The 67,119-nt window shown below is 43.9% G+C and overlaps 1 protein-coding gene, 1 long non-coding RNA gene and 1 pseudogene across 4 annotated transcripts; 1 reads left to right on the top strand and 2 right to left on the bottom strand.

Moving 5' to 3' along the window:
- Positions 1–6,447: 6,447 nt before the first annotated feature.
- Positions 6,448–18,815, bottom strand: LOC136468904 (subtilisin-like protease SBT3.9). Its single transcript, XM_066467306.1, has 10 exons — positions 18,732–18,815; positions 18,492–18,583; positions 18,303–18,400; positions 18,032–18,193; positions 10,521–11,140; positions 7,987–8,054; positions 7,599–7,865; positions 7,376–7,493; positions 7,104–7,275; positions 6,448–6,998 (listed from the first exon to the last, which is right to left on the bottom strand). The coding sequence occupies exons 1-10, from the start codon at positions 18,813–18,815 to the stop codon at positions 6,448–6,450; spliced, it is 2,232 nt and encodes a 743-aa protein (XP_066323403.1).
- Positions 18,816–26,604: 7,789 nt separating this feature from the next.
- Positions 26,605–28,461, bottom strand: LOC136471700 (uncharacterized). Of its 3 annotated transcripts, none has more exons than XR_010762091.1 (4): positions 28,057–28,461; positions 27,847–27,915; positions 27,242–27,318; positions 26,605–26,820 (listed from the first exon to the last, which is right to left on the bottom strand). It is a non-coding gene; the product is annotated as an uncharacterized lncRNA (long non-coding RNA). The 3 variants fall into 3 exon arrangements; XR_010762090.1 differs by having other exon boundaries at positions 28,064–28,461; XR_010762089.1 differs by having other exon boundaries at positions 27,847–28,461.
- A 2,505-nt stretch (positions 28,462–30,966) lies between these two features.
- LOC136476206 (transcription factor MYB3R-3-like) lies at positions 30,967–38,431 on the top strand (annotated as a pseudogene).
- The last annotated feature ends 28,688 nt before the right edge of the window (positions 38,432–67,119 follow it).

Below are 67,119 nucleotides of genomic sequence, written 5' to 3'. Positions count from 1 at the left end.
GGGGCATCTGGGTCGTACTCGATGTCGGTCGTCGCCTTGCCCATGTGAGCCAGAGCATATGCCTTGAGTTGACCAACTGGCTGGCCACCGTGTGCATCCAACTACGAGAAAGACAACAACATGTGGTTAGAAATGATGCAGAATTGAGCGCGGCTAGATTAGAGCAATGGCGGAGACTTACATATGCCTTTGCATATTTGCTGAGGCTACAGCTGCCCTGATGGTGAGGTACACCTGGCATCTGCAAACGCCTGTCGCGGGCCTCCTCATGCTTCTTCTGCCAGTCCCCGTCCAACCAGGTGTCCACAATATATTCCCAGCAATCGGGGTGGGTGGCGCACCAGCTTGGAATCGCCTACAGGACATCAAGTAGACGACATATCAGAAGATCAAATTAGGCATACTTAATCTCAAAAGAAATGAATATTCATGTTTTGTATTTACCTGTATGTACTGCTCCCTTGTCAGCGTCATCCGTCTTGCCTCCTCTTTGTTGACACGCCTGAGTAGGAACTTGGCGTTGTAGTCTATGTGGGCCTGGATGCGGGACTCGTAGTGCAAGTCCATGACACGCCTTTTACAGGAAGCGTAAGCCACCTGATACGCACTTTCCTCCTATCGAACGATGAAAACTTGCCACCCTTCTTCAACCAAATGAACTCCAGAGTTGTCTTGCATACCAGGCTTGGGAACTTCCCGTGGACACACCAGGCGCTGAATATTCCATACGCCAGGAAGTCATGCATGGAGTACTGGTACCAAACATATATTTTGAAGTTTTTCTTTGTAGCTCGGTCGTAAGTCCATACCCCTTCATTCCAAGCACTGATCAATTCATCATAAACAGGCTCCATGTACACACCCATTTTGTTTCCCTGGTGTCCAGGAATTATCAATGTCAAGAATATGTTTTGCCGTTGAAGGAGGACCCTGGGGGGAGATTGAGGGGGGTAGCGAACACGGGCCAACAAGTGTATGCGGCCGACATCATTCCATAAGGATTGAACCCATCCGTTGCCAGCGCAACACGTACATTACGGGCCTCAAGATCTTTGTCACGATGCTTGCGATTAAAGTTTTTCCATGCTTCACCATCAGCTGGATGTACCATCTTGTCAGGATTGTATCGAATGCCATTCTTGTGCCATGTCATCTGTTTTGCGGACTCCTCAGTCATGAATAGCCATTGAAGCCTCGGTATGATCGGAAGGTGCCGTAGGACTTTCATGGGGATCTCAAGCTGCTCCTTCTGGCCATCACATTTGTCTACCTCCACATACCTAGAGGATTTACACTTTGGACAGTACTTTGCATCCTTGTGATCTTTCCTAAATAGGACGCACCCCTTCGGACAACAATGTATCTACTCATACGGCATCTTAAGTGCACGAAGGAGTCTCTGTGACTCGTAGAAGCTGCTCGATAGAATATGACCCTCCGGAAGCAGCCCACCAATAACTGCCAACATACCATCGAAGCAGGCTCGACTCATGTTGTACTGGGACTTCAACCCCATTAGGCGTCCAATGGCATCCAGTTGACAAACCGTTGCCTTCTCGTGTAGGAGCTTCTGTGCCGAAGACAACATTTGGTAGAACGCCTTTCTGGTTGGCTCTGGCTCCTCCTCCTCATCCTCCTTCTCCTCCTCCTCCTCTGTAGGTCTTTCAGCGAACGTTGCTTCGTGAAAGTCACCTAACCATCCTGCTACCCCGCCATCAGCATCAAACACCTCCAAGCATGGTCTCACCACCTCCTCTCTAGTATGATGGGCTTCACCATGGAACACCCACCCGTTATAGTTTGGCATAAATCCATACTTGCAAAGATGTTCCCCCATGATCTTCCTTATTTTTCTTTTCCTGTTTCCGCATTCGCTACAGGGACAGAATGTGTCTCTCGCTCCATTAGCTGCCTTGCCAAATGCTTGGTTCAAGAAACCCTCGGTCTTGTCCATCCATTCAGGGGTGATTTCAGCCTGACTTGGGCGGCCTGTGTACATCCACTCATGGTTATCCATCCTCTAGCATATACATGAGCGAGTAATATAACCACCAATTGCATCTGAACGGCGTGCCTACTGTCTAATGGGTGAGGATAGGTCCTAATCTCACCCACGGATGCGTAGATGAGGTTAGTTTACATGCTCTACTCCGATCCGAGACATAATTTCGACAGCACATCCCCGTTGTTCTCCCGATACACGTCCTGAAAGGGAGAGTGTGTATCCGGAGAACAACAGGGAGGTGGTGCCGAAACTCTGTCTCGGATCGAAGCAGAACATGAAAACTACCCCATCTACACATCCATGGGCTGTCCAAAAAAGTGGACACTCTGAAACAGATACGGTCTTAGATATGCGAAGATCCACATACCTCCAACCGTATCTGTTTCGAACGGGAGACACCTAACTAGGTTACACCGATCTACGACAACGATAAGGAAGAGAGGTTATTCATACTTAGGGTGGCGGTGGAGTCAGGCTAGCGGGGCAGTGGCGAGGTGACGTTGTGCAGGCAGGACCGTAGCGCCGACAAAGATGATCGGGTCGCCTACGTACTCCGGGTCCCCTCCGACAGGTCCTGCTCTGCAAAAGAAGAATTATAATACTATAAGTTAAAAATTTCGGCAGAACCTCCCCTATACGGGGAGGTTTCCAAAACCTGCAAGGAAAAAGCCGGCACGATGGCCGACAAGCATATATACGGCACGAAGGCCCACACATCCACGTACGACACGAATGCCCACACATCCACATACGGCACGAAGGCCGTCAATGACATACAAGGCACGAAGGCCGACAACCGGGGGGGCTTTATACCTTGGGTGGCGGTAGAGTCAGGGCAACGCGGTGCCAGGGGTCACCTTCGTCTCCAGTGAGGGGCGGGGACTGACGGCGGGGACGAAACGACGAGGAGCGTGGCCGGTGGCCGAGGCTCCTCCTCCTCCCTTCTCCTTCCTCCTCCCTTCTCCTTCTCCTCCTTCTCCTTCTTCCTTCTCCCTTCTCCTCTCCTCCACCTCCCTTCTCTCCTTTACTCCCATGCTCCTCCTCTCCTCCACTCCGGTGGGTCAGGGGCGGGGGGCAGTCGGGCAGGGCACCACCGGCGGTGGAGCGGGGCCAGGGCGGGGCCGGTTGTGGTGGCGGAGCGGTGGCAGAGCAGCGCCGGGTCGGGGCCGGGGCGGGGCCACGTCCAGCGGCGGAGCGGCGGGGCCGGGCGCGTGCGGCAGTGAGAGGGAGAGAGAGAGTGAGAGCGGGCCGCGGCCGGCCCGCTAGGGTTAAGTGGGCCGGCTCTTTGCCGAGTGCCGAGATGCGGGCACTCGGCAAAGAAATTCAGCGTTCTTTTAATCGGAAAGAATAAAAAAAATTCTGAAAAAATCTTTGTCGAGTGCTGCAAGCCTGGCACTCGGCAAAGAGGTTCCTTTGCCGAGTGCCAATTGCGACACTCGGCAAAGTATTTTTATTTTTTTTATTTTTGTTTTCAAAATTTTTCTGTGGCATTTATACAATACCTTGAAGCACATGTTCCAATTTGAAACTTTTCTATGACTTTTTGGTATATTTTTTTAATTTTTTATGTTTACTTGAATTTTTCTCGAAAAAGTAAATTTGAACTGCATGTGCATGAAATATTTGAATTTAAGCGATTCAAAAAATGGTATTCATGTTTTTGAGTGTATTTTGAGGCCGTGTGCAGGGACATTCATGAAATTTCGAACATCTGTTTCACTGAAACATGACCACCAACTTGTTAAAAAAATGTTTTTTAATTATATAAAATAGCAAACGAAGTCCGAAAATCACGAAACTTGTCGAGGTGTCGTGTCATCGCATGTAGAGCCCTGTGGTAAAAATTTTTGAAGTTTCCGAGCAAGTTGTGACGTACGATGCCAGCACTCGACAAAGAGCGCGTCTCCCGTAGTGAAGGGTCTGCCTTTTGCTTAGTTGAAGGTGTAAAATATATCACAAGTATTCAATTCAGATTTGAAATGTGAAACTAGGTATTCATCGCCACATTAATTAAAAAGCGTTGAAATACGATGGGATATCAAATACTGCAAGCTTTAATAGAGAGAGTTAACCACATGTGCAAATTTCCCTCAATCTGCCTTTTAGACTTAAATTCTACACGAGTGTGCCTACTGGACATGCATACCTAACCGGCTGTGCTATTTGGGCTGCAACTGCAGTGGGGCACACATTAAAGCTGAAGCATACAACAAATGTACATGAAATATGTATATGTTCCCTGATCGACAGTCACCCCAACCATCACAACGAGGTGCTTTTCCGTACTCAATATATGGAGGAATATGATTAGCACGTGTCAATTTTAAAGTGCAATAAAGATATACTAAAAACAAATTATATATCAATATAACACAATGGCCTAGAGTATGCTATAGAGTATATTTAAAGACTTATTAAAAGCAAGAAATAGGCATCTTGTTTTACCTGTTTTCCCTATCTGATTGCCCCCGCCAATTTCCTCCCCCATTTATCTTTAGTGGCCTCATTTCAATCACGGAATACGCGAGCAGCCCTTTGCTGCTCACGCATTTAAATACATGGTTGTGTGATGGAGTCAACTTCAAGTTTCCGTGCCCCAGGGCCTGGCACAGGCCCACTGTATGAGCCCCACCTACGTAGCAACCCGCTTGCGTTTTCGTTCTCGTTTTGCGTAAACAGTTAACCAAAGGTTACTATGCGTCTTTGATCTAACTATTTAAGCCGGTTCGGTGAACTAAGAACTAGCGATACGGCAATAAACTGCTGGTAGCTACAGTACTCTGTGCTACAGTACCATAAATCGGTCCGGCCCAGTTTGGCCCAATGGGCTGGGTCTCACACAAGTGCTCATATATATGTCTGCAAGCAAGCAAAGCAACATGCTTTTCTTCGATAGAGAGCGAGTGTTCACATAAGCAAAGCATAAAAGGTATGAAAGGAAGACGTAAGACGCAAGAGGGGGGTTGTTACTGATGGCACGCTTGCTGTTGCCGGTCCGGCAACATAACCATCATTTTTTTTTGAGCAAAAGAACCATCAGCTGCATGTGCATCAGAACCAAGGCCCAGAAGGACCCCAAGGCAGAGAAGGCCCAACACGTTGCTATCTGGAGCTGAGTGGATCCGTGCATGAGCGCCTGCGGCCGCGTGAGCGAGGCGCTGCCTGTAACGTATCAAAGAGAGAATCCCGAGAGGGAGAGGACAACTATGTGTAAACTGAATGCCTTCTAGTGAAATCTGACCTCTGCCGTATTCGACTCTGCTTCCTTTCTTCCTCTCAATTCTTTCTCCAACTTATCCCCAATCCTATCCCGATTGCTATCAGAGGTGAATTGAGTTTCATTATGGGCGATCATACGTTCGTTTATGTTATCAAGCATTTGTCATTGTGGTTGAATTTGTTTTATGGAACCATGTATCAGCGGTGATGTAGATACATTGTGTATATATGTCCCGGTCTGATATAATCCAAACATTGTGTATATATGTCTCCTCACAATTTCCTTATCTAGTGAGGAGGATTCTTTTATTTGACAATTTGCTTCTAATGGCACCTATTCTACTGAATTGTTATACAATGTAATTAATTTTAGAGGAGTCCAGCCAGTCCTGGTTCCAGCTCTTTGGTCTATAAAAGTCCCTCCTAGGGTATATTTCTTTCTATGGCTGGTTTCTAAAAATAAGGTGTTAACTAGGGATAATCTGGGAAAGAGAAGAAAACTAGAAGATGTGACTTGCTTGTTTTGCTGTGAAACTGAAACTATTCAGCATCTTTTCTTTGATTGTGTGGTAGCAACTCAGCTTTGGAAGGTTCTGTCCTTTATTCTGAAAGTTAATGTAGGAGGCTCCTTAGATGAGATTGGAAAATTTTGGCTATCTGCTAGGAAACATGGTGTTACAAATATTATTACTGCAGCGGCTTTGTGGAGTATTTCGAAGGTAAGAAACAACCTTTGTTTTCAGAGTTATGACTGGAAGAGTATGGAGATATTCTACCAGATGATCAGTGGTATGGCACAAAATTGGATAATTTTGTGTCCAGTGGAAAAGCAGGATCGACTGAGGGAAGTAATTGTTGAGCTCAAGACGCAAGCGAGGATGATGTCGTGGCTTCCCGCTGGGTGACGGCGAAGAATCACTTGAAACATATGCAATATCTCGATCTATTTTTGGAACATCCACATAAAACACTTGCAACATACCTATAAAACATCTGAAACACTTGAAACATAAGATTACAACATGCGTTTTTCACCTTCTTTCATACGACGCAACAAACATGGCATCCAGTTTTATTTTTTAAGGAAGAAGCCGTGTGGACGGAGTGAAGCATTATTATCATCTTGACACTAGATGTCAACGGTCAACCTACTACTACTATATATATGCCGTGGGCATCCATAAAACCTTTAGCAAACAAAATACAGTAGTTGATACGAATGTTTAGGAGACATCTGCGACAAAATCTTGGATGACGGAGCGAACAGCGATTGGAATCCGAACCGAATGAGCCCCGCCATCATCCGACCATGCCAGGCTCCCAAATGTGTAAACGCCTTGCACCATCTGCCTCGCCGTGAGCGTCGCCTTGAAGGTGGCGTTCCTGCTGGCGTCCACGGCGAAGGTCATGACCGTCGGCTCCACGGACACGTCGACCCCGGCCGGAGCTTCGACGGCCACCCGGTAGGTCACCTCCGCCGGCCCGACGTTGGTGACCGTGCGCGACACCGTGACGGAGCCCACGAGGTCCGGCACGGCGATGGAGGGCAGGTTGAGCTGGTACAGCCGCCCCATGTAGGACGAACAGTCGTCCTTAGGATCCAGCGTGCAGCGGAAGAATCTGGTGTACTCGGCTGGGTCTACGTCGTACACCAGGCCGGGGTCGGCAGCTCTGTCGGGCTCGATGTGGCCGCCACCCATGTCGAACGGGTCTGCTGGTTTCCTGGGGAGTCCCTCGGCTAGGATCGGCATGCCGAAGCGATCAGTCGTCGACGCTGATGAACAGCATGCAAAGCAAAGAGTTAAATTGACAGTTACTTTCGTTATTTTGGAAGAAAGAACTTGGTACACGTATAATGTTGGAACTGGCGAGAACATGCCTGTGGTAACAATGGCAGACTTGATCATGGCCGGCGACCACTCGGGGTGAACCGACTTGAGCAGCGCGACCACGCCCGAGACGTGTGGGCAGGCCATGGATGTCCCGGACATGAACTCGTACGAGTCGCGCACTGCCGCCAAGATGCTCACACCGGGTGCGGCGATGTCAGGCTGTTGTTGGTTCCAAACCAAAGCATTATTCGGTCGTCAAAACAGCAGCTTATTACATAAATATTTTTCCAATTCTGATGACACATGGACATCCTTTCACCTTGAGTATGGCAGGAAACTCAACGCTCGGTCCTCTCGACGAGAACGAGGCGATCCTCGGTGACAGCACCCAGTCGCCGACCACGGTCGTTGCCGGCGAAATCCTCACCACCGGCGTCCTGCCATGGCACGTTCGACGTCGAGAGTCATACATTCGAGCTTTGCTTGCCATTGATAACTGATGACCGCCTGTGGCAGTGGGCAACTAGCTCGCTCGCTCTCACCTTGTGTTGATCATATAAAAGGCGATCCGGTTTGCGATCTCGAAGTCGACGAGCACGCAGGGCATGACTCCATTGCAGCTGTCTGCTTTGTCAAGCACGTTGGAAGAGTAGCCCGCAAAGATGAGCCCCCTGGCGCCGACCTTCTTCACGTTGCTGATAGCGTTGAAGAAGCCTTGCCTTGGAGGATTGATGTTCACGTCCTCCGGTGCGTAGCACAGCACCACCTTGCCGGTGGCGTTCACGGACGCAAGCGACGCATTGTCGCATCTGTGCATGCATGCGCCGCCCATTTATATAGTTTTTTCAGTTTCAGAATGCGAGCAGGATTATATATTCAGAAAAAAAGCAGTTGCAATAATTCCATCATACTCCATCATCAATCAATTACCTAAACCCATGAACAAGATTGAGGAACTCGCTTGTGTTCACTGTTGCATCCACGTAACGAGACTGCCCCTGCGCTTAATTAATTACAGAATTAATCAACGCGTTAATGCATGCGTTATTGCAGCTGTAAATCAAATGGAAGTTGCATATACTACTCCGATTATTAATTAAGGGAAAAGCTAGCTAAAGGGTCAACCGGTTGTTTTGTTTGCTCTCAAGTCTCAACACACGATTCGCTTGGCAGTTTTGTTTTACCATGGTTTGCTGGCATCGCATGGAGATGGCTGACATATGCTGTCGGTGTGGTTGTATGGAGACGTGATAACTTTGTACTATAGCGGGAGGGTATATGCTACAAGTTGACATAGACACAACAACAAGTTTTTTTTATAACTTTTAATACATAAATTATTCAAATAAGTTTCTTCATACAAGTTTTTATGAAAATGTTTTTATCTAAAAGTATGTGCTTGGACATAGCAACAAGTTTTTTTTCTTATAACTTTTAATACATAACTTATTCGAATAAGTTTCTCCATACAAGTTCTCGTGAAAATGTTTTTATCTAAAAGTATGTGCTCGGACATAGCAAAAAGTGTTTTTTTAATATATAACTTATACCACCTAACTTATTCGAATAAGTTCTTGATACAAGTTCCTATGAAAATGTTTTCCTTATAAAAGTATGTCTATAAATTGACATTGACATAACATTAGTTTTTTTTATATAACTTATAATACATAACTTAATTATTTGAATAAGTTTCTCTATACAAGTTCTCATAAAAATATTTTTATCCTAAAAGTATGTGCTAGAAGTTGACATAGACATAGAAACAAAATGTTTTTATATATAACTTATACCACCTAACTTATTCAAATAAGTTTTCTACATACAAGTTCTCATGAAAATATTTTCCTCCTAAAAGTATGTCTAGAAGTTGACACGTGGATATATCATTAGTTTTTTATATAACTTATAATACATAACTTATTTGAATGAGTTTCGCCATACAGTTCTCATGAAAAAAAAATATCCTAAAAGTATATGCTAGAAGTTGACATAGACATAGTAAAATGTGTTTTTATATATAACTTATACCATCTAACTTATTCGAATAAGTTTTCTCCGTACAAGTTCTCATAAAAATGTTTTCTTCCTAAACGTATGTCTAGAAGTTGACATGTGGACATAGCATTAGTTTTTTATATAACTTATAATACATAACTTATTCGAATAAGTTTCTCCATACAGTTCTCGTGAAAATATTTTTCTCCTAAAAATATGTGCTAGAAGTTGACATTAGACGCAACAACAAAATTCCATAGGCCGCCAGATTAAAATCTCATGGCATAAAAATTATGTTGATACACCTATATAGACTCGGTTTTGTTTTTCTATTGATTTTGGTTGTTTTCAAGTATGTGAACACGCGGTTGTTAACAAGGCATTGAAATACTCGAACAACAGCAAGACAGTCTATATAAAATTTAATCCTAGTCAAACGCTAGATGTAGGCGGAGGCGGATCTTCGATGCCAGGGCCGAGCGCGCGCAAGCATCGGAGAAGAAGAGGGCCAAGGGCAAGGGCGTGCAGACGACGGCGCTGGATGACGAAGGAGCCAGTGAGAGCGAGGACATCGACTACGAGGAGGAAGACGAAGACATCGAGGCGAACACTGCGGAGGCGACAGCGGGCGACAAGGCGGCGGACGCGAGCAGGTCCGGCGTCGCCGTGACGAAGAAGCGCATACGGAAGTAGCAGCACCAGGCGCGGGCTGCTAGGGCCACGGAGCAGTGCGAGGTTGAGGCCGCCGAGGTCGACAGAGACGTGGTTGCTCAGCTTGGTGATGCGCCTAGCATCAAGCCTCCCTGTATCTTGTTCGACGGGATCAGCAGTGCGCCAGTGCGGCAGCGGCTTCACGTCGAAGATGTTGTCGGGGAGCTCGCCGGTGAGGTTGTTCCACCACGAGAAGTTGTCGAACCCGATAGGGATGCCTTTGCCATGCTGGTTCATCGAGAGGTCAAGGACGGCAAGCGCCGGGGTGGTCGCGTAGAACGATGGGATCACGCCATGGAAGCTGTTGTTGTTCGCGTTGAGCGACATGTGGCTCGGCGTGTGGGCCCTGATCACCGACGGAACTGCCCCACCAGGTTGTTGCTCGACACGTCGAGCGCGTGCAGCGGCAGCGCACCCATGGGCGGCGGCAGGTCCGGCAACGAAGACATGGTGGTGCGCAGCGGCCGTAGGGTGTTTTTTCATAAAATTTTATCCTAGTCATCAGTTATATGAGTTTGGACCTACGGTGCACGACTTAACAAGTTTAGGAGAGCAGATTTTAGATTTGAGAGTTTGTAGACCTAATTAGCACAGAGTCACAAGTTTAAAGACCGCAAATATATTTAACTCATTATAGGATTAGTCAAAGCATGCATGCATTATATATTGCAGCTATAAACCAAATGGAAGTTGCATCCTAGCTATACTACTCTATTATGAATTGTTGATAACGAAAGTGGACGCGTATTACTTACCACCAGCTCTTCGTTGTTCCCGAGGACCACCTTTGTCGGGAACGACCGGTCCATCATGCTAGCGGCCACCGTGATGAGCCACGGCGCCGTGTTCCGCACCGTCTGCGGCGCGGGGCCGCGGTTCATGCCCGCGAACACCACCGGGACGCCCCTCGCCACGGCGTGCAGCGTGCCGGCGAACTCCTGGAAACCCCCCAGCGAGAGCGACAGCACGTCGACGCCGTCGTTGGTGGCGTCGTCTATGGCCGCCAGGAGCGCGGCACCGCTGCACCAGACCGTCGCGCCCCAGCACGCCTTGTAGACGGCCAGCCGGGCGCGGGGCGCGCCACCGCGCGCCACCCCGGCGGCGAGCCCGCTGCCGTAGTAGCTCACGTCCCGCACGGGGCTGCCGGCGATCGTCGAGGCCACGTGCGTCCCGTGACCGTTGTGGTCCCTGGGCGACATGAACTCCCCCTTGAGCAGCTCGGGGTCCACGCCGCCGGTGTACCACCGCGCGCCGACGATCTTCCTGTTGCAGCTCGTCGCGTTGAACGCCTCGCCGGTCTGGCACTCGCCTTTCCACCGTGCGGGCACGGGGCCGTATCCACTGTCGTCGAAGCTTCGTGATTCAGGCCAGATGCCTGCAAAGTTAGTCTTCACTTATGCTGCTCTTTCACAGAGGCGGTTTGGAATCAAGTTCACATTTGGGAGCACTTTGACGGTATATTGGACCAGCAACAGGATGCCTTCGTGGGAGAAGGCCGCTAGCAAAGACTAGCGCCTCCGGCTGATCGAAAGAGGTTCAATGGCCAGTAATATACACATTCTGGAACTTATGGAAAGAGAGGAATAGACGCATTTTCGACAACACTTTAGAAACAGTGCGACAAGTAGCTGCGAGGATCAAAGACGACATTGAACAGAGGAAGAGACACACTATGAGAAACAGGGCCTTTACCGAGTGCAACTTTCTTTGCCGAGTGCTAAAAATCGGGCACTCGGCATAGAGCTATTTTGCCGAGTGCCGCACTCGGCAACGATATACACTCGGCAAAGAAGGCTTCGGCAAAGTCAGACACTCGGCAAAGGCCTTTTTTACCGAGTGTCAGGCACTCGGCAAACTCTGGCGCTCTGCAAAAAACGGCGTCAGGTAACGGCCGCCGCCTGCCGTGCAGGTTTGCCGAGTGCCAGCGGGTAGGCACTCGGCAAAAAACTTCCTTGCCGAGTGCCAGATCCTGACACTCGGCAAAGGACTAGGGCTGCCGGTTTACCGAGTGCCAGATCGGGGCACTCGGCAAAGGTGTTTTTTTAATCTAAACCCTAAACCGCATTGCATCTTTTTTTTAAATAAAAAATACCACTTTGCCGAGTGCCGGGCGGAGAGGCACTCGGCAAACATTTTTTTAAAAAATTGGCACGCTCTTTGCCGAGTGTCCCCACGGACACTCGGCAAAGGGAACACTTTGCCGAGTGCCTGGCAGCTGGCACTCGGCAAAGAGCATGTTTGCCGAGTGTCAAAAGATGACACTCGGCGAACTAATTTTTTTTTTGTATTTTGATCTCCAAACTTTTTATGTAGTCCTCTTACAGTACTTGGTACTCCATATCGAAATTTGGTACATTTTCCGAACTGTTTGCTATATTTAGTTAATTTATTTTATTTAATTGATTTTTTTTCGAAAAATGCAAATTTGAACTGCACGTGCATCGAATAATGGAATTTAATGATTCAAAAAATGATATTCATGGTATTGAGTGTAGTGTGAGGCTGTATCCAGGAATAGACCCGAAATTTCGAACATATTGTTCACGAAACATGATCACGAACTTGCGGACGAATTATTTTTAAATTCTATAAAATGCAAATGAAGTCCAAAAATCATGAAACTTGTCAAGATGTCATGATATCATATGTGGAGGATGTGATAAAAATTTGAGAAGGTTTGGTGCACGTTATCACGTACGATGCTTAAAAATTTGAGATGTCATGATATCATATGTGGAGGATGATGATCGGTGCCGAGGTTCATGCTCAGATAGATGCTCTCGTGTCCAATGAAGAAGGTGGTTTTGTGGGATATGGTGAGCAACATATGTGGACTCATATCTCGGGCATGACGAGGCTCCCCTATTTCGATGACCGTCTTCTGCCACATAACATTGATGTAATGCATACTGAAAAGAATGTCGCCAATGCACTTTGGGCAACACTCATGGACATTAAAAAGTCTAAGGACAACCCTAAGGCTAGAGTGGACCTGACAACGTTGTGCGATAGACCAAATCAAAAGATGCAGCCTCCTAGTCGTGGCAAGACCTAGAGAAGGCCTAAGGCTGATTTCGTCTTGAAAAAGGACCAAAGGAGGGAAGTACTTGAATGGATCAAGACGCTAATGTTCCCTGATGGGTATGCAGCGAATCTAAAGAGGGGAGTGAACTTAGGCACTCTGCGAGTCAACGGGATGAAGAGTCATGACTATCACATATGGATTGAGCGGCTTCTTCCGGCGATGGTTCGAGGCTATGTCCCGGAGCATGTCTGGCAAGTGCTGGTAGAGTTGAGCTACTTATTCCGCCAGCTTTGTGCCAAGGAGCTCTCTCGGACCGTCATTGATGACTTGAAAAAAGCGGCACCCGTGTTGCTCTGTAAGTTGGAGAAGATCTTTCCACCCGGCTGCTTCTTGCCAATGCAGCATTTGATTGTACACCTCCCGTATGAGGCACGGATGGGAGGGCCCATGCAGAACCGTTGGTGCTATCCAATCGAGAGATGTCTGAAGACTCTTCGCAAAAATTGTAGAAATAAAGCCAAAATTGAGGCTTCCATTGTAGAGGCATATATTCTAGAGGAGGTGTCGAACTTCACAGAGAAATACTACACTAAGAACCTTTCTAGCGTTTATAATCCACCTTCTCGTTACAATACTGGCGAAAATGAATCGAACCTCTGCCTTTTCCAAGGGCAACTCAGAAGCGCAAGTGCATCGACCACTAAGCAATTGAAAAATGAAGAGTGACGCAGTATCATGCTATATGTGTTGACCAACCTTGTCGAGGTGCAGCCGTTCATTGGGTAAGTTCTGAACGAACTTGTTTCATTTCGCCGTATGTCCTTGTTTCTTCGTTCAACCCCCTTGTTTCTTGTTGGTACAGGGAATTTCTTCGTCAATCCTGGCATGGATCAAGGCAACCTACCCTGCAAGAAAATGATACCCTTCTTTCACAGGGTGTGGGACCAGAGAGCCCCGATTTCATTTGTTGATTCAAACAGAAAGCCCAAACTAATACGCCTATAAGTGACGAGCTGAGACAGGTTGCAAATGGCTGTGCCGTTAGGGTCAAGTCATTTATCGGTTATGACATGAATGGATATCGTTTTCACACAGCAAGCTACGAGCAGAGTCGGCCCAATCGAAAAACCACAAACAGCGGAGTTGTTATGCCCGACACTGATGGACTCGACTATTATGGAAGAATTGAAGAAATCTACGAAGTATCATTCTATGGTTCTAAACCTCTTACTCCTATCATATTCAAATGCCACTGGTTTTATCCTGGAGTAACGAGACGGACCCCTAAGCTTGAGCTAGTTGAGATTCGATAGGATTCCGTCTATCCAGGAAAAGATGTCTACATTGTGGCTCAACAGTCTGTCCAGGTTTATTATACGTCATACGCGTGCAAAGACGCTGAGCATCTTAAGGGTTGGACTATTGTGCACAAGGTATTGCCACACGGTAAACTACATGTCCCAAACGATGAAGATTACAACTTCAACCCAAACACATATGATGGAGAGTTCTATCAAGAAGAGGGGCTATAAGGAAGGTTTGACATAGACTTAACCAAAGAGATAGGAATGGAAGTAGACAATGAAAGGGATGATGACGAGGATGCTGGAGACGAGATGTGAAATCTGAAGGACATACAAATGCTTGAGCGATTACGTTTAGGCAATGACAATGAAGACAACATTCCTCCTTCAGATAGTGTTGATGAGTTTGACAATGTTGATAGTGATGATGAGACCTATGATCCAGCTAATCTCAATCATGAAGATTATTTCTAATACATGTAATACTATGTTTTTTGTAATTATATTTTGTTCATTTTTGCATATATTTCTAATACATGTATTACTATGTTTTTTGTAATTATGTTTTGTTCATTTTTGCACCTATTTCTAATTACGTCTTGTTTTTTTTATTAAAGGTGATTGAACAAAGATGGCGGGCGACCATCACAGGTCCGTGAACTCGATTTACCAAAGACCACGCCGGCTACAGGAGGAGGCGGAGGGGGTGGCGGAGGGATCGGACAGGAGGAGGAGGAGAAGGACCGCCAGCCACACGAGGGGGCCATCTCCTCCCACACCGCGTGAGGAGGAGCTGGAGGAGGAGGTGGCGCTCGGGGATGAGTCAGACGAGGAGCTGGTTCGGCAGACGGACGAGGAGGAGGAGGGGGAGGAGGGGGAGGCGGCAGGCACGGGTTCCGCTTCCTCCGACTCCTCTTCGAGTGTCTACTTGCGAGGTCCCGTGAGCCTCCCACAGGTTCTGCTTCCTCACCAATGCCCAGTGATTCGCCCCGAAGGGTAAAAGTAAGTAACTTTATATGTTATCACCACTACTTTATATGATATGATGAAAAAAACTAATATTTTTTCTTAATCACTTGTGTAGGATCTGGGTGGTTGTGTCGGGTGGTAGTGCACGGCTAGTCAACGGTATCCTGGGTCTTCTGTGCAGGCAACACTTCCTCGGCATTGTCACGTACGCATCAAAGACGGAGCCGGCCTACTCGTTTGACCACTACGCCGTCGCCCTCGATGCGGAGTACCCCAACAAGGCGGCACGGGTGAAGGCAGAGTTTTGGGTAAGTCTCCCTCGCACAACATTGCTCAATATGTCGCATCCATTGGACTTTTCTTGAAATAATGAATGGATACATCGCTTTTGTATGCAGACTTATTATAGATGCGAGAAGAGATTTGAGGCTAGGGCAGAGCAGGTGACTACCAAAGCCTGTAAAAAACTCATCACCGACATGCATCACGAGGTGCACATCCAGGCCATCGTAACCTACTACGGGTCAAAGCTTGGAGAGAGGAAAACCAAGAAAGACGCAAGAGAGATGCAGCTAACCCGAGAGCAGTACCTTGAGGTAAATGAAGAACATCAATATTGATTTGTTTTGAGATTAAGTTGGTTTAATTTGATCTTCTTATATGTCCAATACTTGATGACGTGTAGATGATTCCCTGGTGGTGCCAAGTGTATCCCGAGTGCTGGGCGATGATGGTGGAGAGGTGGTTCAAGGAGGAGTACCTCAAGATGCACAGGGATGCCCGGGACCGTCGTTTGCAGATACAAGGTCCAGCACACCATCAAGGAAGCCGCAGCCTCGCCGGATACAAACAAGCATGGGTACGTGAATTCATTTATCTATTGTGACGCTCAGTTCTGTCTGATTTATAATCATCGTGCTGTCTTTCTCGCAGTCGGCGTCACATAGTGGCCAGGCTTGCTCGGACTTCCAGGCATGGTGTATGGCCCACAAGAGTAAGGCGACGTCCAACGTCTCCTTCAATCTGGAGGACCCGCCCGAGGCATACATGAACCCGAGCGTCCACTCCCGCATCAGTGAGTACACTGAGGTGGCGAGGTCGCTCCATGGGTCAGACCACGATCCGAACACCTAGGACTTCGATGGAGAGGCTGTCATGAGGGCAGAGTAAGGCAAGAAGCATGGACGGTTCTGGCTTGGCGACGGCGTCATCGACACAACCTCTACTCCCTCTCTCCTAGATCCGAGCACGGAGCACGAGCGAGAGCCCGGCCATTCGCACACGGCCGACCGCTGCACAGCACCGGGTCAACGCACTCAAGGTTATTCCTGTTTTATTCGTCATACATTGATCTTTACACACCTTAATTAGCTTTGCATTACTGAAACATTGGAGTGAAATATTGCAGGCCCGGCTGGAACAAGAAATGAGGCAACGTCAGGAGCTGGCGGCCCAGCTGAACGCCGAGCGGACCGAGCGGCAGGCCCAGGCGCAGAGGCTGACGGACATTACGGAGTTCCTACAAGGGCTTGTATAACGTGTGGGCTTCTCTCTGCTAGCTGGGCTGTTGGTTCCACCTCCGCCTCCACGTCTTGCAGCTGCAGCTACTCCTATGAGTATGAAAGTTTTTTTACTTTCGCTTGTGCTTTGCTTGTATGGCCCCTACCTTCCTAGATTAGCTATCCAAATAATCTTGTCTCACATGCAATCTTTACTCCTTTGTGCAGTCTTCATCTGACGGTGGTTCGAATAATCCACCTCATGCACCTCCGAATGATGGAGCTGGGCCTTCACCACAGTCGCAGTGGACGAGATGAGTGCACGTTGCATTTTTTTCATTTGTTGTTCACTTGGTGATGAACTTGTGATATACTTATGATGCACTTGTGGACTTTGATGGACTTGTGGATTTATTTGGATAGACTTGAGCACTTATTATTATATATGTGATATATATTGTGATGGATGTGATGTGTGCGGATGGATGTGTGGATGGATGAGATATATATGTGATGGATGAGATATATATGTGATGGATGAAATATATATGTGATATATGTTTGTATGAATTTATTTGTCATGATGGAATGTAAAAAAAAAAATCAAAAAATGCCATTTTGGGTCACTTTGCCGAGTGTTGCACTCGGCAAACGACCCCGTTGCCGAGTGCCATGGTCACAGCACTCGGCAAAGCTGGAAAAATGGGCGCTCGGAAAACCGTTTTTCCAGCTTTGCCGAGTGCCGGACAGAGGGCACTCGGCAAAGATTTTTTTTTAAAAAAAATTCAAACTTTGCCGAGTGTCAGCCAGAGGACACTCGGCAAAGATTTTTTTTTAAAAAAAAAATTCAAACTTTGCCGAATGCCAGCCAGAGGGCACTCGGCAAAGATTTTTTTTTAAAAAAAAATTCAAACTTTGCCGAGTGCCAGCCAGAGGGCACTCGGCAAAGAATTTTTTTTTAAAAAAAATCTTTGCCGAGTGCCTGCATGGTTGGCACTCGGCAAAGAGACCGTCAACGGGGCCGGCGCCGTGACGGTCGCTTTTCTTTGCCGAGTGCCCGATAAAAGACACTCGGCAAAGAGAGCTTTGCCGATCATTTTTTTGCCGTGTGTTCTTTGCCGAGTGCCGCACTCGGCAAAGGCTTTGCCGAGTGCAATTTGGCCTTTGCCGAGTGCCTCAGGCACTCGACAAAGAACCTGAATCCAGTAGTGAGAGCGCTTGGCTAGGAGGGGTTTCCTTTTCTGAGTGGGCTTCCACCCTTCTATTGTGCCCACGGGGCGTGTATTATTCTCTCTATCTGCTCGTACATAAATTTTTTTCTCCCTTATCTTAATTGAAAGGCAGAGCTCCTGCTAATGTTTTCAAAAAAAAGTTAGTTTATCATTATTGGCCTAGCTAGGTAGTGTTTTTTTGGTGGCTCCTTATTAGCTTCAAGAAATGAAATGTGATATATTGCAAATTAATCAAACCTGAATCGACCACGCCAACGATGATATCTTGGCCGAATTTGGCTTTCTGCTGGAGGCGAGCTGATTGTTGGTCGCTGATATTACCAAGAACGACGTCCCAGCTCCGGGTCGTCTGCATCTCGTACAAAGCGTCAGGCTTCACGAAGACGACTCCATCCAAGCCTAGATTACAATAAGATTCTTAATTAGTATGCACGCATATCTATATGTGCATATGTTTGCCTGACAACTTGTACATGTCAGTTACAGGTTTTGTAGTGATGGTGACTACTTGAGAGTTCTTCGGCTTGGGCTTCGGTGAGCATCGCCGCGAATCCAGAGAAGCCGTGCTTGTAGCTGTAAACTATGGACTTCAAGGCCGCCTCCTTACTGTTCCATTCCATTGTGAGTAAGTTATAACTGTTCATAACCAAATTGGTAAATTACAACTCCAATGATCACCACAAGCTAAAGCTAGTACCTTCCAAGAACAGATGCAAGCACGTCGTGGTGTGATGTGGTGACCATGGAGGGATCATCGTGTTCCTTCTCACCCATGTATACAATATAGACCTGAAATTACCATGGTTATTATTAGACATGAAAACAAATAGTATATCTTAATAAGCTCTTCTTGAATCATCAGAGAAAAAAAATGGAAATACATATACATGCTGAATTGCTGATGCTGCAGCTTGAAATAGGAAGCGTATGTTGTTACCTTGCTGGAGGCAAGAGCTGGAAGCGGCAGCCATGGCACTAGCAGCAGTAACAGAGTTGATGCCAAAACTGATCCTCGGTTCATCTTTGATATTGAAAGGGGATGCTTGACTATTATGTAGTGATTATACCGTGTAGCTATTTATACATAAGCAGGTGCATGCCGCTAACAATGCAAACATTGTTTTTTAGAGTTCAAGGAAAGGACACCCTGGCCTTTCAATTAGGGCGTCCCCAACAATGCTCAAGTCGTAGCTACTTGTCTACATGGATGGAGAGAGAATGCGAAAACTTCAGTCACCAGCGACCAACTCCTAGCCTAGCTCGCACATTCCCCCATGCGCTCACCATCTCTGACTACATTGCCAACTCCGTCTGGCTGGATATTTTTTTATTTTTTTTTATTTCTAATCGGCTGGCGATTTGCAACTGCTCGTTGAGGACGCCCTTCATATGAAAAGACCAAACATCTGTTGCAGCACAAAACTATCCAAAAGTGGTCTCAGCTCCAGTTGGCGGCGGGACATAACCAACAGAGACACAACAAACGTGAACAAAAGGTCTAACGCATGAACCAACATCAGCAAAAACGGTCGAGGCGTCGAGCTAACCGAGCCTATTACATGTCTTTAAGGTCTTCATTCCGCGCCCCCACCAAGACATTACGGGGCCCACTTCACAACAGCTTTAGCAGCGTGGACTTCTCCACCCGGGCCGCCAGCATCCACGCCTCTGAAAAGCTTTACCGTCCCTGGGGATATCTGGGAGCCATAACACCATCTTCGCCACAGACTTAATTTCCCTCAAAAAGCCATTCAACAGCTCCCTCTTGTCCACACGACACAGAGCTGTCCAGTTCCGTATGAGTCCATGAATTATGTAGAGAAGAGCATCCATACTTTGCCAGCCAGTTCTCTAAAAATAAAGCTCATTCCTAAGTTTCCAAATCGACCAGAGAACAACAGAGGTAACAATGTTTAAAAGGCCATTTCTTTTACTACTTAGCCAAAACTTTCCTATATTAACCATGTTTTCACCTACTGAAACTTCTATAATCTCAGAAATTAGAACCCAGCACCGTTTAGCAACAACACAATCAAAAAACAAATGCTGACTAGTTTCTTTTTTAGCACAGAAAAGACAGGTCTCATCTTCTACTTTTCTTCTCTTAGCTAGGTTATCTCAGGTAAGAACTCTATTATTAATCAGCAACCACAGGAACATATGGACCCTAGGAGGTATCTAATGCTCCAAATATATAGCAGAAACATGAACCGGTTTGATGTCTCTGAAATTAATAATTTTATAAAGAGACTGTGAAGAATAAGTGCATTTGGCAGTAAACTGCCAAATCATCTCATCCTCTTCATCAGAAAAACTAACAATGCAAACATATGTAATGACGTGCACGATCATCCTTCTCTTGTGTACCCTTATGGGTTGGACAGTCAAAGACCTTGTCTAGCGGGGAGATCCGTGAGCTTAGTTCCCCGGTTTTCTTGATTTTACCCTATTGTAAGGTAGTCGCTCTTGTAATCGTATAGCCCATATACTAGCAAAGCAAAAAGTCACAGGTGACACCAGGCTGGGAGAGTGGCAATTTGCTCTGGCCTGCATTGTAAACCTGTTGGCTGAAGAGTGTAATTCTCATACTCCCTGATGAATGAATGAAGCTCTGATTTGTTACTTGTTTGATTTGTTTACACGTGATTACGTGATGAAGACCAGAACAGGTCTTTATTATGAAAATTAAATGCGCCCTGAGCTTCCACCTGCAATATATGCTACGACGACTTCAACAATTTTAGTTTCAAATATGATAAGTAAACTGGGGTTTCAGGTATTGTGACCAGATCAACTTCCATAGACGTGTCTATGAAGGAAACTAGCATATGCACCTAGCTAGAGAACTTCAACATGCTTGAGGTATAGTGACCCGATCAACTTCCATAGTCGATAACTCACTATCATGAAGGAGTCGCATTGTTACTAAGAAGCATTGTGCTCCTATGGAACTTAGCTTCGGCACAACTCAGACTTGAAAGAGATCGGCGTATCAAAACTAGCACTTATATAACTGAAAAATAATTCATGGTGAGGAGGTTTATTTAATATTTTACAAAGGGTTTGAAATATTTTGACGGAGCCACGCCTAAACAGCCTTGTCTCTAATGCCCAAAATGCATTCATCGAGAGAAGAGATGCATCCATGATAACTTCAGCTATGCCAAATAGAATGATACAAATATCACACAAGAAAAAACAATCGTCCCTTTTCATCAAGCTTGACATTTCCAAGGCATTCGACTCCATTAGCTAGCCTTTCGTCCTATATGTCCTCGATCTCTGCACTAGGTTTTAGCAGGAAATGGCACGATTGGATCTCCTCCATAATGAACACAACATCATCTAAGGTTTTTACTAATTGACAACTAGGGAAAAACATTAAGTATGCTCGGAGTCTACACCTGGGAGACCCGCTCCCTCCAATGCTCCCATCCAAGCCATCGTCCACGTTAAACTTGTGGCTGAACAAGGTCTGTTGCAACATGTCCTTCCAAAATCGGCTGATCTAATAAGATGCTTGCTATATGCAGGTGATGCCGCCAGCTTTGCTAATCCCTTCGCATCAAAATTGGGCACTTTAAACAAAAATCTATATAAACTTTTGGAGAATGCTCCGGACTTAGAGTTAATTAATCCAAAATTGAGATCATATCTTCCCTATAAATTGGACACGATGGCTCTATCATCTTTGGTAACAAATTTTCTAGGAAAAAGCAGCAAGTTCCCCGAAGAATACCTTTGGTTCATTTTAAACTTAGGACGCTTTGCATAGGCATTGAGATTAAGATGACTTTGGCTATGTTGGAAGCAAAAAAGGCAGAACATGCAATAAATTGGACATTCCTTTGTGATAGGAGTTATCTGAATAAATTCGACAGTGGTCACGATCGGCAATGGGCAAACAACTTCCTTTTGGACGTCAAGCGGGTTCAGTGGAAAAACAACAAAAGACATTGCACTGTCACTATGCAACAAGTCGAAAGAAAGAAAATCAAGTTGACAAGGCCTTAAAAGACAAGTGGGTTATGTATGACAAGTGGGACCCATATGCTAGCAAAAAGGCCTTAAAATCAAGTATAGAGTTCTTGAAATCACCAGATGATTCACTGCTACCTCTTCTTCACGCCGCAGATCCTACACAGTGGCCCTGCTACATAGTCACTTATGAAGGATGTTGTATGACATATTTTTTAATAGTATCATGTCTGTTTTATTTATAATTTTTATTTAAAATGAAAAGTTTTATGTTTTACTTTTAAGCAAAACATTTAATTGTGAAAATATTGACAAAACATTTAATTGTGAAAATATTATCTTCCATGGTTCTTATTTAGAGTCGGCTATATATGATATTATTCGTGAATCATGGAAGACATGTATAAGTTATCTCCTGTTGTTATTTTTGTAACACCACTAAAAAAACCTTGTCCATGCCGGTTGTCAAATCTGGCGCTCCAAAGGTGGCATGGATAAGTTAGCGTATTGGTGCCAATGAAGAAGCTAGCACAGATGATGGAGTATTATTTATGCCAGTTATAGTTGAGTGCGGCCGTGCCGGTATGAATAGTTACATTTTCCGTGCAAGCCTTTGTGATGAACACAGATTTTGCGTGCTAGTATATGGATATCACAGTACCCCTATTGGTGCTATTTATGGGTTGGCTCCATTACTGTACCCAGGTCCAAAAGAAATAAACACAGATTCGCACTGAAATTATCAATGATTGTTCAGAAAAAATATTTTATTGATAGCTCATCAAGGGCCATAAGTTGACTGCTTTCTTACTATTTGTCATTCATCTTTTTTTAGATAAATGTGCTAACATATTTCATTGATAAAATCTTGTGAAAGCAGAAGTGTTTGGAGCAGAACATGAGCATGCACCAGGGCCTAAGCGTGCGGCTTCCCTTGAGAAGAATTTAGACCTGGATACTATTAGAGTCTCCACCAATAATTTTTCCAAACAAAATATTATTGCTTCTAACCGATCTAGAACTACCTACAAGGTATCTAATTTCCCTTTTGATTATGAGTTTACTTCATTCATAGGATGAATATTTGACCTGCACCTTTGACGCTGTGCAGGGAATACTGCCAAATTTTTCGGATTTGGCGGTGAAAAGATTAAACATGGAAATAGGACTTGTGGAGCTGAATAATGAGGTGAAAATGCTGGCAAGGCTTGACCATCCAAACATCATAAGGATGCTGGGATCGTGCATAGGAAATAATGGGAACATGATATGCTATGAATACATGCCTGTTGGTAGTCTTGATGCAGTTCTTTTCGGTATGCATTCCTTATATCATTATATGTGATTACAGATATTTGTATAAGAGAGATGCTGATCTTATTACCGGTCCTGAATCTGAGTCGTGCAGCTGAAGATGAGAAAAGTGGAGTCCCTGACTGGTCTTCACGTTTCCACATCGTGCAAGGGATTTGTGGAGGATTATTGTTATCACTGCTGGAAACTGTACTTTGCCCGAGCCTGAGACTTTGCCGAGTGCTTTTTATCGGAGCACTCGGTAAAGCAATATTTTGCCGAGTGCCGCACTCGGCAAAATAAAGCACTCGGCAAAGCCTGGCTCTCGGCAAAGCTGGGCTTTGCACTCGACAAAAGTCCCACTCGGCAAAAGGTGGCCGGCCCGTGATGGCGGCCACCTGCCGTCAGATTTTGCCGAGTGCATAACGGATGGCACTCGGCAATTTTTTTTTATTTTTAAAAACTTATTTTGCCGAGTGCCAGCCCCAGGCACTCGGCAATTTTTTTTTATTTTTTAAAAACATATTTTGCCGAGTGCCATCCCATGACATTCGATAATTTTTTTTTTATTTTTTAAAACTTATTTTGCCAAGAGCCAGACCAAGGCACTCGACAATTTTTTTTTATTTTTTAAAAACATATTTTGCTGAGTGTAAGCCTTAGGCACTCGGCAATTTTTTTTAATTTTTTAAAACTTATTTTGCCGAGTGCCAGAGCCAGGCACTCGGCAAATATTTTTTTATTTTTGAAAATCAACTTTGCCGAGTGCCCCCTGGGCCGGCACTCGGCAAAATATTTTTTTTTTATTTTGGGCTCAAATTTTTTTCTGTGGCCCTGTGACAGTATTTCATACTCTATTTTAAAATTTAGGGCAATTTTGACTTTTTTTGATATATTTCATTAGTTTATTTCATTTCGTCGAATTTTTCGGGATATTTCAAATTTGAACTGCAGGTACATGGAATAATGGACTTTGGTCATTCAAAAATTGATACTCATGATATTTAGGGTATGTTTAGGCCGTATCCAGGAACTCACATGAAATCTCGAGCATCTCGTTGACGTAACATGTTGAGGTACTTGTCGGAAATGTGATTTTAAATTATATAAAATGCAAACGAAGTCCGAAAATCACGAAACTTGTCGAGGCGTCGTGTTATCGCATGTGGAGGCTGTGGTAAAAAATTGAGAAGGTTTCGAGCAAGTTGTGACGTCGGATGCCAAAAACCCAGACATCTCCACATGTGATCAAGTTAACTTAATTCCCTTATTGGCAGGCTGTTAGCAACATTTTTGTTAAATATATCACTAGGTGGCATGATGTCAACTTTGTAAAGACATGAGGCCACTCGCGATGCTAGAAGGCTCTAATCAAACTGCTCTAAAGATTAGTGATTGTTTTGTCAAACTTTTGGTGTATTGTTTTACTAATATTTATGCCGCAAGAACACTGAGAAGTTAGAAGCACTTGATTTGATTGCTAAGATTGCAATGACCATTAGACGTACATCCTAAGTTTCAAACTAATAAATAAAATCTCTTTTTCATTAAATGAATTCCTATACTGATTATGAAGCACAACACTGGGATTCTCGTATTATCACAGTAACCACATGGTATAGCTGGTTACTGACTAAGGACAGCTTGTTGTCTCTAAGTATTATCACAGTATTGTTTTGTCAAATGCTTGTTGTTCATTCTTTGTACATTGCAGGTGACAGAACAAAGATGGTGGGCAACCGTTCACTGAGGCAGGTGCTCTTGGTGTACCAGAGGCTACGCCCTCCTGATGGAGGCGAGGGGACGTCTTCGCCCCCAGCGGCGAGAGCAGGCCCGGGTCGCCCCAGCACGGGGAGGGGGAGGGGGAGGGGCCGGGGTCGCCCCAGGAGGGACCCGCCTCCTCCCCCGGCTCTCGACCAGCCGGAGGACCCGTCTCCTACCCCGGAGGACCACATGGCGGCCACGGGCACGACCACAGACACTCCGTCGGCGGACGAGGGGACTCAGCAGACGGAGGAACTTTGTGATGTTGAACTTGTAATAATAAACTTGTGATGTTGAATTTTGGTGCATTTGTGATGGATTTATTAAATATGCGTGTGCTTGTGATATATAATACATGTTGGTGATATAGATGTGATGATTGATGTATATATATATATATATATTGTCTGTTACAATGGAATGTAAAAAAAAATTGCAATTCTCGGGGTCTTTGCCGAGTGCCATGGGCGAGGCACTCGGCAAAGATTTTTCAAAAAAAAAATCTTTGCCGAGTGCCTCGCCGCGGCATTCGGCAAAGTATTTTTTTTTAAAAATCCAGAAATTCTTTGTCGAGTGCCTAAACAGGGACACTCGGCAAAGAAATTATTTAAAAAAAATAAAAAAAAAACTTTGCCGAGTGCCTGGGCAGGGGCACTCGACAAAGTAATTTAAAAAAAAAAAACTTTGCCGAGTGCCTGAGCAGGGGCACTCGGCAAAGTACTTTTTTAAAAAAATAAAAAAAAACTTTGCCGAGTGCCTGGGATGGGGCACTCGGCAAAGTAATTTTTTAAAAAAATAAAAAAATATTTTTGCCGAGTGCTGGGTCGGGCGCTCGGCAAAATAACCGTTAACGGCCGGCGCGCAACGGCCGAAAATATTTTGCCGAGTGCCGCCCCAAGCACTCGGCAAAATTGTTTTTTATTTTGCCGAGTGTCCCGATAAAAAGCACTCGGCAAAGACCCTTTGCCAAGAAAAATTTTGCCGAGCGAAATTTGTCGGGTGCTACACTCGGCAAAGCCTTTGCCAAGTGCAAAGGGCTCTTTGCCGAGTGTAAAAACACTCGGCAAAGCCGCGGCCTCCAGTAGTGTATATGTGCATGAACATTGCAGAATCGTTCATCGTAATATAGACCCTAGTAATATTCTACTTAGCGAGGGCTTCATCCCGAAAATTTCAGGTTTTAGGCACGCAACTGTTCTCGATCTAGGCCTATCTGAAGGGAAGGCTGAGAACTTTAGGGTAACATCGTGAGTTCGTTTTGTAGCTACTAAACTTTTGTGTTTGTCAACTCTTTGTTTTTCTAGTGACTTGTGATGAACAGAATCGACCACTAACAGTTTGCTTACAAATTAATGAATGCCACTCAGTGGATACCACGACCCTGAGTTGTTTTATGGCGAGTACTCTGTGAAGTCCGATGTGTACAGCTTTGGTGTACACTACCAGAAATACTCTTATAAATGACGGTTTACTTTTTTTGTCATAGACAAGCGAAAATACGTCATGATTAGCTTACCATGACAATTGAAAAAAAAACGTTATGTATCTCGCGTCATATATTTGTTGAACCAATATAAGTCGTCATCGATTGGCATTTGTGTTCGTCATGAATCCCTAGAAGCCCATTCAGCCTAGACTAGGCCCGATAGAGTGTGACAAAATAGACTGTCATATCCATCTGCCACGTATGATGTTTCTCGTCACAAATTTGAGGTTCCATGTAATCGTCACGTACATCAAATTTGACCATCACAGATCATATAATGAAAATCATATAAAGCCCAACAATTTGATTATTTTCCATTACATTAACACAAGATGTTCTGATCATCATAAAACTTGAAACACAAAAATAGGTCCTTGTCGACCTTCACATCTATTACAATAGCATTCTAGATAGCTAGTGCATAGGCTTGATTTTTTTTGCTATATAGTGGCACTTCTTCAAAAAAAATCCATTGCATTATGGTCCCGGCCTCCGTGATTGTCTCCTGAAAATGACAAATGAGCAATATTAACTCATATGTAGGCAAATTAAACCGTATACATTGAACAATGCATCAAGTAATGTACAATAAGCAGAAGGAACAACCCTATAGTCAACCGTACGAGTTAGAAGGCAAAAGCAAAATTTTGGTCCTACATCATCCAAAAATGACACATTCTGGTTATCAACTACAACATCAGAGAACATTACACAAATCTTCTTGCAAGTGCTTCTTTTGGATCCTACAAGCACAAGGTGTCAACAAATTGAGAATGCAAGATATGGCTAAGTGCATTAATTTGATCCCACAAAAAAATAAATCAGTAGTAGGTTTAAGGCTTGCAGCAACACATTCAATAAGTCAGAAACTGAGGAGCAGCAACATTCAGTAAACTAACAGGTTGGTGCATGGAAAGGGACCATACCTTCAAGGTTGATCTCCAGGTTTGTGCTGCCAGCTTCAAGTTGGTAACGATGACAGCCCTCATGAAATGCCTCAATGCTGCCAAAGAGAACACAATCACACAATCTCAGAAAATGTTGCACTACAAATATTTTCCTTGAGATCTAACTCAAGTATCTAAATATTACCCAAGTATGAATGACTACAGCTTCATTGTATCTAAGAATGTTACCCCGTATGAAGAAATGTTTTTCTCCAGACAAATGCTAATGGCAGGGTACATAGGAGTTGTGTTAAATAGGAGCAGTGTTAAATAGAAGCAATGTTAAGACAAGGTAAATAGCAGTGCACTAGTACAAAATAAATGCATAGGAAGATTAATGTGAAAAAGAGACATCGCACCAAATCTCATTTACTAGAGCAAAAATGACTATGCAAAGCAGCAGCCGTATCCCTCAAGGTGAGAAAGCTATCAGTTCATCGCTCTAAGTGTTGAGGTAGCCCAAATCTATCAGCTATCGGTTTATCACAAATAGCCACGGGCATAAATCTGTCGGCTTATGTTCATCACAGGATTTGTAAAACATAGTTGATCTAAAGGGATTAATACAGGAAAGTGAAGATCACCATTTGACAGACACTCTGTTTGCACGCCATTTGCTGCAGCATTATCTCCATCTCCATCTGCTTCTTGTTCTTGAATACGAACAACACAGAAAAAGAATAATCAAATTATAGACAGAAGAAAGGCATGGCAAATTTGAGAAAGATGATGACATATTAGAGAAGCAGATCAGGTAAGATAATATTGGTATGAATATTAAAACGGTATACAACCATGAACCTGTTGAATCCGGGATAGGTTGTCCCTTAGCTAGTTAGCTATGCGCGGGAGAGGGCGCTGCCACCGGAGGCGCTCCGTCGCTGGAGGTGGCCGTCAACGGAGGGGGCTCTACCACTCTGTCGCCGGAGGAGACGCTGCCACGGGAGGCGCTCCGTCGCTGGAGGGGGCCGCCGCAGGAGAGTGCCGTCACCGGAGGGGGCTCTGCCACTGGAGGCGCTCCATCGCCGGAGGGGGCCGCTGTAGGAGGGGGCCGTCACCGGAGGGTGCTCTACCACTGGAGGCGCTCCATCGCCGAAGGGGGCCGTCGCCGGAGGGGCGCTGACACCAAAGCTGCTCCATCGCCGGAGGGAGCCCGGTCTGCTTTAGAGAGAGACGAGAGAAAGACGGCTGGTGGTGGGAGATGCTCGATCCACAACCCTAAGTCTGTTGTTATATACTCGATACTTGTAAATGGACTGGCTGTTGGAGTCTAACTAAACCCATCTCTGATCCATGATGTTTTTAGAATACGTCACTTGTAAACCGTCATGTATCATGGAATTTCCTGTAGTGGTAGTACTTTTGGAAATAGCAACAGGCGGCAAAGCTACATCATTTTGGCCCCGTTCGCTGGTCTGAAACTTGGCTGAAACTGGCTGAAAAACACTGTTCCGGCTGAATTATTGTGAGAGAAAAACACTGTTCCGGCTGAAAAAAGAAGCCAAACAAGCCATTTTTAAGACAAGTGAACGGGGCCTTTGTAGAGAAGATACTGATGACTTCCCAAGATATGTAAGTTAAACGTCATTCCTCATACATCCAACTGTAATTGCAATAGAACTAAAAGAAGCTGCATGTAGCATAATCAGCAAAAGTGACATTGTCTAGGTTATGAATTTTGAAATAGTAATGTTTTTTGAAATGAATGAAATAGTAATGCTAAGTTTCATTTCTACATAATGGTGGTTATTTTCTCACTGTGAACCTTGGATATTTGTTATGTTTGGCAAAGGTTCGACAACATTGGACCCAGGGAACGGCTGATCCGTTGAAAGATCCAAGAATTGGTGACGCTCCTAAAGGAGAGTTTGAAAGATGCATTCATATAGGTGTCCGTTGTGTTCAGGAAGATCCGGCCATGAGGCCTACCATGTCATTCATCAGGAACACATTATCAGCAATCCGGCCTTAGTTGCGAACTTGCAATCGAAACACTATATATATACTACTATGATACTACTATATATATATATATACTTATCTAGTATTGTCGTACCGTAGAAATCAAGCTACTTGAACTGGGATGCTGTTGTAATAGGTTATAGTTGCACTGACATCTTAACTCTTGTGTTTTAATCATTCTTGCTCTTTAACTGTGTTATTAAGTTATGCTTTGGATATGACACTATATAATACCAGCTTTCTAGTGAAATTATTTTCCAGCTAAACGCTGTATGCACGGTGTGGAATGTATAGCATATCTGGAAGTCAAATCCACACGTTTTAAAGAATGTACAGTTTTTCATTATCCATCGTTGGATTTGGATCCTATCTCTATTTCTCTTTACACGTTACTGGTTGAATGATCGATATTTAGAATAGTCATTGGAAAAGCAGGAATCAATTTAAGTATATGACATATGGGCCTACTGTAGACTTCCGACCTTTCCTTTCCATAATGGTATTTTTCACCGACATTACGATGGGTCGACCGAGAACATGTTAATGCATGGGAAAGTAGGGCTATAGATGCATCATGGCCAATTGTGTGGCATGACACAAGGAGAAAATTAGATATTTGGGACTCCAAATATTACGCTTCGCTGTTTTGCTACTTCGTAAAAATAGGCCTCCAAACATGTGACACTTGATTTTCTTGTTATTTTGTGTATTTTCTCTCTTTTTCTAGTATTTCTTCATGTATTTGACAAATGGAAGGACGTTTTTACCCTCTGGTCTTTTGCACCTTACGTGCCTACCGCTGAAAGAAACACCGTGGCCGCCGTGGCCTTCTGGTGTGGTGGGCAGGCACCGTGGCCTTGTCCTGTGCGTAGGCAGGCAGGGTCAGGGACCGTGGCGGGCGGTGCTAGCGTCCGATTGGGCGGACGGTAACCTCCGTCCGGTACCTTCCCGCCTAATTAATTCCCAACCCCGCAAGGAGCGCACACAAACAATGAGCTGTTCGGCGGGTGCTGATACCATCGTAGATTATTAGTGCTGACTGATTTGGTGTGAGAGAAAAATACTATTTTAACTTGAAATTTACGATTATTTATGATCAAATGAATAGGCTGAATATCCCAGAAACAGTTAGCGCGGGCAGTTAATTTGCGCAGGCTGGCCCCATCGCATGGGCCCATCTCACCCACGTCACTCTCATCTCACGCAGCAGTGACTTTCGACTAAAAAAATTATAACTCCTAAACCAAACATCCAAATTAAATTTGAACACGAGCCGGTATTAGCTGGCATGGATCGACCGGTACGTAATGGAATCGCTTCTGCTTCTATACCAATTTACGCACCAGTACTGTGCTAAGATATTTTACTTATCATTCCAGTATCAGAATAGAATTATAAGCTTGGTTTACGGTTTGTATGGATTTCCTCGTATCTATCTTAATTCATATATGTTAGAGTAAATTAGAGTAGAACTTAAACTAACTTACACTGTAATCTACCTCAACGTATGTGTATTAAGATGAACATAGGAATATCCAAACAAGATGCACATGTCTCAGCCTTAAATTCTACTCAAACCCATTTCAGCAAAACATGAATTGAGATCGATACATCTGTATCAAAAATGGCTCGAAGAGTGAAACACGTTACCAAAGTCAGTGGAAATTGACCGTGTGGCCTTTCCAGCCTTCCACATACAGCTGAGGTGCTGCCACTTACTCGTGCTACGGGACAGTTGGCGCGTGAGCCACGCTTCTTGAACTCCTCACCATCGGAACCGGAGTCGTGTCACACTGTATGCTCTCACACCATCCTGCTCCTCCTCCCTGCCCATCCGCTTCCCCGGCGGCCTGGTAGTCGCGGTCTCGCTCCGGCACCCGCCACCCGCCACCGATAAAGCCCACCTCGAACTCGTCGTCCTAGTGGCTGCTCTCCTCCCACTCCCGACGGTACGGAAATGCAGATCCGCGGGGACCTGGATTGATCCCTTCTTCTGTGAACAATCAAACGCGAATCACTTTAGCAATTTGGTGGCCGCGGTGTAGTAGTACTGTTACCAGTTTATTCCCCCCAAAAAAGGAGTAACTGGGGTTCGATTCGACTGCAACTGCTAACTGTACTGTTTCACCGTTCTAATCTCTATCCATATGTTTTATCCAGGCTTCAGGCGAGGCTTGTGGTGGGATCGGAGCCTCTTATCTGAGCGCAGCCATGGAGCAGAGTAGCGATGGGATGCCAATCAGCCAGCGGGGAGTTATCCCCATGGGGGAGTTGCCGTCAGTTTTTCTTCTGCAGCATTAAGACTTGTATCATGCTATGGAAGCTTTGATTCTTCGAGAATCTGGTGGCGACTTGCTTCAGTAGAATGGGGGCTTCAGCTTCCTGTAGCGTTAAGATTCAGCAGAGTTTTTTCAACTTAATTAATCTGAGTATAGGCATTTCGCATTACTAGCACTCCCTTTCCACTTCTTTTTATGGGGATATATTCCTTAGTATGTATATACTTTTTGTTGACCATTATTAAAGCACAAGAATCAAAGTTATCATTGTGACTTAAAAACTTGATAAGAGGACTGATTACATAATGTTCATTTGATTATTGCTTCCTCTTTTAGGAGGGCTAACAGTCCAACAGAACACTCAAGCAAGTCAGACGAGGTTGCTCAGGACATGGTAATGCCGTATCCATGCAGTGCTACCAGACAGAATACTCCAAACACTTTTGTGTTTCCATATATGGACATCTATTGTACTACTGTTTACAGGGAACCATTCTTGATATTTCAGAACAGTTTTACTATAATTTCAAAGCAGTGTTTACCTTATTCATTTATAACAAACTGCCAAGAAAGTCCATTGTCAACTGATGGATACGGTGTTTAAAGCTTTACTTATTTCTAGACCAAGTGTTTTGTTACTGTAACAAAAGTAACCAGTGAGGAATTTGCATTTAACTTTCTATCGAACGCTTTTTGTGCATGCAACTCTACGTTTATATAGCACCAAGCCACCAATGCCATGGCTGCCTGTTTCCTCTTTTACTTTATTCATTAGAAACGTTGATTCAAGAATTTTTATAAATACTGATTTTGTTATTCCCTTTTCTGTGATCTAGCTGGATCATTAGTTCTTTTTGGTAGTTTTGTGGATCTTGTTAATTGAATGGTATCATGGTGCTGAGGTCATTTTTTAACTGCAGTTGCAGAGTGATATACCAAATGAAACTGTGAGGCATTGCCAAAATGCGGAATGAGAAGAGATAGAAAGTTGGCTTTTATCCTTGCAAGCTCATTTAAAGAAAGGAAGTTAGCAATATTCTAACTATTTTTTGTCTACATCTCACTCCTTCTATTTATTTGCTTTGTTAAAAATACAGATTCTGTATGTTACCTATTTTAGAATGCACCTTTATTTTTTACCTGTTTGCTTGTCCAACTAGTGGGACATTTCGGCTGATGATGGCTACAAATTAGTTGGATTTTTTGGAAGATTCTTCAGTACTTTGACTATTCTTGCTTATGCATAAAAGGTTGACTTTACCACTAGCTTTTAACAAAAGAAAAATTCATGTTGAAGCACCTAGTGCTGGAGATAGAGACAGTTCTACCTGATGAGGCGTCATTTGATGAGTTCCAGACGGCATTCACCTTGCCTCTGTCGCCATCCAAGCGTGAGGCGATGAAGGTACTCTTCCCGGGTAGGAAGCAGCGGGCACTTGGTGCCGTTAGCGCCGCCTAGGCTATCGTCAGTCTTTGTCGCACCTCTGGTTGCCAATGATAGGACACAACTTATTCATTTGGAATGTGCGCGGCCTGAAAATGCGGGCACATTGCGCCGTCGTATGCGAGTCCTTGTTGCAAGAACGCGTCACCTTGCTTGGTCTGGTAGAGACTAAGCTTGATGTAATTATGCAAGCTGTTGAGGAGGGCCAGGAGTGGGCGATGGCTGGCTTCGCGCCCTTGTCGGGTCTAGCTCATCTGTAGTCGCAAAACACATTTGCAATGTAACAACTATACAGGATCCAGTAGCTAGGACTTTCAGGGTGACTGCTGGGGGCTTCTCGCCGCCAGCTTCTCCTTCTGTTTGGTTGTAAACCGCTTTCCCTCTTAATGAAAAACGGGTGTCAACCCGCTCGCGAAAAAAAAACAAAAGAAAAATTCATATAAGGTACTAGCTGGTTGATTTGTCATTAGTTCCTGTGACACTCCATGATTCAATTTATTGGAAAGAAAAACACTCCATGGTCCAAATTCCCCCTTACTCCGATTCAAGAAAGACCATGCATACACGTGCTTGTCATTCCACATACTATTTGTGTTGCTTTCTGCAAGTAAAGGTCAGCTAATAGTTGTGCTTGATTTCCTCAAGCAGTATATATGCCCTGTACCATGTTTCCAGGCCTTTGCTATCAAGGGAGGCCTAAACAATTATTCTCTTGCAAAGATACACAGATTTGCGACATTTGGCCTAAGTTTCATTCTGTATTTTGGATACACCTAAGTCCTTTGTCATATGATAGTTTACATGCTGATGCTTTCGTGCATCATTATACTGCTCTCCCATTGCATGCATGTACCCTCACCATCAACTTTTGATTTATAACTATTGCCTGCCCTATTGGTGAAAATTTCTTCTCTACATTCGCATATTCATCGAATAGAAGTCGATCAATTATGTATTTAGATAATGTTTTTTTTGGTTTAAAACAGAGGGACCTCCTCACAAGAAAATTGTCCACAGCTTCAAGGAGAGCAGTAGTTCCAAAAATCAAATACACAGATGGTCATCAGAGGAAAGTTGTTTAGACTATAATATTTATCATTCACATTGTATTTTGTATTTATTCAAATTTTTAGCTAATAGAAAGAAATTAATTTTCGTTCCAGGAAGATGAGGCGCTCACGCAAATGGTAAACAAACATGGGACGAAAAACTGGCAAACTATTGCATGTGCTATACCTGGCCGAACTGCGCATTCATGCTTGGCAAGGTAAATTGCTTGCACTGTACAGTTGGTTTCATCTTTTTTTTCTATACTTGACAACCTTTGCTTCAATTCATTTTGAATTAGTTTTTTAGATAAGGATTTTGAATTAGTATATTAGACATGTTATATCCTCTAATGTTTATCATTTGGTTGGCTATTGTTTAGCTTGCATTGACAGCACAAGCTGTTGCAACCACCATGGCAACAGCCTCATTATCAGCCTACCACTATTCTACGCTGAAACTGGCATAGCCTGTGTTGACATCATTACATGTTGCAGCCACTTCTATGCTAAAGCAACTGGTTGAAAATGCTAATACATCAGCAAGAAAAAGCTCTGACTTATTCTATGCTAAAGCAACTGATACCCATTCAGCCAAAATTTCAGAAATGACAATGGCCAAATCACAGCAGTGTGCAGGAACAAGAAAGAAGCTGGCTTTTCTGTCAACCCCAGTGGAGCTCAAGGTGTGAACTGTTGCCAAAGCTTTGTTGTTGTTTCATTTACATTCTTTTTTTCTTGCCGATTAATATGCAGCCGTGTGTATTGATTGATTTACACCAATTGCCAAGGACGGCCTTTCTTAACCATGGATACTGTATCTGAAGCAGTAGTACTTCTCAACCAGCTGTTGTATTATTATAAAAGTTATCTAGCAAAGAACATGCACTGTAATTGATTGTCAAAAGCTTTGTGGATGCATTGAAAGCCTGTTTATGCTTTCACTTGACTCATCAGAAAGGTTGGTTTGATATTTTATATGAATGTTGAGTTTGTTCCTAGCTTGTGATCCAACTGAATGATTGTTTGCACTTACTTTTTGATACTTCTGTATTTGTGTTATTCTAATGGTATCTAAGTGCTTATGTCAGTTTTTAACTATGGATGCAGAATGTTGTACCACATGAAACCACCAAACATTGCCATGATATGGAATCAGAAAAGACAGGTAGAGGTTAGAATGCACCTTCATTATTAGTAGTACTAAAGGTGCATCTATCTAGTGGAAGATACTACCTCCAGTGACATACACAAAAATGCTATCTCACACTTTCTTTCTCGATTTCAGCAAAAATGCTTACTCAAAGTTGAACGTGATTTCCCAAATTTAAATATTCTGTTTTATGAAGGTGGGGTTCAACAGCCATATGATTATACCTGGGCCAATTCCAAACCATATTTCTTTCACATACTGTTGGGTACTTTGTAGCATAATAGTTTGCATGTGATCTCTTCTTGCATCATTATGATATTATTGCTGTTACAGATACCTCATGGTCAGCTTTCATATATAACTATCATCTGTCGTATTGGTTAAATTTTATTTGTTATATTCACATCTTTGTGGAATAGAAGTATATGTATTTAGATTTTTTTTATATCAAACAGAGGGCCCACTGTGCAAGAAAAATGCCCACTGCATCAAGGATGGAAGTAGTTTACAAATTCCTGAAAGGACCAAAGGCAAATGGTTAGCAGAGGAAAGTTGTTTGGACCAAAACTTTTATGTAGTATGTCAACTTGGGCTTGTTTCATCATGACCACTGAGAAAAAAAAAATTCTTCCAGGAAGATGAAATTCTCACTAAAATGGTTGCCAAACATGGGAAAAACTGGCAAACTGTTGCATCTGCTATACCTGGCCGAGAAGCAAAACAATGCCGAATCAAGTAATTAACTATTGGTTTGTTGTACTGTAAGGTTAGTTTCTTTTTTATTTGTAGAAGTGAAAATGTTTCATCTATTTTATCTTAAATTTATATCTTGTGTAGGTTATATCCTCATGTGTTTATCATTTGGTTGCTTATGTTTAGCTTGTATCGCCACCACAATCCGCAGCAACCACCATGTCACTGTTTATTTGAGCCTCATTGTCTACTTTACTAGTTAGCAGGGCTCAAATAGGACCCCAAGTCCTGAGTTTGACTCCCTGTGGGAGCGAATTTAAACAGGCCTAGGCCAAAAAAAATACCCCCCATCGGCTACAGTCCTGAGTTATACGTGCAACCACATGAGTCATGTGTCCTGGGCACTTGGTGGCATGTCCAGGGCAGCCAGCCTTTGGGGTGTTTCTCGACCTACGCGTGAGAAGCTTCTTCTTAATGCAATGCCATGGGGGCGGTCTTTTCCCTGCAGGTCGAGTTTTTGTAGAGTAACACTGTTCTGCTCTGAACATGCAGTCTCATTTATTACAAGTTTGCTCTCTGTTAGTTTGTGGTCTCAAGCAAAAAAACTAGATGCTTGCTGCTTGTGGCCAATGTGGTCTGCGTTTTTATAATAGCAAGATTCTATTTCTGTCCATATAATAGGAACCATAAAAGTGAGATGCCATCTTGTGTCCACATAATAGGAATCATAAAAGGAAGATGACATCTTACAGCCACATCCTTAAAAATTATGCCTCCGCTGTGAATGTAAAAAGGAATAAGCTATTTGTTTCCAAATACAGTCCCTTCAACACTTAGGCCTTCTCCAGTGGTTGATCTGAACCTCTGGCACACAAATGTCATGTCACACACCTCGTGATGTTGCAGAGTCTTCACCAGTGGTAGCATTATATTGCTCGCATCCTTTGGGATCCCACAATAGGGAAGAAGCAATTAAAATACTACACTCTTTGTCTCTATCTCTCTCCGGTATGCCTGTTTGTAAGAGCTTTAATTTTTTTTATTGCCATGATTTGAACCTTGTTTTTGTGTCAATGCAAAGACTCTTTGCATGGTTCGGTGTCCTCCGGTGGTACGAATCGACTCAAATAACGTTGACACTATTCATTCGTTAATCATTGTTGTTAATTAGAAGCCTTTTATTAGAACCTTGTTTTTTTTATTGCCATGATTTGAACCTTGTTTTGGAGTATTTACTAGCAAGAATGTCCATTATGCATAGACTGCATTCAAATTTTCATTAGAACTGAATTCTTTCTTCTCTTTGTGCTGATGGGCCTTCAATATAGATGGACACACAGTCTTGACCCAGCAATAAACAAAGAGGATTGGTCAGAACAAGAGGAGCTAAAATTGATTTGAGCTCATCAAATATATGGAAGCCAGTGGCTTAAAATGGTCAAACATTTCCCTGGGAGGTATGATTGGATGATTTTACTGTGCAAAAAGAAAATGTGTGCTTCCCCCATCATCAGTTTGTGCTGCGTCCAATATTCCCTCTATTTTCAGTTACTGTCATTTTTCAACCTTTTGTATAATCCAGTATCTCTGTAACCTACTGATGTGTGTTTGTTATATTGTGTATATAACCAGGACAAATCTTGCACTCAAAGAACACTGGAGAGGTCGGATGAAAGGAAAACTGAATTTTTATTTAGCCTCAGGATTGCTACAACAAGTTCCGGACCTGGAAGAAGGTATATCAGTTCCAGAGAGCAGTCAGTCAGAAATTCCGAAGGACAGTGTTCCAGAGAGCAGTCAGTCAGATATTCTGAAGGACAGCCAGGGTTCATCTGACAGAAGTCGACCGCCATCAGTTTTACGAACACGGCCCAAATCTAAACAGGAACTCCCAGAACTAGATGGAAATGCTGGTACATCAGGAGAAGAAACTTCTGATTGCATTTGTCCTAAAGGGCTCAATGCCCATTCAGCTAAAGTTTCTGAAAAGCTAATGGCCAAATCAAAGCAGCGTGCCAGAGCCAGAAGGAAATTGGATTTTCTGTCAACCCCAGTGGAGCTCAAGGTATGCACTGCTGCAGCAAGTTGTCAAAGGCCTCCCCTGAAAATGGATCAAACAAGTCCAGTGGCCGAAAACATCTCTCCATCAGATGTATGTCAAGACATTTCACAGAATGTTCCATCAGAACGTGTGGATGCCGTCATACCGCTGGCTGCTAATAACCACCATCCCAATTATTTCCATTCACCAGCAACCCCAGATCCTCTCTCTTGAGATTAATGAGGCGAACGCATCAGATCTTCTGGACATGTCCTACTGTGATGGCTTAATAATCGATTCTCCTAGTTATCCACATGACAGTAGCTTCATATACAAGAAAAAGTTACCGACACAAAATGCAACTTCGGGTATTGCACTTGCTCTGCTGCACACTTTTGGTAGCAAGAGACGATGAACTTGTCTTCCTAAAATCCAGCAACTCCCTGTACTTGTTGCATGTTGGATGGAACGTGTATCTTGTCTTGGCAAAAATAATTGCATTGCTGTTCTGTTAATGTCACTGCCTCAGTGGTTTGGAGAGCAGTTTTCCTTTTGCAGGTTTGAAAGGCATTTTGAGGGGGATTATAGGTCATCTCTAGAAATGAAATTTTCTGGTTTTTAGAAAGACTAGAAATCCTAAGGAAACAAAGGTTTTCTTTTGGCCTGTTTGGTTCCCTACGTCCTGCCTGGCGGGATGCAGGGTGCCATCGTTTGGTTGCCTGCTCCTGCGGCCGAGCCGCGCTTGCAGAAGGCACCCCGTGGCCAGGCTCTGTGGGAACGAGCGAATCGGCCGTTTCTGCCAGGCCTGGCTCGCTCGATGCAGCTGCTTACTCATTTAATGATGCTATTAGTGTATGATTAGTAAATATTAAGTGATATTAATGTGTTTAAGACATAATAATTAGATAAAATAAGAACTTTGTATTTGCACAAAATAAAAATTATATTTATAACCTTGTAATATTTTATCTCATACAACATATCTTCATATAGGCAATCAAACAACATTTCCTTTCAGCCAGGCTAAGTAGGTACAAAGTCAACCAAACACGACAGCCTTGTATGCACCAAACACGACAGCGTTGTATGCACTTAGCCTGTCCAATGTGAGCCTACGAGCTAGGCTCTACTAGTACGCGAACTAAACGGTAAGCCGGTTCTCGGTTTGGTTTCAGTTTGGTTCCTTGGTTTTTAAAGAAATTCAATTCTTATAAAATAGGAACCGATCGGTTTTTAAAAATTCTCGGAACCGACCATTTCGGTTTTTGGTTATTTCGGTTTGGTTTCGGTTCTAACCGAATTTTTTTAGAAGACCTCAAGACAACAATAAATATACGTGTTGTAAGGCAAATTTATGCAACACTATATTAATTTTTAATAATAATAATAATTAGAAAACAATTGCAATATAGTAACATAAATATATAGCATGTCAAATATAAAATACCACACAAACCAAACATAATCTTACAAAATACAAGTAAGTGTAGTATAATTCATGTAATTCGGTTCTTTCTATTAATTCGGTTACCCGAGGGTAGGAATCGAATTTTCTTCAGTTATTTCGGTTCCTCAATATCAGGAACCGAATAAGGAACCGGATTTTTTTTGTTCCGGTTCTTTCGGTTTCGGTTCCAGTTAGTTCGGTTCGGTTTTCGGTTCTCAGTTAATTTTGCCCAGGCCTACTAAACGGGCCCTTATGCACTTTTTTGGGTTGGAAAGGTCCCCATAACTCTTTTTATGCAAACCACAGTACATATCTTATAAACACCATGCTCAAAATGACTCATGTCGTTGGTAACTGAAATCAGTGAAATATATGCATGCCTTTCTAAACTATGTGTTATTAAAAAATTAAAAAAGTTGATAGGTAAGGGGTAAGTTAGTCTTTTACTAGGCTTCTTATTTGGTTCCAAAATTGCTGCGCTTCGGGACGAGGGAGTAGCCATATAAAAGAGGCACGTGCATTGGGCATCAAATATGAAATTTGATCCGTGGTGGTAGACTGGTAGGGGTGTAACCACGTTCGTTAATCATCTATAAACTATTGCTTGGTTCTAATAAAAATTCATGTGTTATAGCGCAAATTTAAGTTACCAAAATTGTGTGTTGGAGCCCTTAAATACCTAATAAAATTTAGCATTTTCCTTAATCTGATTCACCGTGATAAGTCCCCAACTTCATATGCTGCGCATATGCATCCTTCTCCTCAACGTGATACAGTACAAGTGACTAGCTGTGGATTCATTGTATATACATCCTTAATCCATCTATAATTTAATAAAGACAGAACATCCATTGAAGTCAAATACACAGAAATTAGTTAAATGCCCATGCAAATTCATAATTTTGCCCACTTAATTATTTTTTAAAATCAATTTCCCAAAAAATAGTGAATAAAAAACTAGATGAGAACACAACTTCCGCCTTCAAATTAAAATTTCCATTTGAGATACACATTATATGCATTAAATTCACAATTGTTCATGACACTAGATCCATTCTAGATTTGCATTCGTGCTTAAGTCTTTTTTTTTTTGGCAAGATGCATCTCAATACTCCCACGTCTCTAATGAGAGGGATCACAAAATAGCCCATATATGTGGATACTGTAAGTGGCGAAAACATTACGATAAAGTATCTTGCATGCTAAATCGGCAGGTGGAGAGACCTCATCTTTGGCCGTGGAGGCTCCAGGGCACCACTTTTATAACCAGAAGCAATGGTGATACGTGGGATCAACGGTGGAGAATCAATGTTGTGATAGTTAGGTGGACCCAATAGCCGAAGACAACTAATACTGACGGGCCAAAACGAAAACGGGCAGTGATATGATACCTATCACTGTCGGCTCGTACCATGAACCAACAGTGATATATCACTGATAGAGGGGCATCACTGTCGGGTCTTTAGCTTCTTGCCAATTTTCTAGATCTTCGCCTTACCACCCGATAGTGAGTAGTAGTCACTGCCGGCCACTACTACACATAACTTAACCGAGGCGGGCATTTTCAATTAACTGAGGTGGTTCCTCCGCCGAAAGGTCATGGTTAATCATGCCATAACAGAGGCGGTTGGTCGCCCGCTTCGGTAAATCGAATAAAAAAACAAAAAAAGGAAAACCCGTGGATAAGCTCGGCGAGCCCATCCACGCGCCGCTGCTGCTCGCCTGTGCCTGCATCCTTGCCGAATCATTCGCAGCACCAGGATCCGGCCGCCCGTAGCCGTATCTGGCCTCCTGCCGCTGGATCCGGGCCCCTCGTCGCTGGATCTGCCGCGCTGAAGCCAGATCCGCCGCTCCTGAAAGGTCCTAATATGGCTAGAGGGGGGTGAATAGCCTATTTAAATTCTACAAATCAACTAGAGCAATTTGATTAGTAAGACAAATAGCAAAAATGCAAACTTGCTCTAGCTCTACGAGGGTTGCAAGCCACCTATTCAACAATTCTAGTTGCAATGATTACTAGACACACAACTTGCTATGATACTACTCACTAAGAGCTCTCAATCTTGCTATACTAAAGAGCTCCACTAGATGAACTTAAATAACAAATCAAGCTCTCAATTCTAATTACACTAAAGAGCTTGCCACAACTAGTTTGCAAGAATATAAAAGAGAGAGTAGGGTGATTATACTGCCTTATAGAGGGATGAACCAATCACAAGATGGAGATGAAATCAATCACCGAGAGAATGCCAAATAGCAAGTGACAACCGATTTTCTCCCGAGGTTCACGTGCTTGCTAACACACTACGTCCCCGTTGTGTCGACCAACACTTGGTGGTTCGGCGGCTAAGAGGTGTTGCACAAACCTCGTCCACATGATTGGACACCGCAAGAACCTACCCACAAGTGAGGTAACTCAATGACACGAGCAATCCACTAGAGTTATCTTTTGGCGCTCCGCCGGGGAAGGTACAAATGCCCTCACAATCACCGGAGATGGCCACGAACAATCACCAACTCGTGCCAATCCTCCACCGCTGCACCAAGCCATCTAGGTGGTGGCAACCACCAAGAGCAACAAGCGAAATCCGTAGCAAAACACGAATACCAAGTGCCTCTAGATGCAATCACTCAAGCAATGCACTTGGATTCTCTTCCAATCTCACAAAGATGATGAATCAATGATGAAAATGAGTGGGAGGGCTTTGGCTAAGCTCACAAGGTTGCTATGTCAATGCAAATAGAAGCCCCCACAAAATAGAGCCATTGGGCTCCTCACTGCACTGAACACAGGACGATCGAACGCTCTGGTCAGATTGACTAGACGCTGGACCTCAGCGTCCGGTCGTGCGATGTGCGCCACATGTCATCGGCTTCAAATGCCGATTGCCCGATCTCAATGGTCAAGTGATGACTGGACGCGTCAGTTAGAAAGTGACCGGACGCCGGACCTCAGCGTCCGGTCGTTTCCAGTAAGGTTCCAAACGTGAATTTTCACGACCGGACTCACCCAGCGTCCGGTCACTCAACGTCTCTTCTATACGCCCCACGTCAGCGTACGTTAGCACTGACTGGACTCAGACCATGAGCGTCCGATCAGTTTACACTCCAGCGTCCGGTTACAAGACCGAGACAGTGTGCTTTCTACTGTCATTGATCGGATGCTATACCTTAGCGTCCGGTCACTGCACCACCAGCATCCGGTCACTCTGTAAACCCCTGTCTTTTCTATATAGGGCGCCGGTGGCATCGTCGGACTGTCCGCACTCTATGGGTGGACACTCCACCGGTGAAGTTTCTAACCCTTGCTCAAATGTGCTAACCACCAAGTGTATCACCTTGTGCACATGTGTTAGCTTATTTTCACAAATATTTTCAAGGGTGTTAGCACTCCACTAGATCCTAAATGCATATGCAATGAGTTAGAGCATCTAGTGGCACTTTGATAACCGCATTTCGATATGAGTTTCACCCCTCTTAATAGTACGGCTATCGATCCTAAATGTGATCACACTCGCTAAGTGTCTCGATCACTAAAACAAATGGCTCCTACAATTTTACCTTCGCCTTGAGCCTTTTGTTTTTCTCTTTCTTCTTTTCTAAGTTTAAGCATTTGATCATCACCATGCCATCACCATCGTCATGATCTTCGCCATTGCTTCATCACTTGGAGTAGTGCTACCTATCTCATAACCACTTTAATAAACTAGGTTAGCACTTAGAGTTTCATCAATTAACCAAAACCAAACTAGAGCTTTCAATCTCCCCCTTTTTGGTAATTGATGACAACCCTTTCACAAAGATATGAATTGAGATTTAATTGAATTCACGTTGCTTTAGTCGATGTCGGGTTACTAAATGATTCAGTGGTGATGCACTATTGACTCCTGCCGTATCAGACGAATAGCGGTGGTGATGGCCGTCTGCTTCACCAAAGGCGAGTGGTACGGCGGTGATGACAAAACAACCAACGACCCTTACATCCGACGGTGACAGAATTGCATCCGGTTTTCATAATGTATTTACTAATTCAGCTGGGCCTTAATAACTTACTGAACACACACCATACAGATATAATCATTACACATCATTCATCATGTCCACAATGAAGAGTACTTGTTATAATAACAATGCTCGACACTAACATAACAACTATGTCAACTGATGAATTAACACAAGCGGTACATAGATAACATAATAAAGGTTCTACTCCCTACAGACTTACGTAAGGTAGATGTGCTCCGCTCTTTCAGATTGGCACTACTTGATCAACTTGGCAGCCAATGCAGCATGGAACCTCTCTTCTTCCTCCCATAGCCATTGCAGGAAAATCATTCAAAAGCACTGAGACTCCAAAACCTGCACAATGCAAAGTAACAGAATTAATAATATTCAACATACCATTGGTTTAGTTACCAAGCCAAAATTGGACTATATATAGACTCAAAACAACTTCCTACCTAAATAAAGACATGTCCTAACAACAAAATAGGGCATATGCACCTTCACTGCTCTGCTAATGACTCCATGAACAAGGGAATATAAGGCAGATAGTGAGGTCCGTTCAAATAAATACTCCAGGTACTTTTAGGATAGTGGATGACTCGGGTAGGGAGGACATGAACTTTTCTGCAGCTCATGTCATATGCCATCAGTGTTCTATCCTCCCCAACAAGAAAAATCAAATTCAATTCTAGGTGAACTGCAATCACTCTGTAGTCCGCATTGGCAGCCTCGGAACCGAGTCCAATATTGTTCAGTCCAAATAGCTGCAGCACATTCACCGTATGCTTCAATGTCCATTTACTAGTACCATAGTCTTCAAGGATCTAGATTGAAAGGTCAGACGTATTGAAAATATTAGCAATACATAAACACAACTAACCCTGATCTCCATGGATGGACATTGCAGGACCTAGAGGCCTAAGAATTTTCCTCCATGTCTTTCCCTCCATATCAACAGCAACTATGTGGGACACCTCTAGCATGTGCATAAAACCATTAAGAATCATAGTTCCTAAAAATTTGCATACTAGGATATCCTCTCCCTATTTAGATTTTTTACACATTTATGCTCTAGTTTTGGATGAGTAGATGCTGACAACTAACACCCCAGGCGACCTTATCCACAGTTCTACCAAATGAAAGTGCGAGGAGATTGTGGGATCGAACCTCAAGTGAGCTGAACCATAACAAATGTTGCTATGCGGCAGTACCACTGATTTGCTAGTCACCAGATTGCAGACAACATAGCGAAGCCCAACGCACCAGTAGAGGAAGAGGCCTCTACAGCAATCTAAGATGACTAAATCCTGAATGGGGAAGGGCAAGAAGGAAAAGGAGGGATATTCACTAGTGAAGCTGGCGAATCGGCGTTTGCCTTTCCAGTGGCCATACATGAATCCGACGATAAAACTAGGGCAGCTCCTTATGGTGCTTGGATTTAGAGATGAGGCAGTACCAGGAGCGACACGCACACTTACAGCTGCACAAGGTGCGGGCAATGAGGCGGCGGAGGATAAGGACCAAGCCATCATCTATGAGGATGTCTACTTCATTCCTCTTGTTGGTGGCCTCATCCATCTTGACTAGGATGTGGTGGAGCGGGGCCGACGATGGAAGCGGTAGCGCTGTCACCTGAATTAGAGTAGGAGCACCTATGGGGATGTGCTCATGAGCTCCTTAATGATTAGATGGAAGCTTAATTTGTACTCAGATGAGATAAGAGGGGAATAAAAAACCAAGAAACATGGATAAGGGAAGTGCGAGAAAGCATTACCCTTGCCTTTGGATCCTGCGGCAGTGAGCTCGAGCGGCCACGGCGGTGATGAGTACCAGCCTGGTCATCGGTGGATCTATGCGGGCGTGCTGGTGAGGCGTACCGGCACGGAGCACTAGCTTGTCGGCGGTGAGTGGCGGCTTGCACGTCGATGAGTAGGTGAGGAATAGCAGCACTTGAGGAGGAGACGGACAGGGTGGCGGCTAGGTGGGTAGCGGTCTTTGTAAGCTAACTACAAAAGCGCCAAAAATTCTAAAAACACGCGGGAGTCTCACGCTAGCTTGCAAATTTTGACGATATCGGCAGTGAAGGCTACCAGCGGTGGTGATTGGGTCCTTAAAGAAGATGGTACATATCACCTAACGACGGGCATATCATACGGAAATGGAATGTTGGAAAGGGGATGTTAGCACCTAACGGCGAATAAGGCAATGACATAATTTTTTCAACGACGCTTATATCCGATGGTGACATAATTGTACAATGTTGATACTAATTCAGTTGGGCCTTAGTAGCTTACTGAACACACAGTGTACTTTTTACAATAACAATGGACGCTAACATGACAAAGTTTGTCAGCTGATGTTGCATAATAAAGGTACTAATCTCTACAATAACAATGGATGCGATTACAAAGTCGTACCATACGACAGTTTGCACATACAAAACAACACACCACCAGCATCACAGTGAGGTAACAGTGTTCAAAATCAACAAAAGACATTCTTGTTCGATTAACTCTGTTTCACTTTTCACTCACCAGGTGTACAAAATAACAAGGATCCATCAGCAACTACAGTTATGATGACAAAAACCTTGGCCCTGTTCTTCAGCACTACTTCAGTAGTACTTTTCAGCAAACAAACAGTGTTTTTCTCTCATAACAAATCAGCATAAGCATCGGCATAAGCCAAATTTTAGCGATGACCGTAGGTTTATTCCCGCACTGAACGATGGACATCTCATGAAGCGTAGAAGCCGGGCGAAGGTGTAACAAACCTTCACCACACCTCCAAATCTTTGCCACGAGCAAGGATGACACCTGGGGAAGAACCACCTCATGGAACTCCCTCTAACATCCGAGAGGATGAGGAGCCCCGTGAGGAGCCTTGCTCGTGCCATCTTCGTCAACGTCGGGGAGGAACGCATGCCACGACGTCGAGAGATCCTAGGTCGAGATCTATGGGCTCAGAAGGTTTCTCAGCAACAGCAAGGCACCCTCCTCCGTCCTCTAGGATTTTCTACAGATATTCTGACTTGGAAGTCTCCCACACGCCGACCATCAACGAGCCTAGCCGTCGTGTCATCGGCGACCCGAGGCACTGAAGATGGTATTGTTCTTTCCCATCTCTTCGCAGAACTTTCTCTAACACCCAAGATGAACGGTCACTAGCAGGCCACTATAGAACCCGATCTTGAAAGCCTTCTCCCAGCAATGGCAGAGCAGCTGAAGTACGCCATGAACCATGGTGGACGAAAGCAGTTGCCGCTCTCTCAGTCTAATGCTAAGGGATTTGGAGGGAGGGGAGGGGCGTGAGACTCAGTGCACCTAGACCCGGCTTAAATTGGCTAGCCTTGAAGATGCACCCAGACTCAGTGCAGTTAATATGCGTGATCTAGGGAGCACACATTAGGGAAGATGAGGTATACGATGGTTCCCGGCATAATAAGTGGTGGGGATGGTATTGGAATCGAAGTTGGGACATTCAACACTCACGCACTTAAATACGCCAGCCTTGAAGATGCACCCAGACTCAGTGTTGTTAAGATGTGTGATCTAGGGAGCACGCATCAAGGAAGACGAGGTATACGACGGTTTCCAGCGTAATAAGTGGTGGGGACAGTGTTGGAAGTTGGGACGACATTCAACACTCACACACGCTTCCCTAAGTTTTGGGCTTCCTATGCATCTTCCCAGATTTCGGTGTGAACACATGCCCACAAATTTTGGAATAAATTTCGGTGTGAACACGTGCCCCCAAATTTTCGATGAACCCACTGTCCCCTAGGGCTATAAAAATTTGGAGGCAAGGCAGAGTAGAAGGAATACTGCTTATGTTCATTTGTTGTGTTGTGACACATATCTTTTCTTCTTCGTTTTCTCCTTCTAGTCTTCTTCTCAACAATGGCTCATGACAAATGTCCAAGGGAGGAAACTCTAGAAGCCGTGGATCCACCTCTGCACCTTCGTGTCCCTCTTCGTCACCAAGGGTGAGAGGGAATGATTTCTTATCTCTATGGCTGCCTTGCATTAATCCTTTGAATATGCAGGGCTACCTCTCATGCTATGGTACATCGGCCAACTCCAGCAGAGGTTGGACAACAATGGATTGTACATCTTGCTAGGTCCATGGTATCTTCATCTTCATCCTCCGAGTCAGGTCAGGATATCTAGAATCTTTTTCGTGAAAGGAGGGAGGCCGAAAACCTATATTCTGAAGCCACGCTTGAGGTAGGTCGGCTCGAGCAATGTATCGATGCCGTTAAAATAGCCCTCTCTGCATCTGAAGAAGAGACCAGTGTTGCCCAAATGAGGGCTGATGAAGCTCATGCTAGGGTAGCAGGTAAAATTTCTTTGAAGAGTCTTTGCTTTTATATTCGTGACGATCTTGAGGAACAATTGGCTACTTCTCATCACGAGATCGAGGAGGCTCGTTGTTGGGAGATCGACCTAGAGAATTGCCACAAGACCCTCCAACATGCAGCACTTGGCGTAGTTGCAGCAATCAACGCTAGGGGTGTTTCTCATGAAGATCGCCGGCAGGATATCCCGATTCATGCCAGAGAAGTGGCAACTCATGGCGTCCGCTATGGTGCTAGTGCCGCTCTTACTGCAGCGCAACTATGTTCAGGGCACGAGCTCCATCACCTGGAACCTGGTTTTTCAGACACTGATCGGCTAGAAGATCAAGAGGACCTGATTGGAGACTTCACTGATGCAACCGAGGCTATCGCAGTGACCATCCATGCACAAGATGTTGTAAACAATGTTTTCTTAGGACCATAGATTATATCTAGGGTCTTATAAGTTATAAGTAAACAATCTACTGTTTGAATGTCACTTTTGATCCTATGACTTTTATTGTTATTTTTTGTTCTAAAGGCGATACTCTAGGTGTCAGCTATTTTGAGCCGATGAGACTCGGCTATCAAGGATCGACCTAAATTAAATACTTCGGTAGTACTTCTTTACATATTTTCCATTGAGGTCTATGCGATAACAGATTCGTATCAAACGGTGGTTTGCACATACAAAGCAACAGATCCTCCAAGGTATAAAGATTATGGAATCTAAAGAACGACGCAGCATATCGCAAAACTTCACCCTTAGTGAGGTTCTCTACCTTCCATCTGGCAACCCTCACAGTCAAGGGATGTGATCTGCTTCTTGACCGTGAGAGCTACAAGATGGAATATAAAGCACCCAATCTTGAAGAACGAGCACCTCGCAAACTTGAAGCACCCCCAATCGAGTATGGAGCCCCTGAACAGGAGAGAACCAGATGATTGCAGATCTTCTGTTAACAAGATCTGCAAGAAGATCTGCAATCATCAAGGTCAAGCTCCTGTTCAATGGCAGCACCTCGCAAAGGATGGAGAAGGAGCACCTCGCAAAACTTGCACCAGCATCTCAGTGAGGTGCTTTATATTCTATAATCTTGCTACCTTTGATGATTGAGGGATGCAAATCTGCATCTCGATCCTAAAAGACAATAAGATTATGGAATCTAAAGCACCTAATCTTGAAGGCCTTCTCCAAACACTAGCATCCCTGTGAGGTGCTTTATCTCCATCTTGCATCTCTCAAAGCACTTCTTCGCGATGAGAAAAGATACAGTAGCTCACGAGTGTGTGGATTCAAGAGTGTGTGGATTGAGCCCAGGAGGTGTATCCAGACCCTGGTTAAATAGGCCAACCTTGAAGATGGAGAAGTGCAAGTAATGGTGATGCAACTGTGTTGTGGGTAGTTGAGAAATAACTCACGCTGACTTTACCACTGGAAGACCAAATAGTCGTGGAGGGCCGGTGGCCATGACACGTATCCCAGTCGGCTCGGCTTTTCATACGACTGAGGAAATACCATTGTCGCATCTATTGTTAACCCGTCGGTGGTAGAAGTTTCAACCGCCGGTTTCCTTCCTCAGGAGGCCTTGCTATCGGTCCAACCGGCGGTGAAAGTAAAACACAGTCGCTTCTATTGCTATGACAATAAAAATGGTGATAGTGATAAGTCAATCTGTAGTAGTGATGGCACTTCAGCATTGCTGGCTTGTTGCCTCCATTTGTTTCTAACCGTTTTTTAGAAAGGACAACAAAAGCTTTGCCGTAATTTTTATTAGACGAAAACAAGATTATTTACAAAAACGACTCACACGCCCGGAACAACGACTTGGACTACTAGAAACCACTACGAAGAATAAAAGAGGAAAACAGAATCAAAAGGGGCGTGCAGCATCTGAGAGCAAAAAAGACAACTGAACTGAAAACTGAAAACACAAGAAGCAATCCCCAGAACGCCTATTGTAACTCTTCTGAAACCTGTCTAGGCACCATGGCCATGGTGTATTGGTCAATTTCCTCCTTGCATAAAATGGCCACATGTCTTGGAGTTAGGCTTTTTGCTGGAATGTTCTCCTATTCCTTTCCTTTCCTTCCACAAATTCCACCAGAAATAGATTAGGATGCCATCTACCCAATTCTTGCTGGAATGTTCTCCTATACCTGTCTTTTCTCAAACTTCCTTCTGTATTTCCACCAATACTTATGCAGGGAACCTGTGGAGTTTACAGAGTCAAGCACCGCTAGACCAAACCATTGTCTGATATATTCCCATGTCTGCTGGGCAAAAGGGCAGTCTTTGCATAAATGTGATGGAGTTTCTGGATTATTTCCACATAACCTGTAGTCAGGTTCATTGGACCACCCTTGTTTGATTAGATTATTTGCTGTTAAGATCTTGTTGTGCATTAGTGTCCAGACGAAGAAACGACACTTTGGTTCGGCCCTTGCCTTCCAAATAGGTATTAGTCGTATTTTACTGAAAGTTGCACTGAGTTGGATTCAACAAGCACCATGTGGTATACTCTCCATCCGCCGTCCTAACCGTGTAGTTGTGCCTTCCAGTTTGCCTCGTCTCCCATGTACTTCACATGAATGCAATCTTTTCTCCTTTTTTCTCTTTCCCTTTCTTTATGTTTAGATGATTCACTACCAGATTGATGGAGCAATTGAGTGCAAGGCTGCCAAAATTGCGTGTGCATGTGTGGTTCCGATCCCTGGCCGCTCCACATACACTTCAATTAGTTTCTGGATTGGATTTACTTCTGTGTGGAGATGTTATCTATAATTGTGATTAAGCTATTGTATTTCCTTCTCACTTGATTTACTTGCATGGTGTGGTCCTTTCCTTTCGATTCGGTTTCCTTCAAAGCGCATCAATTTTTCGAGCGGTGTGGTACTTCGAATGCTTAAGTATAATCCTCCCTCTCATGTGCATGTCACTACCTAGATGTCCCGTTAATGTGCTGAGTTCAAATGACAACATGATGAATTCTTTGTGTTCTATGAAAAACGCTTCAGAGAAATTCCATGATCATATACTCATCACTGGAAGACTCCCTTTCCCTGTAACGATTTGAGGTAGATGTATATTAAAGTTACTGTTTCAGGGACACCTTTTGTCTCTGTACTGATAGTGTAATCAAATCCCATTCTTCTAATTATCATGTGACCTTTTGGTGTCCGAGAATAGATTGCCTCCTGTCATGCTCCAAACTAACAAACGTGAAGATACGGCATCATGGTTGCACATTGTGGAATGGAAAATAAATGATGCTTTTGGTAGATGTTTAAACAATCAACCCCTGAACTATTTACCAATTCCAGATTTGAATATCAATAATCTGTCCATCTCTTTAACAGTTATAACTTTGTAGGCAAGCGCACAATTACCATTTCTGCGATTTGACAACGGGCCATCCAAGCACTTCTTTTTTACATGCTTTCATGCACCTTTTTTGTCATAAAGTTTACATTAATCATTAACTCTTACATATTATCATCAAAATAAAATTTACCGCGCATTAGCTATATTCAATTTCATATTTTTTGGCTTCGTTCATCTAACATTCATAAAAAAATACTTTTCAAATTCCCGCAGCAACACGTGGGGAATCTATCTTGTTTTTATAGTTACTTTGTCCTTTAAATGCTACAGCTACTTTGGAGCATATTTGTTAGGTTCCTCCAACCATTTCCAAAATCCCTTTGCCAAAAGACATAAGACAATTGTGTATTAAGAATTCTGGACTATTTTCAAATAATTTTAGCTACTTTTATACTTACTTTCTCTCTTGTACATTTGTATTGGGAATCCTTATTCTTCTCCGCGTCCTTACACCTCCAGATTCAACGATTGATATGCGCGCGTATAATTCTGCACAATTGAATCGATTTTCCCAAGTACGGAAAGATTGGTAGTTAAGATAGGAATTATTGGAGAGCAGATTTTTTAATATTGCTAAAAATCAAGATTAAAAATGGGTTTTAGAAAAATCCTAGAGAATATCTTACAACATTTCTTATAGAGAATCAGTTGGTAATGGACGTGATGATTTTGCTTTACAATCCAAATTAAATGGCAAGCCTGGTTTTAGAATCGGATGACTCTAGGCTAGGACCACCCGACGATGCAATTCAAACACGCTGTTAATCTTCTTGTTCTTTTTATTTTATTCCCGCTTATTCTCTCAATGCCACTCCGCTGTAATTTGGTTGCAAATTAGCGAGGTTGTATCGTAGTATTCAAATAAATCATCTCACATTGTTGTTGTCAAAGTTTTATAAATCCAACTGTATCAAAAAAAAGTTTTATAAGTTCAACTAAATTTTGTTGAAAAGTAAAATATTTATTATACAAAATTAGTACTATTAGGTATATTATGTAATATATTTTCATAGTATACTTATTATTTGATGCCATAAATTTAATATTCTTATAAAGTTGGTCAAATTACTCGCTTTGTCCTAAAAGAAATGGAAATCTGGCTTCCTAAAGAGTTCAACAACCGAGTACGATTAGACTTTTAAGAAAAAATAATATTAACATTTGTATCTTCAATTATCTATAACAAAAAATATATATTTTATGAGTTTAATCATATTTATTACGCATCAATAAAAGTTACAAACTTACCGTTCTAGAAGTTAATTTATTTTGGTGGTAATGAGTATATATTTTGGTAGTAGTGAGTACTAACCATAAAAGATTGGGTCATGCTAGCGTCCTGATGTCCGGATGTACGCATGCGTCCGGACGTCCGCGCACTAGTGTGCCGCTGTGTCTGTTGGCTTGCTACGCCTGTCCGCGATGCTTTGCACCCCGCGCTGACTTGCTGCGCCTGCCTACGTGCATCGCGCCCCGCCCCTGCTGCTGCTGAGTCCACGCATGTTGCTGCGCGGAGAGCATATGCATGGGGCCCGCCTAACTGCATGTGAGAGAGAGGGTGGGAGCACAGCGCGCGTACCCATGTCCGGCTACATGCTCCACCATGGGGGACCAAGCATGGTGGTGCAGGGACGCCTGGTTCTGCATCCGTTGGATGCTGGCCCATTCTAGCGCTCTGCATGCACGTTTCACCAGGGAGTGCTCAGCCATTTGGATGGTGATCGCCCGTTGCGTGCATGTCCGACTATTGGAACTAGCCCGTATGACAGAGATATGCAGTGCTAGATGGGCGCGTGCGTGCCCGTAAGTCAGAGCGTGTGGAGAGCAGCACCTGCTGCAACATACTGAAAACTAGGTGAAACAATTGAACACATAGGTTTGCAATACATGTGTATAATCACTACAATATATAATAATATCCAGATAAAGCACTTGCAACATACGTCTAAAATTAGTAAAACATTTAGAATATGCACTTGCAACATACATGTATAGCCACTCAACATATACAACATATGTTGGTGTTTCGAATAAACGCCAACTAGTAAATTTATATTTGTTACGCGTTGGGCCCGGATGGTGTGCTAAAAGACACAAGGTTTATACTGGTTCGGGCAGAATGTCCCTACGTCCAGTTTGCTGCTGCTTGTATTATTAGCACTGAAAGGTTCATAGTACGAGTATAAACGGTCGAGAGAGGGACAGGTCCTAAGTCTCTGATGGAAAGATCAAAAGGATGCCAAGAGCTTGGTTGCTGCTCAGTTGTGTGTTATGTGATGCGTTGTGTGTTGGATTGATCCGTCCCTTTAGTGGGGTGTCATGCCCTCCCTTTTATAGACCAAGGAGGAGCAGGGGTTATAAATGGGAGAAAGAGGAAAAAACCAGAGGTAAAGAAGGTCCTTCGAAGGTGTCGGATCTTCCTTTTCTCTTGAGCCTACCGTGCTGACATGGCAGACGATGCCAAAGATAGCACGTTCGCTGATCCTGATAGGGCCATGCTCTGGCTTTGTTCAGCAAGTGGTCACGTCCCATCCTCCTCCGGCGGATGATGCGGCGTACCAAGGTGCTGAACCGTGACCCTACGGGGAGCAGACGGGGTAGTGACCATACGTCCGTTATTGTAGGTGATACGAGTTCCTTCCTAGATTGTAGTGGTTGTCGTATGCTTATGTCAAGATCTACGTCCGAGGACTGATGGCGGCGCCCACAACATGGTAAGACAAAAGTCGACGCCTACAACACTGTTCGGGCTCTATCATGCCTGGAAGGCTCAAAGTGCCCGTCCCGTCATATCCTGATGATACTTTGCCACAGACGAGCAGGGTATGGTTCTCGGTACTGTGGTTGACCTGAGTGTCCTTATCGATGTTTTACCACTGATAGCCTGCCATGGGGGTACCCGGGATAGTTGTTCAGGCTTCGGCGAATAGTGGAACTCGGCGGTTACGCAAAGAGACTCATGATTTATACTGGTTCAGGCCCTTGACTTGGTCGAGTAATAACCTTACGTCCAGTTCGGCGTTAGCCTGTTTGCGTCGTATTACTTTGAGTATTGGGTATGTTTCGTTCTTTACAAGGGATATCCTCACCAGCCCTTTATAGTCCAGGTGCTGAGAGGAGTTGTTTGTGTTCTACTCGAATACAAGGTCAGAGTCCTAAGCTATGCTTCGGACGCCTTTCCTTGTATAGTCCGAATTGGAGTTTTGGTCTTGCACGTTGCTTTGCTCCATGCTCTTCTTGGCGATTGGGCTGTGGGCCTTGTTACCAAGGCCCACTTCCCTATAGTATGGTCTATGGGGGCCCATAGGGTTCCCCATCGATAAGCCCCCGAGCATTTCATGATTGAGCTTCAAGGGCCGAGTTGTTGTAGACTTGATCCGGGTTCTTCTTGAAGTAAAATCTTGAGATGGTCTTCTTTGATTCCTCTTCTGACTGATGTGCACTTTTGCTGAAAAAAGTGCACTCAGTGAGTGCAGCCCCCTAGCCTCAGCTGTTTGGCACAAAAAGCTAGAGGGTCTTTCTGTCTTGATGCCCTTCGAGTTCTTTTCCTTAGAGTGCAGCGAGTGCAATTTTTGTTTGAGTGTAGCCCCCGAGCCTCTTGTTTTTTGGTACAAAAAGCTGGAGGATCAGAAAATTAAAAATGTACTTTTCTGTGGTGGGTACTTGCAGCCCTCGAGCCTTCTCCGGGTTCTTCTCTGTTGAGAAGAAGCCGGTAGAAGGTTCTTGATTTGTACTCCTTTGGTCTTTGTTGTTTGCTGGTCTTGATTTGGAGGTAACTATATCAGTGTGCTCGTCCAGAACGTGGTTGTCTCCCTGTTCATAATCCAGGATTTGCTTCATCCTCTGTAGTTGTGATGTATCTAGGTTGTGTTTATTCTGCTAGTTATATCAAATCTTGGTGCGGAGGGTTGCAACCTCTAATTCCACTGGGTTCTTTGCTGCCACTCTAGAATGATCTCCTTTGCTTTCTTTGTTGAATTTATCAGATCTTGTACTCTGTTGTAATCTTAGTATCTTCTTGATCAGAGGAATAAAAGATTATATTGTCTGAGTTGTTGTCCGACTTGTTTGGAGATGTGTCCGAGCTCTTTTTGTTTCGGTTGCCTCTATGTAAACGTACCCAACTTGTAGTATATTATTTTCTCAATAACTTTCTTGTGAATGGATTGATAGCCGTTGTGGTGTGAACGGACCGTTGCTCTTCTCTGGTGCGTACTGTAATTATTGCTGTAATGGTAATTTTTTGTGACCGTTTTCACTTGGGTCGCGTGGGCCGTGTATTTTTCCCTTTATAAAAAGACTGCCCTGTTAATGTTGCTCCACTTGCCTTTGCGGTGAAAGATTCCTTAATCCTTGTTGCTGAGAAAACCCTAGCATTGCATCCACCGCCTCAAATCTCTTGCTGCTGCTGCTACTACATCTGGCCCTTGCTTTCGATTAATGGTGAAGAACAAGGGCAAGGGTGAGTTTGTTGACAAGGAGAAAACTCTTAGGCAAATTGACAATCCCGAATTTATGGCTATGAGGCGGATGCAGAAGCAGTTCCCGAAGCCGACGACGCAGGAGGCGGAGCTGGACTTGCTGGTTGCCCATGGGCTCATCCAGGAGAAATTTCTTTCTAATTTCTCTTCTCCTGGTGAGCATTTGATTCCTTCTCCTGATTAGTCTGTTCTTTTTGTTCCTTTTGTGCGGGTGGGGCTCTGTTATCCCCAATCTGACTTCTTGTTAGAGTTTCTTGGATCTTATCAGATTCAAGTTCATCATGTTACCCCAAACGGGGTTCTTTTTTTTTATCTACTTTCACACATTTTTGTGAAGTTTTTCTTGGAATTCCACATTGTCTTCATCTTTTCTGCTACTTCTTTCGTATGCGGCTCTCTGATTCTAAGAATCCTCCCCTCTTTGGTTGCTGCCTTATTCAAACCCATCAAGGGGTGACTTTTCCTTCTCTTACTCTTTCTGATTCTGTTAAAGATTGGGCTGAAAATGGTTTTATATTTCAAAACCTGCTCTTTCCTTTTCTCATGATCTCTCTGTTCTTCCTGTTCCCCTCCCTATCTAGAAGGATAAAATCTCTTCTGCTGAGCGTGCTGCTTGGAAGCCTATGCTCGCTCGAGTTGTAGTGCTTAAACAGGCAAGCTTGACTGGCAATTGTATAGTTGACAGTTTCTTGCATCGCCGAGTGCAACCTCTTATGCAGAGGGTGCATTATGGCTTTGAATATACTGGGCCCTCGGATTCTTGCCGACTTATTCCTAATGTTGAGTTGCCTAAGGAGGTCATTCTTGAACGCCTGGGGCATATTCTGTGTGGGGTCTCTGTAATGCCTGCTCGTGTTGAAGAGTACGATACTGCTCATCCTCCTCCTAAGGTAAGTGGTAATCTCCTCCGAGTTCTTTTTGGGTTCTTGCACTTCGTATTCTGTTTTTGACTTCTTTCTTCTTCTCTTGCAGGGTTTTGGTCGGGCCTTTAGGCTCGAGGTGGCTGTTATCGTAGCTGGAGAGGCGGCTGTTGAAGAACTCGCTGAAGAAGGAGATGAAGATGATGATGCTGTTGCCGGTCCTATGGTAGTTGCTGCCACCGGGTTGGGTTCTTCTTCCGCCAGGTTGTCTACTGGCTTATTTGAAGGTCAACACTCCTATGTTGAGTATGTTCCTGATCCTCGGATTGCTCAATATATCTTGTTATCTAGGAAGCGGCGGACTGAGGTTGCTTCTAAGCAGTCGTTGCCCAAGAGGCGACGCTCAACTCGTCAACATCCTCCAACAGGTAATATTCTCGTAGGTGAGCTTGTGCTGAGCCTTTCCTGAGTTGTTTTCCTGGCTTTGTTTTGATTTGTCTCACTAATCTGGGCTCTGTTTGTTGCTTTGATAGATGGTCACTATGTTATTGTTCATGAGGAGGAGTCTGATGATAACGTTCCCCTTACTCCTCGCCCATAAGTTTTCTGCTGTAAATTTCCTTGTGCTTGTCTTTTTGCTCATTTTCTAAATAACCGAATTGCTTTTTTCAATATAGTCGTAAACCGGCACCCTATGCCTCTTCTGTGATAGTTGTATATGCTTCTGTTCTGGAGGCTATCCCAATCCCTTCCTTTGAGGTGGTTGAGGATGATTTGTTCAATGTGCCACTCCCAAATCTTGGCTTCTCGGGGGTGGCAGGTAGCTTCAAGAAGGTTATCAAGTAAGCTCCGGCTTCTTTTCTCTTTGTCCTGATAATTTTTGCTTCTGTCTTTGATTAATCCGGGTTCTTTTTCAAATGCAGGCCTTCAGAAGGTATTTCTTCCTCTCTGGCTCTTGATGCTGGGGATAATTTGCAGGATTCTGCTGCTGGTCAGCTTCTTTTTTGTTTTGTGCTTTTGCCTTTCGTTTAGTCTCATTTTTGCTAAACAAATTCTCTTTTTTGTAGCTTCTCGTCCTCCTGCTCCTTCTCATGTAGCACGAGTTGAGGAGGAGGCTAATGCTACTCCGGCGACTCCCCCCGTCGGGCGCCGAGTTGAAGAAAGCTTGAGTAGCCCATTTGCTGCCCCTCGGCTGCCGGCTTCGTCGTCCTTGTTGGACATCCTGGAGTCATCTGCTCGTAATGATCGAGTGGAGGAGCCCGTCGAGAACAACCCTTCCTCCACTGCTGCTGTTGGGACCGCTGATGCTAGTCAGCTTTCTTCTCTCTCGCCGAGCACTCTTATGCTGACTCAAAGCGGGGAGGAAGTGGCTCAGTTCGGCTGTGTTGAGCGGTTGGCTGAGGTGTTCTCTTTATGGGAGAACTTTTCGGGCGCATATGGTGCCAAACTCAAGGTATCCGAGTTCTTTTTTACTTTCGATATTGGTTTCTTCTACTTTTGTCTCACATATTTTTGCTTTGTAGTCTTTACTTCAAGATCAGGATGTCTTGTTCAGTCCTCATGAGGCGCAATTTACTGCCATTGTTGAGGCTAATTTAAAAAGAAAGGAAGATGAGCTGGCTCAGGCTAAAGTTGTCTTGACTTATGAGAAGGAGCAGCGTGTTCTGATGGAGGCCGCCCTTAATGCCAAGGTGCTTGATGCTGAGAAGGCACGTGATACCGCTCAGGCTAAGAATTCTGACTTGAAGGAGAGGCTGGCTGGTAAGTTAATCTTTTGTTGATCGACTGCTTTCCCTTGGTTTTGCTCTTTTTTCTTTTCTGAGTTGTTGACTTGCTTTCTTTCAGCTCTTGCTCGTGAAAAAGAAAACTAGTTGAAAGATAGGGAGGCGATGACTGACACCCTCCGTACTTCACAAAATCAGGCTGAGTCTGTAAGTACCCTTGCTGATTTAAAACTAAAAGAAACCCAAGATTTCTTGCTCAGGCAAAATTGATACGTTCTGGTGCTGACCGAGATCTTGTTCAGGCCATAAAATCTGTTCGAGATCTGCAGGCGAAGTTGAAGGCTACCCATGAGCAGTTTCGGGTTCTTTATGCTACAGTCAGTCCAATCATTGCTTTAGTCTGTCGGCTAGAAGACAGGGATCTGGGCCTTGGAGGTATAATACCGGTGCTTTCTTCCCGGTTTTATGATTTTGTGAAGAGTGGCTTTCACCGATGCATCAACAATGTGGTTTCATATGTCTGGGTTGTTGCTCCTGATGCCCCTCTTGAGCGAATTACTGAAGCTTCTATAACGGCTGCGTTTTCAAGACAGTGGGAGGAGGCCAAAGTAGAGCTTAGTGGTCTATCAGACCAAATCTTGGAACAGATGAATGTGCTTCCTGCTGTGCCTCCAGCTCCTTAGACATTTTGTGAAATGAACTTGTGGTTTCTTGTAATATATACTTGTTTCTATGAATATGATCAGGCTTTGCCCTGCTTTTGAATTTGTCTTTGTCTGATATGAGCAGGCTTTGACCTGTCTTTCCTTGTGGCTTTTTCATGCTTTGACATAGCTTGTTTCTTCTTGGTGATGTAGTAGAGTTGACGGAGTTGATTATACTTTTCTTGGGGTAATCAACTGATTTGTACTATAGATCTGCGTCATTCTTGGGGCGGGGTAGTTCTGAGGGTAAGCTCCTGAGTTGTACTTGTTACTTGTGCCTGCTTCTAGGGCAAAGTGGTCGACCATACTGCTCTTGGAGTAAATGGCCGAGTTGTTTTTTGCTGATTGTTCCGCTCTTGGGTGTAGTAATCGCTTGACTGAGTTGTAGAGTTGATTGCGCTTGTTCTTTGTGTGGAGTGCTTGATTATACTACTCTTGGGGTCAGCGACCAAGTTGTTGGAGTGCTTGTGCTGCTCCTTTGGTGAAGTAGTCGATCGTACCGCTCTTGGGGTAGGTGACCGGGTTGTTTTAGTGCTTGTGCCGCTCCTTGGGCGAAGTAGTCAGTCGTACCGCTCTTGGGGTAGGCGACTGAGTTGTTGGAGTGCTTGTGCCGCTCCTTGGGTGAAGTAGTCGATCGTACCGCTCTTGGGGTAGGTGACCGAGTTGTTGTAGTGCTTGTGCCGCTCCTTGGGCGAAGTAGTCGGTGGTACTGCTCTTGGGGTAGGCGACCGAGTTGTGGGAGTGCTTGTGTCGCTCCTCGGGCGAAGTAGTCGATCGTACCGCTCTTGGGGTAGGTGACCGGGTTGTTGTAGTGCTTGTGCCACTCCTTGGGTGAAGTAGTCGATTGTACCGCTCTTGGGGTAGGCGACCGAGTTGTTGGAGTGATTATACCGCTCTTGGGGTGAAGTAGTTGATTGTACCGCTCCTGGGGTACGCGACCGAGTTTTCTTTGTTGATTGTGCCGCTTGTTGGGCGAAGTTGTCGATCGTACCGCTCTTGGTGTAGGCGACCGAGTTGTATATTTGTAGATGCCTTCATGTTGGGTGAGGTAGTCGATCATACCGCTCTTGGGGTAGGTGACCGAGTTGTTTTTGTAGATAGCACCGCTTGTTGGGCATAGTAAACGATCGTACCAGCTCTTGGGGTAAGCGATCAGACCCGTATAGCACAACCGTTTCTGGGTTGGCTGTTTGCAGGGTAAGTAAGCAATCGTACTAGCTCTTGGGGTAAGCGATTGCGCCCGTTTAGCAACAACCGTTTCCGGGTTGAGCTGTCTGCAGGGTTGCCCCTTTTCCCCCAACCTGATTATGGGTTGGTTCTGTCCGTTGGACAGGGCTGTCAGTCGTACCATCTCTTTTTATGGTAGAGTGACAAATGCTAGCTTGGGTCTCCTTACCCAAGAAGCTATTTGGCTGTTGGCTGTCAGTCAAACCATCTCCATATGGTTGAGTGACAAAATTGCCTGTGTAGCGCAATCGTTTCCGGGTTGGCTGTTAACAGGGAAGCCCCTTTTTCCCCAACCTGGTTACGGGTTGGTTCTGTCCATTGGACAAGGCTTATATATTTGAAGTTGTTCTTCTTGAAGAATTTCTGCTTTATTTCTCTTGAAGCTTGAGTACAATATGTTGTACTAATTGTAGAATCTTTTGAGTTGGCTGATATGCCAAGTATTCTTCACTAGTATCTCATTTGGAGTCATCAACTCGTATGTGCCAGGTCCTGTTACGTTTTTCACGATGAAGGGTCCTTCCCATGGACTGAGTAGTTTGTGTCGTCCATCTTTCTTCTAGATTAGTCGTAATACTGAGTCCCCTGGCTTTAGTGATCGGGGCTGAGTACTTTTATCATAATGTCTTCGTAGTCCTTGCTGATATCTTGCATTTTGGATTATTGCACTGTCTCTTATTTCTTCTATTGAATCAATTTCTAACCGCCTTGTTTCTTCGGCTTCGCCTTCTTCGTATTGTTCTATTCTTGGAGATAGCCATATCAAGTCGGCTGGTAGTACTGCTTCTGATCCATAGACCAGAAAGAAAGGTGAGTAGCCGGTGGCTCTGCTGATCTGGGTTCTTAAACCCCATACTACTTTTGGTAGTTCGTCGATCCATTTTCTACCATAATCTTTCAAATCTTCATATAATCTTGGTTTTAAGCCTTGTAATATGAGTCAATTTGCTCTTTTGACTTGTCCATTGGCCTGTGGGTGTGCTACTGATGCAAAGTCGATTTCTATCCCACAATCTTTTGCCCAGTATTGAAATTCTCTTGCTGTAAATGGTGAACCAAGATCCGTGATTATTCTGTTGGGCATGCCGAACCTATGCATGATGTCTTGTATGAATTCCACTGCCTTTTCTACACTGTATTTGACCAAAGGTTTATATTCAATCCACTTTGTAAATTTGTCGATTGCCACAAATATGTATTCGAAGCCTCCTTTTGCTTTTTTGAGTGGTCCTACTTGATCTAGCCCCCAGCATGAGAACGGCCAAGCTGGTGGTATGCATATCAAATTATGAGTGGACACGTGTGATTGCCTGGCAAACATTTGTCAATTCTTGCATGTTTTGACGAGCTCTTCTGCATCTTTGAGTGTTGTTGGCCAATAGAACCCGGTTCTGAATGCTTTGCCGACCAATGTCCTAGAGGCTGCATGATTTCCACAACATCCTAAATGGATTTCATCCAAGATTTCCTTTCCTTTATTTGTTGGAACACATTTAAGTAGTACTCCAGATGCTGCTGCTCTTTTGTATAGTTTGTCTCCCACCATAACGTAGTTTTTGCTTCTTCATATAGCCCGGGTTGCTTCTGCTTTGTCTTCGGGTAGTTTCTTCTCTTTGATAAAATTAATGTATGTTTGTCTCCAATCATTTTGTATGACCATGATCTGTCTTGATTGGTCTGGTTCTTCTGCTTGATCTATTTCCATTGGATCTGTTGTTTCCTTCACCTTTTCTGTGTTCCCAAGTTGTTTGATAGATGGGGCTGTGAGTTCTTCTACAAATATACCAGGTGGTACTTTTGCTCTATCTGATCCCAGTTTGGCTAGCACATCTACTGCAACGTTGGAATCCCTTAGTACATGATGGATTTCGAGCCCTTGGAAAATTTTCTCCAATTTTCTGACTTCTGCACAGTATGCATCCATATTGTCTTTTGAACAATCCCAATCCTTGTTGACTTGATTAATTAGTACAGCTGAATCACCGTAGACAAGTAGCCTTTTAATCCCAAGTGAGCTTGCAACTCTTAGACCATGTATTAATGCTTCATATTATGCTTCATTGTTAGTTGCCTGCCAAAGTATCTGTAGCACATACTTTAACTGTCTTCCTTCTGGTGATATGAATAGCACTCCTGCTCTGGCTCCTCCTAACTTTAGGGAACTGTCAAAATACATTTTCCAATGATCAAGTATTGGTTCGGGTTCTTTTTTACTGATTTCTGTCCATTCAGCAATGAAGTCGGATAATGTTTGAGATTTGATTGCTGTTCTTGGTTTGAAGTCTAGGTTGAGAGCACCGAGTTCTACTGCCCATTTTGATATCCGACATGTTGCATATTTGTTGCGTAGAATGTCTTGAAGTGGAAAATTGGTTACCACTGTAATCTTGTGTTCATGGAAATAATATCCCAGCTTTCTTGATGATATCAACACTGTATAAAGTAGTTTTTGCACGTGTGGGTATCTCACTTTTGATTCTGTTAGTACTTCAATTATGTAATAGACTGGTCTCTGCACTTTGTAAGCATGTCCGGGTTCTTCTCTCTCAACCACAATTGCTGTGCTGACAACGTTCTTGGTTGCTGTAATGTATAGCATCATGTCCTCTTTGCCTTTTGGTGGTGTCATTACTGGTGATGATGCTAGGTATTCTTTTAACTTTTGGAATGCTTCTTCTGCATCTTCTGTCCATTCAAAATTTCCAGCCTTTTTCAATAATTTGAAAAAAGATAGCCCTTTTTCTCCTAGTCGGGAGATGAATCTGTTAAGTGCTACCATGCATCCTGTAAGCTTCTATATGTCTTTAACTTTCTTTGGAGGTTTCATATCCATGATGGCTATAACCTGCTTTGTACTTGCTTCAATTCCTCGGTTGCTGACTAGAAATCCGAGTAGTTGTCCTGATGGGACCCCAAAAACACACTTTGTGGGGTTTAGCTTCCACTGCCATGCTTTTAGGTTCTTGAAAGTCTCCTCAAGGTATTTTATCAATGATCCGAGTTCTTTTGTCTTGATTACCACATCATCAATGTATGCTTCTACGTTCCTTCCGACTTGATTCCCTAAACAAGTTTGAATTGCTCTTTGATATGTTGCTCCTGCATTCTTTAGCCCAAAAGGCATTGATTTGTAGCAATATGCCCCAAATGGTATAATGAATGATGTCTTGCTTTGGTCTTCTTCTCTTAGAGATATTTGATGATAGCCTGAATAGCAATCCAGAAAGGATAATAGAGCTGATCTTGCTGTTGAGTCGATGATTTGATCAATCCTTGGAGGAACATATGGATCTTTTGAGTAATGTTTGTTGAGGTCTGTGTAGTCAATGCACATGCGCCATTCTTTTGAATTCTCCTTCTCAACTAGGACCGGGTTGGCAAGCCAATCCGGGTTGATTATTTCTCTGATGAATCCCGCTGCCATGAGCTTGGTGATCTCTTTTTTGATTGCTACTTTTCTGTCTAGAGTGAATCTTCGTAGCTTCTGCTTAATGGGTTTGGACCCTTTGTTCACATCAATTATGTGCTCAGCCAACTTTCTTGGGACCCCTAGCATGTCGGCCGGCTTCCAAGCGAAGATATCTTTGTTGTCCCGAAGAAAGTTGGTGAGCGCGAGTTCCTATTTGGGATCGAGATTTGCACTGATGATTGCCGTCTTCTCCGGGTCACCAGTCAACAAGTCAATAGTCTTGGTAGTAGCTTCTTTTGGTGGTGCAAAGTTGCTTGGCTTTTTAGCCGGTATTTGAATCTCATCCGGGTTCATTTCGTTGGCTAGTATTGCAATCTCCTTTCCTTCCTTTATGTCTTGTAATCTTTCGGATATTTGTACTGCTTGTACGTCGCAATCATGTGCTTTCTTTAGATCTCCTTTCAATGATAATACGCCTTTTGTTGTTGGCATCTTGAGTAGTAGGTATGGATAGTGTGGCACTGCCATGTATTTTGTTAAAGCTGGTCTCCCAAGTATTGCGTGGTAGCATGATTCAAAGTCTGCAACTTCGAATTTGATGAATTACGTCCGGTATTTGTCTGGTGTGCCAAAGGTGACTGGTAGGGTTATCTGTCCGAGTGGCATAGCTGCTCTGCTGGGTACTATTCCATAGAATGGTGTGCTTGTTGGTGTCATTAGTCCTTCACAATCTAGATTCATCCTTCTGAGAGTATCTATGAAAATTATGTTGAGCCCGGCTCTTCCATCGATGAGTACTTTAGTTACTGCCACTCCTGCGATAGTTGAACCCAGTACCAATGGGTAGCATCCTGTGTTTGCTGCACTGGTCCATTGGTCTTCTCTTGTGAAGTGAATGGGGTACTCTAACCAATCTAGATACCTTAGGGTGGCTGGTTCAGCTGCCATGATGGCTCTGTGAGCTAATTTCTCTTGCCTTTTACTTCGTGTGTTAGGAACACCTAAGAATATTACTGCTAATTGGCGTTGGGGTTCTTGATAATCCCCTTCAGCTTTCTTTTCCTCCTTCTTGGATTCTTCTTGCTTTTGCTCCGAGCTGTTTTGATTCCTATTTTCTCTCTTCATGAATTGCCACTGAAAAGTGCTGCATTCAACTAACTTGTGTCTGGTTCCTGTGTGTATATGACATGGCATGTTCTCTATGTTTTCCGGTGCTCTTCCTTGGTAGTTGTTGCTTCGATAGTTGCTATTACTATTGTACCCGCTGTTGTTACTGTTGTTGTTATTGTTGTAGTTGCCATTGTAATTGCCACCGTTGCTGTTGTCATTGTATCTTCTCTTGTTGTCTGTGGTTGCCACCATGTTGTCCTGCCTCAGCCTTTTGTCTTGCTGTCTGTAATCAGTTCTTCTATTTTCTGGGTTGTCCCTAGCAAACCGATGTCGGGTTCTTTCTTCCGATGAAATCAGCTTTTCAACAACCCTCTTGAAATCTTCATTTGTTCTTGGATTCTCATTGAAATAGTCTTTGTATTGCCAGTTTGCCAAGATTCCTTCCAGAAAGGCTTCTATCACTTCTCTATCGGTAATGTCATGGACTTGAGCCCTGAATTCTCCGAATCTTCTATAGTATTCCCTTAGACTTTCTCCTCTCCTTTGCCTTACTCCTTTCAACTCGGCTGCGGTCATTGGATGGGTAATAATGCCTGCAAAGTTGTTGCAGAAAGCTTCTTACAAGTCTTCCCAATATCTGATTGATCTTTGCCTTAATTTGTCAAACCATTGTAGTGGCATTGCCTTGAGGGCCATTGGGAAAAATAGAGCCTTAATGTTGTCATCTCCTCCGGCTAACTCAATAGATTGGGAATAAACTCTTAGCCATTGTCTTAGTTCTACTTTGCCATCGTACTTGGAATGATTTATTGGTTTAAATTTGTGTGGTAGCTTCAATGTTTGTAGTCTTCCTGCGAAACAAGGGAATCTATCGTATGGTTCCGTTCTTCCGTAGTCTGGCGATCTTGCCCTTCTGTAATAAGACCTGTCTTCTTTAAACTCGGACTCTCCGTAGTCATCTTCTTTGTCAAATCTTCTTGATATTTCCTGGTAGTGTTGGCTCAATTCTGGTTTGCCTCTTTCTTGTTGCTTTAAGTAACGTTCCTGCCTTCCATTAACATCAGCACTCTTTACTGGTCCTAGCCTTTGAAAGCTTGATTTTTTGTGTGGTTGCTCTCCTTGCGGCTCCTGTGGAACTTCTTCGCCGGGTTGTTTTTCTGATCCCCCGACTTCTTTCTTCTGATCTTCCTTTGTTTTTCCGTTATTCGTGAGGGTGTGCAACTCCTTTGTTAATTCTTCAATTCTTTCCCTTTTTGTATTTTTTGTGGCTTCTCTTTCCGCCTTCTTTCTGTTGTATTCCGTTAGTTCCGCCTTGTACTTATTCCAGATTTGCTTCCTTTGTTTAGCCCTGTTCCTTCTTCTAGCCTTCAATTTATTCTTCTTTAGTCTTGCTAGCCTTTGCTCATCATTTTCGTTGCTATCGCTTTTCTCATCCGGCGAGATGTTGCCTTCTGATTCGTCTGAAGATTTTATATCTGGTATCTGTGGTGGTTCTAAAGGTTGTTCTAACTGCTCCACCATGTATACATTGTACTTCTTCCAAGCCCTTCTTGTACGGTACTTCATCCTTCGTTTGGTTGAGCTGTCAGTAGTTTCTGAGCTAGATCCGAGTTCTTTTCCCTCTTGATAAGGTAATTCTTCAATGTACGTGCCAGTCTAGGCTTTGCTTGAGGTGAAAGAACCCAGCCAATGCACCACACAGTCTTGTGGGGTAACTGTCATGATCATCCCTTCTTGTGCTCCCTCTAGGAGTATTTTTCTTACTGAGTTCATCTTGTCTTGGGTAAAGTGTTGGTAGATTGATGCCGTGTTGTATAGTTCGTACGTTCTTGAGTTCTTTTTGGAGTCGTACGGGTTGTATTCCTTCATGATTGTTGTTGTGTTTCCGAGTCCAATTAGGCTTGGCTCTTTCACTGTGAAGATTGTCTTGGAGTCGGGTTGTATCCCTTTCTCAGAGTCAGTTTTGTATCCGCTTCCTTCTTTATTCCGAGTTGGATCCAAAGTTGAAGGTTTCGTCCTCTTCTCGGCGAGTTCACATTCAACTTTGTCGTCGAGTTCTTTTTCTTCTTAGAGATGGGTATGTAGCTTGCCGTCGCAGTCAGCCTCATAGATCCAAGATCCAAAGACGAAGGTTGTTCCCGCCGAAAAAGTCATCTTGAGGTTGAGGTACACCGAGCTCTCAAGAAAAAATTCATCGAAAGCCCCTACCTGGCGCGCCAGCTGTCGATGTTTTACCACCGATAGCCTACCACGGGGGTACCCGGGACAGTTGTTTGGGCTTCGGCGGATAGTGGAACTCGGTGGTTACACAAAGAGACTCACGATTTATACTGGTTCAGGCCCTCGACTTGGTCGAGTAATAACCTTATGTCCAGTTCGGTGTTAGCCTATTTGCGTCGTATTGCTTTGAGTATTGGGTATGTTCCGTTCTTTACAAGGGATATCCTCACCAGCCCTTTATAGTCTAGGTGCTGAGAGGAGTTGTTTGTGTTCTACTCGGATACAAGGTCAGAGTCCTAAGCTATGCTTCGGACGCCTTTCCTTGTATAGT

The sequence above is a fragment of the Miscanthus floridulus genome, chromosome 8 (genome assembly GCF_019320115.1).
Source record: "Miscanthus floridulus cultivar M001 chromosome 8, ASM1932011v1, whole genome shotgun sequence".
NCBI lineage: Eukaryota > Viridiplantae > Streptophyta > Magnoliopsida > Poales > Poaceae > Miscanthus > Miscanthus floridulus.
The sequence above is the reverse complement of the archived record's forward strand: the minus strand, read 5'-3'. Positions and strand labels throughout refer to the sequence as shown.

Excerpts from the sequence above, each read along its gene's own strand:
- LOC136468904 (XM_066467306.1), bottom strand. The coding sequence starts at position 18,815 with ATGAACCGAGGATCAGTTTTGGCATCAACTCTGTTACTGCTGCTAGTG. Across the intron at positions 18,194-18,302 it reads CCAAGCCGAAGAACTCTCAA|GCTTGGATGGAGTCGTCTTC; the intron begins GTAGTCACCATC and ends ATTGTAATCTAG. Across the intron at positions 6,999-7,103 it reads GTCTGCCATTGTTACCACAG|CGTCGACGACTGATCGCTTC; the intron begins GCATGTTCTCGC and ends GCTGTTCATCAG.